The sequence below is a fragment of the Tachypleus tridentatus genome, chromosome 13, assembly GCF_004210375.1.
Source record: "Tachypleus tridentatus isolate NWPU-2018 chromosome 13, ASM421037v1, whole genome shotgun sequence".
Lineage (NCBI taxonomy): Eukaryota > Metazoa > Arthropoda > Merostomata > Xiphosura > Limulidae > Tachypleus > Tachypleus tridentatus.
Genome location: NC_134837.1, coordinates 11,807,682 through 11,879,770, shown reverse-complemented (window position 1 = coordinate 11,879,770; position 72,089 = coordinate 11,807,682). Strand labels below are relative to the sequence as shown.

Here is a 72,089-nt window from a genome sequence, read left to right as displayed (position 1 = left end):
CCTCACATTACATAGTTATACCCTCCATGCTCCATACCTTGTTTTAATTCCTATTATCCTTACATTACATAGTTATACCCTCCATGCTCCATACCTTGTTTTAATTCCTATTATCCTTACATTACATAGTTATACCTCCATGCTCCATACCTTGTTTTAATTCCTATTATCCTCACATTACATAGTTATACCCTCCATGCTCCATACCTTGTTTTAATTCCTATTATCCTTACATTACATAGTTATACCCTCCATGCTCCATACCTTGTTTTAATTCCTATTATCCTTACATTACATAGTTATACCCTCCATGCTCCATACCTTGTTTTAATTCCTATTATCCTTACATTACATAGTTATACCCTCCATGCTCCATACCTTGTTTTAATTCCTATTATCCTTACATTACATAGTTATACCCTCCATGCTCCATACCTTGTTTTAATTCCTATTATCCTTACATTACATAGTTATACCCTCCATGCTCCATACCTTGTTTTAATTCCTATTATCCTTACATTACATAGTTATACCCTCCATGCTCCATACCTTGTTTTAATTCCTATTATCCTTACATTACATAGTTATACCCTCCATGCTCCATACCTTGTTTTAATTCCTATTATCCTTACATTACATAGTTATACCCTCCATGCTCCATACCTTGTTTTAATTCCTATTATCCTTACATTACATAGTTATACCCTCCATGCTCCATACCTTGTTTTAATTCCTATTATCCTTACATTACATAGTTATACCCTCCATGCTCCATACCTTGTTTTAATTCCTATTATCCTTACATTACATAGTTATACCCTCCATGCTCCATACCTTGTTTTAATTCCTATTATCCTCACATTACATAGTTATACCTCCATGCTCCATACCTTGTTTTAATTCCTATTATCCTTACATTACATAGTTATACCTCCATGCTCCATACCTTGTTTTAATTCCTATTATCCTTACATTACATAGTTATACCCTCCATGCTCCATACCTTGTTTTAATTCCTATTATCCTCACATTACATAGTTATACCCTCCATGCTCCATACCTTGTTTTAATTCCTATTATCCTCACATTACATAGTTATACCTCCATGCTCCATACCTTGTTTTAATTCCTATTATCCTTACATTACATAGTTATACCCTCCATGCTCCATACCTTGTTTTAATTCCTATTATCCTCACATTACATAGTTATACCCTCCATGCTCCATACCTTGTTTTAATTCCTATTATCCTCACATTACATAGTTATACCCTCCATGCTCCATACCTTGTTTTAATTCCTATTATCCTTACATTACATAGTTATACCCTCCATGCTCCATACCTTGTTTTAATTCCTATTATCCTCACATTACATAGTTATACCCTCCATGCTCCATACCTTGTTTTAATTCCTATTATCCTCACATTACATAGTTATACCCTCCATGTTATACCTCCATGCTCCATACCTTGTTTTAATTCCTATTATCCTCACATTACATAGTTATACCCTCCATGCTCCATACCTTGTTTTAATTCCTATTATCCTCACATTACATAGTTATACCTCCATGCTCCATACCTTGTTTTAATTCCTATTATCCTCACATTACATAGTTATACCCTCCATGCTCCATACCTTGTTTTAATTCCTATTATCCTCACATTACATAGTTATACCTCTCATGCTCCATACCTTGTTTTAATTCCTATTATCCTCACATTACATAGTTATACCCTCCATGCTCCATACCTTGTTTTAATTCCTATTATCCTCACATTACATAGTTATACCCTCCATGCTCCATACCTTGTTTTAATTCCTATTATCCTCACATTACATAGTTATACCCTCCATGCTCCATACCTTGTTTTAATTCCTATTATCCTCACATTACATAGTTATACCCTCCATGCTCCATACCTTGTTTTAATTCCTATTATCCTCACATTACATAGTTATACCCTCCATGCTCCATACCTTGTTTTAATTCCTATTATCCTCACATTACATAGTTATACCTCCATGCTCCATACCTTGTTTTAATTCCTATTATCCTCACATTACATAGTTATACCCTCCATGCTCCATACCTTGTTTTAATTCCTATTATCCTCACATTACATAGTTATACCCTCCATGCTCCATACCTTGTTTTAATTCCTATTATCCTTACATTACATAGTTATACCTCCATGCTCCATACCTTGTTTTAATTCCTATTATCCTCACATTACATAGTTATACCTCCATGCTCCATACCTTGTTTTAATTCCTATTATCCTCACATTACATAGTTATACCCTCCATGCTCCATACCTTGTTTTAATTCCTATTATCCTTACATTACATAGTTATACCCTCCATGCTCCATACCTTGTTTTAATTCCTATTATCCTCACATTACATAGTTATACCCTCCATGCTCCATACCTTGTTTTAATTCCTATTATCCTCACATTACATAGTTATACCCTCCATGCTCCATACCTTGTTTTAATTCCTATTATCCTCACATTACATAGTTATACCCTCCATGCTCCATACCTTGTTTTAATTCCTATTATCCTCACATTACATAGTTATACCCTCCATGCTCCATACCTTGTTTTAATTCCTATTATCCTTACATTACATAGTTATACCCTCCATGCTCCATACCTTGTTTTAATTCCTATTATCCTTACATTACATAGTTATACCCTCCATGCTCCATACCTTGTTTTAATTCCTATTATCCTTACATTACATAGTTATACCCTCCATGCTCCATACCTTGTTTTAATTCCTATTATCCTTACATTACATAGTTATACCCTCCATGCTCCATACCTTGTTTTAATTCCTATTATCCTTACATTACATAGTTATACCCTCCATGCTCCATACCTTGTTTTAATTCCTATTATCCTTACATTACATAGTTATACCTCCATGCTCCATACCTTGTTTTAATTCCTATTATCCTTACATTACATAGTTATACCCTCCATGCTCCATACCTTGTTTTAATTCCTATTATCCTTACATTACATAGTTATACCCTCCATGCTCCATACCTTGTTTTAATTCCTATTATCCTTACATTACATAGTTATACCCTCCATGCTCCATACCTTGTTTTAATTCCTATTATCCTTACATTACATAGTTATACCCTCCATGCTCCATACCTTGTTTTAATTCCTATTATCCTCACATTACATAGTTATACCCTCCATGCTCCATACCTTGTTTTAATTCCTATTATCCTCACATTACATAGTTATACCCTCCATGCTCCATACCTTGTTTTAATTCCTATTATCCTTACACATTACATAGTTATACCTCCATGCTCCATACCTTGTTTTAATTCCTATTATCCTCACATTACATAGTTATACCCTCCATGCTCCATACCTTGTTTTAATTCCTATTATCCTCACATTACATAGTTATACCCTCCATGCTCCATACCTTGTTTTAATTCCTATTATCCTCACATTACATAGTTATACCCTCCATGCTCCATACCTTGTTTTAATTCCTATTATCCTCACATTACATAGTTATACCCTCCATGCTCCATACCTTGTTTTAATTCCTATTATCCTCACATTACATAGTTATACCCTCCATGCTCCATACCTTGTTTTAATTCCTATTATCCTCACATTACATAGTTATACCCTCCATGCTCCATACCTTGTTTTAATTCCTATTATCCTCACATTACATAGTTATACCTCCATGCTCCATACCTTGTTTTAATTCCTATTATCCTTACATTACATAGTTATACCCTCCATGCTCCATACCTTGTTTTAATTCCTATTATCCTCACATTACATAGTTATACCTCCATGCTCCATACCTTGTTTTAATTCCTATTATCCTCATTACATAGTTATACCTCCATGCTCCACATTCCTATTATCCTCACATTACATAGTTATACCCTCCATGCTCCATACCTTGTTTTAATTCCTATTATCCTCACATTACATAGTTATACCCTCCATGCTCCATACCTTGTTTTAATTCCTATTATCCTCACATTACATAGTTATACCCTCCATGCTCCATACCTTGTTTTAATTCCTATTATCCTCACATTACATAGTTATACCCTCCATGCTCCATACCTTGTTTTAATTCCTATTATCCTCACATTACATAGTTATACCCTCCATGCTCCATACCTTGTTTTAATTCCTATTATCCTTACATTACATAGTTATACCCTCCATGCTCCATACCTTGTTTTAATTCCTATTATCCTCACATTACATTTACATGCTCCATACCTTGTTATACCCTCCATGCTCCATACCTTGTTTTAATTCCTATTATCCTACATTACATAGTTATACCCTCCATGCTCCATACCTTGTTTTAATTCCTATTATCCTCACATTACATAGTTATACCCTCCATGCTCCATACCTTGTTTTAATTCCTATTATCCTTACATTACATAGTTATACCCTCCATGCTCCATACCTTGTTTTAATTCCTATTATCCTTACATTACATAGTTATACCCTCCATGCTCCATACCTTGTTTTAATTCCTATTATCCTCATTACATAGTTATACCTCCATGCTCCATACCTTGTTTTAATTCCTATTATCCTCACATTACATAGTTATACCCTCCATGCTCCATACCTTGTTTTAATTCCTATTATCCTCACATTACATAGTTATACCCTCCATGCTCCATACCTTGTTTTAATTCCTATTATCCTCACATTACATAGTTATACCCTCCATGCTCCATACCTTGTTTTAATTCCTATTATCCTTACATTACATAGTTATACCCTCCATGCTCCATACCTTGTTTTAATTCCTATTATCCTTACATTACATAGTTATACCCTCCATGCTCCATACCTTGTTTTAATTCCTATTATCCTTACATTACATAGTTATACCCTCCATGCTCCATACCTTGTTTTAATTCCTATTATCCTTACATTACATAGTTATACCCTCCATACCTTGTTTTAATTCCTATTATCCTTACATTACATAGTTATACCTCCATGCTCCATACCTTGTTTTAATTCCTATTATCCTCACATTACATAGTTATACCTCCATGCTCCATACCTTGTTTTAATTCCTATTATCCTTACATTACATAGTTATACCCTCCATGCTCCATACCTTGTTTTAATTCCTATTATCCTTACATTACATCCATGCTCCATACCTTGTTTTAATTCCTATTATCCTCACATTACATAGTTATACCCTCCATGCTCCATACCTTGTTTTAATTCCTATTATCCTCACATTACATAGTTATACCCTCCATGCTCCATACCTTGTTTTAATTCCTATTATCCTCACATTACATAGTTATACCTCCATGTTATACCCTCCATGCTCCATACCTTGTTTTAATTCCTATTATCCTCACATTACATAGTTATACCCTCCATGCTCCATACCTTGTTTTAATTCCTATTATCCTCACATTACATAGTTATACCCTCCATGCTCCATACCTTGTTTTAATTCCTATTATCCTCACATTACATAGTTATACCCTCCATGCTCCATACCTTGTTTTAATTCCTATTATCCTCACATTACATAGTTATACCCTCCATGCTCCATACCTTGTTTTAATTCCTATTATCCTTACATTACATAGTTATACCCTCCATGCTCCATACCTTGTTTTAATTCCTATTATCCTCACATTACATAGTTATACCCTCCATGCTCCATACCTTGTTTTAATTCCTATTATCCTCACATTACATAGTTATACCCTCCATGCTCCATACCTTGTTTTAATTCCTATTATCCTCACATTACATAGTTATACCTCCATGCTCCATACCTTGTTTTAATTCCTATTATCCTCACATTACATAGTTATACCTCCATGCTCCATACCTTGTTTTAATTCCTATTATCCTCACATTACATAGTTATACCCTCCATGCTCCATACCTTGTTTTAATTCCTATTATCCTTACATTACATAGTTATACCCTCCATGCTCCATACCTTGTTTTAATTCCTATTATCCTCACATTACATAGTTATACCCTCCATGCTCCATACCTTGTTTTAATTCCTATTATCCTTACATTACATAGTTATACCCTCCATGCTCCATACCTTGTTTTAATTCCTATTATCCTCACATTACATAGTTATACCTCCATGCTCCATACCTTGTTTTAATTCCTATTATCCTCACATTACATAGTTATACCCTCCATGCTCCATACCTTGTTTTAATTCCTATTATCCTCACATTACATAGTTATACCCTCCATGCTCCATACCTTGTTTTAATTCCTATTATCCTCACATTACATAGTTATACCTCCATGCTCCATACCTTGTTTTAATTCCTATTATCCTCACATTACATAGTTATACCCTCCATGCTCCATACCTTGTTTTAATTCCTATTATCCTTACATTACATAGTTATACCCTCCATGCTCCATACCTTGTTTTAATTCCTATTATCCTTACATTACATAGTTATACCCTCCATGCTCCATACCTTGTTTTAATTCCTATTATCCTCACATTACATAGTTATACCCTCCATGCTCCATACCTTGTTTTAATTCCTATTATCCTTACATTACATAGTTATACCCTCCATGCTCCATACCTTGTTATTCCTATTATCCTCATTACATAGTTATACTCCATGCTCCATACCTTGTTTTAATTCCTATTATCCTTACATTACATAGTTATATACCTTGTTTTAATTCCTATTATCCTCCATTACATAGTTATACTCCATGCTCCATACCTTGTTTTAATTCCTATTATCCTCACATTACATAGTTATACCTCCATGCTCCATACCTTGTTTTAATTCCCTTACATTATAGTTATACCTCCATGCTCCATACCTTGTTTTACCTATTATCCTTACATTACATAGTTATACCCTCCATGCTCCATACCTTGTTTTAATTCCTATTATCCTCACATTACATAGTTATACCCTCCATGCTCCATACCTTGTTTTAATTCCTATTATCCTCACATTACATAGTTATACCTCCATGCTCCATACCTTGTTTTAATTCCTATTATCCTCACATTACATAGTTATACCCTCCATGCTCCATACCTTGTTTTAATTCCTATTATCCTCACATTACATAGTTATACCCTCCATGCTCCATACCTTGTTTTAATTCCTATTATCCTCACATTACATAGTTATACCCTCCATGCTCCATACCTTGTTTTAATTCCTATTATCCTCACATTACATAGTTATACCCTCCATGCTCCATACCTTGTTTTAATTCCTATTATCCTCACATTACATAGTTATACCCTCCATGCTCCATACCTTGTTTTAATTCCTATTATCCTCACATTACATAGTTATACCCTCCATGCTCCATACCTTGTTTTAATTCCTATTATCCTCACATTACATAGTTATACCCTCCATGCTCCATACCTTGTTTTAATTCCTATTATCCTTACATTACATAGTTATACCTCCATGCTCCATACCTTGTTTTAATTCCTATTATCCTTACATTACATAGTTATACCCTCCATGCTCCATACCTTGTTTTAATTCCTATTATCCTTACATTACATAGTTATACCCTCCATGCTCCATACCTTGTTTTAATTCCTATTATCCTTACATTACATAGTTATACCCTCCATGCTCCATACCTTGTTTTAATTCCTATTATCCTTACATTACATAGTTATACCCTCCATGCTCCATACCTTGTTTTAATTCCTATTATCCTTACATTACATAGTTATACCCTCCATGCTCCATACCTTGTTTTAATTCCTATTATCCTTACATTACATAGTTATACCCTCCATGCTCCATACCTTGTTTCAATTCCTATTATCCTCACATTACATAGTTATACCCTCCATGCTCCATACCTTGTTTTAATTCCTATTATCCTCACATTACATAGTTATACCCTCCATGCTCCATACCTTGTTTTAATTCCTATTATCCTCACATTACATAGTTATACCCTCCATGCTCCATACCTTGTTTTAATTCCTATTATCCTCACATTACATAGTTATACCCTCCATGCTCCATACCTTGTTTTAATTCCTATTATCCTCACATTACATAGTTATACCCTCCATGCTCCATACCTTGTTTTAATTCCTATTATCCTCACATTACATAGTTATACCTCCATGCTCCATACCTTGTTTTAATTCCTATTATCCTCACATTACATAGTTATACCTCCATGCTCCATACCTTGTTTTAATTCCTATTATCCTCACATTACATAGTTATACCTCCATGCTCCATACCTTGTTTTAATTCCTATTATCCTTACATTACATAGTTATACCCTCCATGCTCCATACCTTGTTTTAATTCCTATTATCCTCACATTACATAGTTATACCCTCCATGCTCCATACCTTGTTTTAATTCCTATTATCCTTACATTACATAGTTATACCCTCCATGCTCCATACCTTGTTTTAATTCCTATTATCCTTACATTACATAGTTATACCCTCCATGCTCCATACCTTGTTTTAATTCCTATTATCCTCACATTACATAGTTATACCCTCCATGCTCCATACCTTGTTTTAATTCCTATTATCCTCACATTACATAGTTATACCCTCCATGCTCCATACCTTGTTTTAATTCCTATTATCCTCACATTACATAGTTATACCCTCCATGCTCCATACCTTGTTTTAATTCCTATTATCCTCACATTACATAGTTATACCCTCCATGCTCCATACCTTGTTTTAATTCCTATTATCCTCACATTACATAGTTATACCCTCCATGCTCCATACCTTGTTTTAATTCCTATTATCCTCACATTACATAGTTATACCCTCCATGCTCCATACCTTGTTTTAATTCCTATTATCCTCACATTACATAGTTATACCCTCCATGCTCCATACCTTGTTTTAATTCCTATTATCCTCACATTACATAGTTATACCCTCCATGCTCCATACCTTGTTTTAATTCCTATTATCCTCACATTACATAGTTATACCCTCCATGCTCCATACCTTGTTTTAATTCCTATTATCCTCACATTACATAGTTATACCCTCCATGCTCCATACCTTGTTTTAATTCCTATTATCCTCACATTACATAGTTATACCCTCCATGCTCCATACCTTGTTTTAATTCCTATTATCCTCACATTACATAGTTATACCCTCCATGCTCCATACCTTGTTTTAATTCCTATTATCCTCACATTACATAGTTATACCTCCATGCTCCATACCTTGTTTTAATTCCTATTATCCTCACATTACATAGTTATACCCTCCATGCTCCATACCTTGTTTTAATTCCTATTATCCTTACATTACATAGTTATACCCTCCATGCTCCATACCTTGTTTTAATTCCTATTATCCTTACATTACATAGTTATACCCTCCATGCTCCATACCTTGTTTTAATTCCTATTATCCTCACATTACATAGTTATACCTCTCCATATACCTTGTTTTAATTCCTATTATCCTTACATTACATAGTTATACCCTCCATGCTCCATACCTTGTTTTAATTCCTATTATCCTTACATTACATAGTTATACCCTCCATGCTCCATACCTTGTTTTAATTCCTATTATCCTTACATTACATAGTTATACCTCCATGCTCCATACCTTGTTTTAATTCCTATTATCCTTACATTACATAGTTATACCCTCCATGCTCCATACCTTGTTTTAATTCCTATTATCCTCACATTACATAGTTATACCCTCCATGCTCCATACCTTGTTTTAATTCCTATTATCCTCACATTACATAGTTATACCCTCCATGCTCCATACCTTTCCTATTTTACATTTATACCTCCATGCTCCATACCTTGTTTTACATTATCCTCATACATAGTTATACCTCCATGCTCCATACCTTGTTTTAATTCCTATTATCCTCACATTACATAGTTATACCCTCCATGCTCCATACCTTGTTTTAATTCCTATTATCCTCACATTACATAGTTATACCCTCCATGCTCCATACCTTGTTTTAATTCCTATTATCCTCACATTACATAGTTATACCCTCCATGCTCCATACCTTGTTTTAATTCCTATTATCCTTACATTACATAGTTATACCCTCCATGCTCCATACCTTGTTTTAATTCCTATTATCCTTACATTACATAGTTATACCCTCCATGCTCCATACCTTGTTTTAATTCCTATTATCCTTACATTACATAGTTATACCCTCCATGCTCCATACCTTGTTTTAATTCCTATTATCCTTACATTACATAGTTATACCCTCCATGCTCCATACCTTGTTTTAATTCCTATTATCCTTACATTACATAGTTATACCCTCCATGCTCCATACCTTGTTTTAATTCCTATTATCCTTACATTACATAGTTATACCCTCCATGCTCCATACCTTGTTTTAATTCCTATTATCCTTACATTACATAGTTATACCCTCCATGCTCCATACCTTGTTTTAATTCCTATTATCCTTACATTACATAGTTATACCCTCCATGCTCCATACCTTGTTTTAATTCCTATTATCCTTACATTACATAGTTATACCCTCCATGCTCCATACCTTGTTTTAATTCCTATTATCCTTACATTACATAGTTATACCCTCCATGCTCCATACCTTGTTTTAATTCCTATTACCCTCACATTACATAGTTATACCTCCATGCTCCATACCTTGTTTTAATTCCTATTATCCTCACATTACATAGTTATACCCTCCATGCTCCATACCTTGTTTTAATTCCTATTATCCTCACATTACATAGTTATACCCTCCATGCTCCATACCTTGTTTTAATTCCTATTATCCTCACATTACATAGTTATACCTCCATGCTCCATACCTTGTTTTAATTCCTATTATCCTCACATTACATAGTTATACCCTCCATGCTCCATACCTTGTTTTAATTCCTATTATCCTCACATTACATAGTTATACCCTCCATGCTCCATACCTTGTTTTAATTCCTATTATCCTCACATTACATAGTTATACCCTCCATGCTCCATACCTTGTTTTAATTCCTATTATCCTCACATTACATAGTTATACCTCCATGCTCCATACCTTGTTTTAATTCCTATTATCCTCACATTACATAGTTATACCTCCATGCTCCATACCTTGTTTTAATTCCTATTATCCTCACATTACATAGTTATACCCTCCATGCTCCATACCTTGTTTTAATTCCTATTATCCTCACATTACATAGTTATACCCTCCATGCTCCATACCTTGTTTTAATTCCTATTATCCTCACATTACATAGTTATACCCTCCATGCTCCATACCTTGTTTTAATTCCTATTATCCTCACATTACATAGTTATACCCTCCATGCTCCATACCTTGTTTTAATTCCTATTATCCTCACATTACATAGTTATACCTCCATGCTCCATACCTTGTTTTAATTCCTATTATCCTCACATTACATAGTTATACCCTCCATGCTCCATACCTTGTTTTAATTCCTATTATCCTCACATTACATAGTTATACCTCCATGCTCCATACCTTGTTTTAATTCCTATTATCCTCACATTACATAGTTATACCCTCCATGCTCCATACCTTGTTTTAATTCCTATTATCCTCACATTACATAGTTATACCCTCCATGCTCCATACCTTGTTTTAATTCCTATTATCCTCACATTACATAGTTATACCCTCCATGCTCCATACCTTGTTTTAATTCCTATTATCCTCACATTACATAGTTATACCCTCCATGCTCCATACCTTGTTTTAATTCCTATTATCCTCACATTACATAGTTATACCCTCCATGCTCCATACCTTGTTTTAATTCCTATTATCCTCACATTACATAGTTATACCCTCCATGCTCCATACCTTGTTTTAATTCCTATTATCCTCACATTACATAGTTATACCTCCATGCTCCATACCTTGTTTTAATTCCTATTATCCTACATTACATAGTTATACCCTCCATGCTCCATACCTTGTTTTAATTCCTATTATCCTCACATTACATAGTTATACCCTCCATGCTCCATACCTTGTTTTAATTCCTATTATCCTTACATTACATAGTTATACCCTCCATGCTCCATACCTTGTTTTAATTCCTATTATCCTCACATTACATAGTTATACCTCCATGCTCCATACCTTGTTTTAATTCCTATTATCCTTACATTACATAGTTATACCCTCCATGCTCCATACCTTGTTTTAATTCCTATTATCCTCACATTACATAGTTATACCCTCCATGCTCCATACCTTGTTTTAATTCCTATTATCCTCACATTACATAGTTATACCCTCCATGCTCCATACCTTGTTTTAATTCCTATTATCCTTACATTACATAGTTATACCCTCCATGCTCCATACCTTGTTTTAATTCCTATTATCCTTACATTACATAGTTATACCTCCATGCTCCATACCTTGTTTTAATTCCTATTATCCTCACATTACATAGTTATACCCTCCATGCTCCATACCTTGTTTTAATTCCTATTATCCTCACATTACATAGTTATACCCTCCATGCTCCATACCTTGTTTTAATTCCTATTATCCTTACATTACATAGTTATACCCTCCATGCTCCATACCTTGTTTTAATTCCTATTATCCTCACATTACATAGTTATACCTCCATGCTCCATACCTTGTTTTAATTCCTATTATCCTCACATTACATAGTTATACCCTCCATGCTCCATACCTTGTTTTAATTCCTATTATCCTCACATTACATAGTTATACCTCCATGCTCCATACCTTGTTTTAATTCCTATTATCCTCACATTACATAGTTATACCCTCCATGCTCCATACCTTGTTTTAATTCCTATTATCCTCACATTACATAGTTATACCCTCCATGCTCCATACCTTGTTTTATACCCTCCATGCTCCATACCTTGTTTTAATTCCTATTATCCTCACATTACATAGTTATACCCTCCATGCTCCATACCTTGTTTTAATTCCTATTATCCTCACATTACATAGTTATACCTCCATGCTCCATACCTTGTTTTAATTCCTATTATCCTTACATTACATAGTTATACCCTCCATGCTCCATACCTTGTTTTAATTCCTATTATCCTCACATTACATAGTTATACCCTCCATGCTCCATACCTTGTTTTAATTCCTATTATCCTTACATTACATAGTTATACCCTCCATGCTCCATACCTTGTTTTAATTCCTATTATCCTCACATTACATAGTTATACCCTCCATGCTCCATACCTTGTTTTAATTCCTATTATCCTTACATTACATAGTTATACCCTCCATGCTCCATACCTTGTTTTAATTCCTATTATCCTCACATTACATAGTTATACCCTCCATGCTCCATACCTTGTTTTAATTCCTATTATCCTCACATTACATAGTTATACCCTCCATGCTCCATACCTTGTTTTAATTCCTATTATCCTCACATTACATAGTTATACCCTCCATGCTCCATACCTTGTTTTAATTCCTATTATCCTCACATTACATAGTTATACCCTCCATGCTCCATACCTTGTTTTAATTCCTATTATCCTCACATTACATAGTTATACCCTCCATGCTCCATACCTTGTTTTAATTCCTATTATCCTTACATTACATAGTTATACCCTCCATGCTCCATACCTTGTTTTAATTCCTATTATCCTCACATTACATAGTTATACCCTCCATGCTCCATACCTTGTTTTAATTCCTATTATCCTCACATTACATAGTTATACCTCCATGCTCCATACCTTGTTTTAATTCCTATTATCCTTACATTACATAGTTATACCCTCCATGCTCCATACCTTGTTTTAATTCCTATTATCCTCACATTACATAGTTATACCCTCCATGCTCCATACCTTGTTTTAATTCCTATTATCCTCACATTACATAGTTATACCCTCCATGCTCCATACCTTGTTTTAATTCCTATTATCCTTACATTACATAGTTATACCCTCCATGCTCCATACCTTGTTTTAATTCCTATTATCCTTACATTACATAGTTATACCCTCCATGCTCCATACCTTGTTTTAATTCCTATTATCCTCACATTACATAGTTATACCCTCCATGCTCCATACCTTGTTTTAATTCCTATTATCCTCACATTACATAGTTATACCCTCCATGCTCCATACCTTGTTTTAATTCCTATTATCCTCACATTACATAGTTATACCCTCCATGCTCCATACCTTGTTTTAATTCCTATTATCCTCACATTACATAGTTATACCCTCCATGCTCCATACCTTGTTTTAATTCCTATTATCCTTACATTACATAGTTATACCCTCCATGCTCCATACCTTGTTTTAATTCCTATTATCCTCACATTACATAGTTATACCCTCCATGCTCCATACCTTGTTTTAATTCCTATTATCCTCACATTACATAGTTATACCTCCATGCTCCATACCTTGTTTTAATTCCTATTATCCTCACATTACATAGTTATACCCTCCATGCTCCATACCTTGTTTTAATTCCTATTATCCTCACATTACATAGTTATACCCTCCATGCTCCATACCTTGTTTTAATTCCTATTATCCTCACATTACATAGTTATACCCTCCATGCTCCATACCTTGTTTTAATTCCTATTATCCTCACATTACATAGTTATACCTCCATGCTCCATACCTTGTTTTAATTCCTATTATCCTCACATTACATAGTTATACCCTCCATGCTCCATACCTTGTTTTAATTCCTATTATCCTCACATTACATAGTTATACCTCCATGCTCCATACCTTGTTTTAATTCCTATTATCCTCACATTACATAGTTATACCTCCATGCTCCATACCTTGTTTTAATTCCTATTATCCTCACATTACATAGTTATACCTCCATGCTCCATACCTTGTTTTAATTCCTATTATCCTCACATTACATAGTTATACCTCCATGCTCCATACCTTGTTTTAATTCCTATTATCCTCACATTACATAGTTATACCCTCCATGCTCCATACCTTGTTTTAATTCCTATTATCCTCACATTACATAGTTATACCCTCCATGCTCCATACCTTGTTTTAATTCCTATTATCCTCACATTACATAGTTATACCCTCCATGCTCCATACCTTGTTTTAATTCCTATTATCCTTACATTACATAGTTATACCCTCCATGCTCCATACCTTGTTTTAATTCCTATTATCCTCACATTACATAGTTATACCTCTCCATGCTCCATACCTTGTTTTAATTCCTATTATCCTCACATTACATAGTTATACCTCCATGCTCCATACCTTGTTTTAATTCCTATTATCCTCACATTACATAGTTATACCTCCATGCTCCATACCTTGTTTTAATTCCTATTATCCTCACATTACATAGTTATACCCTCCATGCTCCATACCTTGTTTTAATTCCTATTATCCTCACATTACATAGTTATACCTCCATGCTCCATACCTTGTTTTAATTCCTATTATCCTCACATTACATAGTTATACCCTCCATGCTCCATACCTTGTTTTAATTCCTATTATCCTCACATTACATAGTTATACCTCCATGCTCCATACCTTGTTTTAATTCTATTATCCTTACATTACATAGTTATACCCTCCATGCTCCATACCTTGTTTTAATTCCTATTATCCTTACATTACATAGTTATACCCTCCATGCTCCATACCTTGTTTTAATTCCTATTATCCTCACATTACATAGTTATACCCTCCATGCTCCATACCTTGTTTTAATTCCTATTATCCTTACATTACATAGTTATACCCTCCATGCTCCATACCTTGTTTTAATTCCTATTATCCTTACATTACATAGTTATACCCTCCATGCTCCATACCTTGTTTTAATTCCTATTATCCTTACATTACATAGTTATACCCTCCATGCTCCATACCTTGTTTTAATTCCTATTATCCTTACATTACATAGTTATACCCTCCATGCTCCATACCTTGTTTTAATTCCTATTATCCTTACATTACATAGTTATACCCTCCATGCTCCATACCTTGTTTTAATTCCTATTATCCTTACATTACATAGTTATACCCTCCATGCTCCATACCTTGTTTTAATTCCTATTATCCTTACATTACATAGTTATACCCTCCATGCTCCATACCTTGTTTTAATTCCTATTATCCTTACATTACATAGTTATACCCTCCATGCTCCATACCTTGTTTTAATTCCTATTATCCTTACATTACATAGTTATACCCTCCATGCTCCATACCTTGTTTTAATTCCTATTATCCTCACATTACATAGTTATACCCTCCATGCTCCATACCTTGTTTTAATTCCTATTATCCTCACATTACATAGTTATACCCTCCATGCTCCATACCTTGTTTTAATTCCTATTATCCTCACATTACATAGTTATACCCTCCATGCTCCATACCTTGTTTTAATTCCTATTATCCTCACATTACATAGTTATACCCTCCATGCTCCATACCTTGTTTTAATTCCTATTATCCTCACATTACATAGTTATACCTCCATGCTCCATACCTTGTTTTAATTCCTATTATCCTCACATTACATAGTTATACCCTCCATGCTCCATACCTTGTTTTAATTCCTATTATCCTCACATTACATAGTTATACCCTCCATGCTCCATACCTTGTTTTAATTCCTATTATCCTCACATTACATAGTTATACCCCATCTCCATGCTCCATACCTTGTTATACCCTAATGCTCCATACCTTGTTTTAATTCCTATTATCCTCACATTACATAGTTATACCCTCCATGCTCCATACCTTGTTTTAATTCCTATTATCCTCACATTACATAGTTATACCTCCATGCTCCATACCTTGTTTTAATTCCTATTATCCTCACATTACATAGTTATACCCTCCATGCTCCATACCTTGTTTTAATTCCTATTATCCTTACATTACATAGTTATACCCTCCATGCTCCATACCTTGTTTTAATTCCTATTATCCTCACATTACATAGTTATACCTCCATGCTCCATACCTTGTTTTAATTCCTATTATCCTCACATTACATAGTTATACCCTCCATGCTCCATACCTTGTTTTAATTCCTATTATCCTCACATTACATAGTTATACCCTCCATGCTCCATACCTTGTTTTAATTCCTATTATCCTCACATTACATAGTTATACCCTCCATGCTCCATACCTTGTTTACCTCCAATTTGTTTTAATTCCTATTATCCTCACATTACATAGTTATACCCTCCATGCTCCATACCTTGTTTTAATTCCTATTATCCTCACATTACATAGTTATACCCTCCATGCTCCATACCTTGTTTTAATTCTATTATCCTCACATTACATAGTTATACCCTCCATGCTCCATACCTTGTTTTAATTCCTATTATCCTCACATTACATAGTTATACCCTCCATCTCCATGCTCCATACCTCCATGCTCCATACCTTGTTTTAATTCCTATTATCCTCACATTACATAGTTATACCCTCCATGCTCCATACCTTGTTTTAATTCCTATTATCCTCACATTACATAGTTATACCCTCCATGCTCCATACCTTGTTTTAATTCCTATTATCCTTACATTACATAGTTATACCCTCCATGCTCCATACCTTGTTTTAATTCCTATTATCCTTACATTACATAGTTATACCCTCCATGCTCCATACCTTGTTTTAATTCCTATTATCCTCACATTACATAGTTATACCTCCATGCTCCATACCTTGTTTTAATTCCTATTATCCTCACATTACATAGTTATACCCTCCATGCTCCATACCTTGTTTTAATTCCTATTATCCTCACATTACATAGTTATACCCTCCATGCTCCATACCTTGTTTTAATTCCTATTATCCTCACATTACATAGTTATACCCTCCATGCTCCATACCTTGTTTTAATTCCTATTATCCTCACATTACATAGTTATACCCTCCATGCTCCATACCTTGTTTTAATTCCTATTATCCTTACATTACATAGTTATACCCTCCATGCTCCATACCTTGTTTTTCCTATTATCCTCCATTACATAGTTATACCTCCATGCTCCATACCTTGTTTTAATTCCTATTATCCTCATTACATAGTTATACCTCCATGCTCCATACCTTGTTTTAATTCCTATTATCCTCACATTACATAGTTATACCCTCCATGCTCCATACCTTGTTTTAATTCCTATTATCCTCACATTACATAGTTATACTCCATGCTCCATACCTTGTTTTAATTCCTATTATCCTCACATTACATAGTTATACCCTCCATGCTCCATACCTTGTTTTAATTCCTATTATCCTCACATTACATAGTTATACCCTCCATGCTCCATACCTTGTTTTAATTCCTATTATCCTCACATTACATAGTTATACCCTCCATGCTCCATACCTTGTTTTAATTCCTATTATCCTCACATTACATAGTTATACCCTCCATGCTCCATACCTTGTTTTAATTCCTATTATCCTCACATTACATAGTTATACCTCCATGCTCCATACCTTGTTTTAATTCCTATTATCCTCACATTACATAGTTATACCCTCCATGCTCCATACCTTGTTTTAATTCCTATTATCCTCACATTACATAGTTATACCTCCATGCTCCATACCTTGTTTTAATTCCTATTATCCTCACATTACATAGTTATACCCTCCATGCTCCATACCTTGTTTTAATTCCTATTATCCTCACATTACATAGTTATACCCTCCATGCTCCATACCTTGTTTTAATTCCTATTATCCTCACATTACATAGTTATACCCTCCATGCTCCATACCTTGTTTTAATTCCTATTATCCTCACATTACATAGTTATACCTCCATGCTCCATACCTTGTTTTAATTCCTATTATCCTCACATTACATAGTTATACCCTCCATGCTCCATACCTTGTTTTAATTCCTATTATCCTCACATTACATAGTTATACCCTCCATGCTCCATACCTTGTTTTAATTCCTATTATCCTCACATTACATAGTTATACCCTCCATGCTCCATACCTTGTTTTAATTCCTATTATCCTCACATTACATAGTTATACCCTCCATGCTCCATACCTTGTTTTAATTCCTATTATCCTTACATTACATAGTTATACCCTCCATGCTCCATACCTTGTTTTAATTCCTATTATCCTTACATTACATAGTTATACCCTCCATGCTCCATACCTTGTTTTAATTCCTATTATCCTTACATTACATAGTTATACCCTCCATGCTCCATACCTTGTTTTAATTCCTATTATCCTTACATTACATAGTTATACCTCCATGCTCCATACCTTGTTTTAATTCCTATTATCCTTACATTACATAGTTATACCCTCCATGCTCCATACCTTGTTTTATTCCTATTATCCTCTTATACCCTCCATGCTCCATACCTTGTTTTAATTCCTATTATCCTTACATTACATAGTTATACCCTCCATGCTCCATACCTTGTTTTAATTCCTATTATCCTTACATTACATAGTTATACCCTCCATGCTCCATACCTTGTTTTAATTCCTATTATCCTCACATTACATAGTTATACCTCCATGCTCCATACCTTGTTTTAATTCCTATTATCCTCACATTACATAGTTATACCCTCCATGCTCCATACCTTGTTTTAATTCCTATTATCCTCACATTACATAGTTATACCCTCCATGCTCCATACCTTGTTTTAATTCCTATTATCCTCACATTACATAGTTATACCCTCCATGCTCCATACCTTGTTTTAATTCCTATTATCCTCACATTACATAGTTATACCTCCATGCTCCATACCTTGTTTTAATTCCTATTATCCTCACATTACATAGTTATACCCTCCATGCTCCATACCTTGTTTTAATTCCTATTATCCTCACATTACATAGTTATACCCTCCATGCTCCATACCTTGTTTTAATTCCTATTATCCTCACATTACATAGTTATACCTCCATGCTCCATACCTTGTTTTAATTCCTATTATCCTCACATTACATAGTTATACCCTCCATGCTCCATACCTTGTTTTAATTCCTATTATCCTCACATTACATAGTTATACCCTCCATGCTCCATACCTTGTTTTAATTCCTATTATCCTTACATTACATAGTTATACCCTCCATGCTCCATACCTTGTTTTAATTCCTATTATCCTTACATTACATAGTTATACCCTCCATGCTCCATACCTTGTTTTAATTCCTATTATCCTCACATTACATAGTTATACCCTCCATGCTCCATACCTTGTTTTAATTCCTATTATCCTCACATTACATAGTTATACCCTCCATGCTCCATACCTTGTTTTAATTCCTATTATCCTCACATTACATAGTTATACCCTCCATGCTCCATACCTTGTTTTAATTCCTATTATCCTCACATTACATAGTTATACCCTCCATGCTCCATACCTTGTTTTAATTCCTATTATCCTCACATTACATAGTTATACCCTCCATGCTCCATACCTTGTTTTAATTCCTATTATCCTTACATTACATAGTTATACCCTCCATGCTCCATACCTTGTTTTAATTCCTATTATCCTCACATTACATAGTTATACCTCCATGCTCCATACCTTGTTTTAATTCCTATTATCCTCACATTACATAGTTATACCCTCCATGCTCCATACCTTGTTTTAATTCCTATTATCCTCACATTACATAGTTATACCCTCCATGCTCCATACCTTGTTTTAATTCCTATTATCCTCACATTACATAGTTATACCTCCATGCTCCATACCTTGTTTTAATTCCTATTATCCTTACATTACATAGTTATACCTCCATGCTCCATACCTTGTTTTAATTCCTATTATCCTCACATTACATAGTTATACCCTCCATGCTCCATACCTTGTTTTAATTCCTATTATCCTCACATTACATAGTTATACCCTCCATGCTCCATACCTTGTTTTAATTCCTATTATCCTTACATTACATAGTTATACCCTCCATGCTCCATACCTTGTTTTAATTCCTATTATCCTCACATTACATAGTTATACCCTCCATGCTCCATACCTTGTTTTAATTCCTATTATCCTTACATTACATAGTTATACCCTCCATGCTCCATACCTTGTTTTAATTCCTATTATCCTTACATTACATAGTTATACCTCCATGCTCCATACCTTGTTTTAATTCCTATTATCCTCACATTACATAGTTATACCCTCCATGCTCCATACCTTGTTTTAATTCCTATTATCCTCACATTACATAGTTATACCCTCCATGCTCCATACCTTGTTTTAATTCCTATTATCCTCACATTACATAGTTATACCCTCCATGCTCCATACCTTGTTTTAATTCCTATTATCCTCACATTACATAGTTATACCCTCCATGCTCCATACCTTGTTTTAATTCCTATTATCCTCACATTACATAGTTATACCCTCCATGCTCCATACCTTGTTTTAATTCCTATTATCCTCACATTACATAGTTATACCCTCCATGCTCCATACCTTGTTTTAATTCCTATTACCCTCACATTACATAGTTATACCGTCCATGCTCCATACCTTGTTTTAATTCCTATTATCCTCACTTTACATAGTTATACCCTCCATGCTCCATACCTTGTTTTAATTCCTATTATCCTTACATTACATAGTTATACCCTCCATGCTCCATACCTTGTTTTAATTCCTATTATCCTCACATTACATAGTTATACCCTCCATGCTCCATACCTTGTTTTAATTCCTATTATCCTCACATTACATAGTTATACCCTCCATGCTCCATACCTTGTTTTAATTCCTATTATCCTTACATTACATAGTTATACCCTCCATGCTCCATACCTTGTTTTAATTCCTATTATCCTCACATTACATAGTTATACCCTCCATGCTCCATACCTTGTTTTAATTCCTATTATCCTCACATTACATAGTTATACCCTCCATGCTCCATACCTTGTTTTAATTCCTATTATCCTCACATTACATAGTTATACCTCCATGCTCCATACCTTGTTTTAATTCCTATTATCCTCACATTACATAGTTATACCCTCCATGCTCCATACCTTGTTTTAATTCCTATTATCCTCACATTACATAGTTATACCTCCATGCTCCATACCTTGTTTTAATTCCTATTATCCTTACATTACATAGTTATACCCTCCATGCTCCATACCTTGTTTTAATTCCTATTATCCTCACATTACATAGTTATACCCTCCATGCTCCATACCTTGTTTTAATTCCTATTATCCTCACATTACATAGTTATACCCTCCATGCTCCATACCTTGTTTTAATTCCTATTATCCTCACATTACATAGTTATACCCTCCATGCTCCATACCTTGTTTTAATTCCTATTATCCTCACATTACATAGTTATACCCTCCATGCTCCATACCTTGTTTTAATTCCTATTATCCTCACATTACATAGTTATACCCTCCATGCTCCATACCTTGTTTTAATTCTATTATCCTCACATTACATAGTTATACCTCCATGCTTACATAGTTATACCCTCCATGCTCCATACCTTGTTTTAATTCCTATTATCCTCACATTACATAGTTATACCCTCCATGCTCCATACCTTGTTTTAATTCCTATTATCCTCACATTACATAGTTATACCCTCCATGCTCCATACCTTGTTTTAATTCCTATTATCCTCCATTACATAGTTATACCTCCATGCTCCATACCTTGTTTTAATTCCTATTATCCTCACATTACATAGTTATACCCTCCATGCTCCATACCTTGTTTTAATTCCTATTATCCTCACATTACATAGTTATACCCTCCATGCTCCATACCTTGTTTTAATTCCTATTATCCTCACATTACATAGTTATACCCTCCATGCTCCATACCTTGTTTTAATTCCTATTATCCTCACATTACATAGTTATACCCTCCATGCTCCATACCTTGTTTTAATTCCTATTATCCTCACATTACATAGTTATACTCTCCATGCTCCATACCTTGTTTTAATTCCTATTATCCTCACATTACATAGTTATACCCTCCATGCTCCATACCTTGTTTTAATTCCTATTATCCTCACATTACATAGTTATACCCTCCATGCTCCATACCTTGTTTTAATTCCTATTATCCTCACATTACATAGTTATACCCTCCATGCTCCATACCTTGTTTTAATTCCTATTATCCTCACATTACATAGTTATACCCTCCATGCTCCATACCTTGTTTTAATTCCTATTATCCTTACATTACATAGTTATACCCTCCATGCTCCATACCTTGTTTTAATTCCTATTATCCTCACATTACATAGTTATACCTCCATGCTCCATACCTTGTTTTAATTCCTATTATCCTTACATTACATAGTTATACCCTCCATGCTCCATACCTTGTTTTAATTCCTATTATCCTCACATTACATAGTTATACCTCCATGCTCCATACCTTGTTTTAATTCCTATTATCCTCACATTACATAGTTATACCTCCATGCTCCATACCTTGTTTTAATTCCTATTATCCTCACATTACATAGTTATACCCTCCATGCTCCATACCTTGTTTTAATTCCTATTATCCTTACATTACATAGTTATACATGCTCCATACCTTGTTTTATACCCATGCTCCATTACATACATTACATAGTTATACCCTCCATGCTCCATACCTTGTTTTAATTCCTATTATCCTCACATTACATAGTTATACCCTCCATGCTCCATACCTTGTTTTAATTCCTATTATCCTTACATTACATAGTTATACCCTCCATGCTCCATACCTTGTTTTGTTTTAATTCCTATTATCCTCACATTACATAGTTATACCCTCCATGCTCCATACCTTGTTTTAATTCCTATTATCCTCACATTACATAGTTATACTCACATTACATAGTCCATGCTCCATACCTTGTTTTAATTCCTATTATCCTCACATTACATAGTTATACCTCCATGCTCCATACCTTGTTTTAATTCCTATTATCCTCACATTACATAGTTATACCTCCATGCTCCATACCTTGTTTTAATTCCTATTATCCTCACATTACATAGTTATACCCTCCATGCTCCATACCTTGTTTTAATTCCTATTATCCTCACATTACATAGTTATACCCTCCATGCTCCATACCTTGTTTTAATTCCTATTATCCTCACATTACATAGTTATACCCTCCATGCTCCATACCTTGTTTTAATTCCTATTATCCTTACATTACATAGTTATACCCTCCATGCTCCATACCTTGTTTTAATTCCTATTATCCTTACATTACATAGTTATACCCTCCATGCTCCATACCTTGTTTTAATTCCTATTATCCTTACATTACATAGTTATACCCTCCATGCTCCATACCTTGTTTTAATTCCTATTATCCTTACATTACATAGTTATACCTCCATGCTCCATACCTTGTTTTAATTCCTATTATCCTTACATTACATAGTTATACCCTCCATGCTCCATACCTTGTTTTAATTCCTATTATCCTTACATTACATAGTTATACCCTCCATGCTCCATACCTTGTTTTAATTCCTATTATCCTTACATTACACCCTACATAGTTATACCTTACATCCATAGCTCCATACCTTGTTTTAATTCCTATTATCCTTACATTACATAGTTATACCCTCCATGCTCCATACCTTGTTTTAATTCCTATTATCCTTACATTACATAGTTATACCCTCCATGCTCCATACCTTGTTTTAATTCCTATTATCCTTACATTACATAGTTATACCCTCCATGCTCCATACCTTGTTTTAATTCCTATTATCCTTACATTACATAGTTATACCCTCCATGCTCCATACCTTGTTTTAATTCCTATTATCCTTACATTACATAGTTATACCCTCCATGCTCCATACCTTGTTTTAATTCCTATTATCCTTACATTACATAGTTATACCCTCCATGCTCCATACCTTATCCTCACATTACATAGTTATACCTCCATGCTCCATACCTTGTTTCAATTCCTATTATCCTCACATTACATAGTTATACCCTCCATGCTCCATACCTTGTTTTAATTCCTATTATCCTCACATTACATAGTTATACCCTCCATGCTCCATACCTTGTTTCAATTCCTATTATCCTCACATTACATAGTTATACCCTCCATGCTCCATACCTTGTTTTAATTCCTATTATCCTCACTTTACATAGTTATACTCTCCATGCTCCACACCTTGTTTTAATTCCTATTATCCTTACATTACATAGTTATACCCTCCATGCTCCATACCTTGTTTTAATTCCTATTATCCTCACATTACATAGTTATACCCTCCATGCTCCATACCTTGTTTCAATTCCTATTATCCTCACATTACATAGTTATACCCTCCATGCTCCATACCTTGTTTTAATTCCTATTATCCTCACATTATATAGTTGTACCCTCCATGCTCCATACCTTGTTTTAATTCCTATTATCCTTACATTACATAGTTATACCCTCCATGCTCCATACCTTGTTTTAATTCCTATTATCCTCACATTACATAGTTATACCTCCATGCTCCATACCTTGTTTTAATTCCTATTATCCTCACATTACATAGTTATACCCTCCATGCTCCATACCTAGTTTTAATTCCTATTATCCTCACATTATATAGTTCTACCCTCCATGCTCCATACCTTGTTTCAATTCCTATACCCTCACTTTACGTAGTTATACCGTACATGCTTCATACCTTGTTTTAATTCCTATTATCCTCACTTTACATAGTTATACCGTACATGCTCCATACCTTGTTTTAATTCCTATTATCCTCACTTTACATAGTTATACTTTCCATGCTCCATACCTTGTTTTAATTCCTATTATCCTTACATTACATAGTTATACCCTCCATGCTCCATACCTTGTTTTAATTCCTATTATCCTCACATTACATAGTTATACCGTACATGCTCCATACCTTGTTTTAATTCCTATTATCCTCACATTATATAGTTATACCCTCCATGCTCCATACCTTGTTTCAATTCCTATTATCCTCACATTACATAGTTATACCCTCCATGCTCCATATGTTGTTGTAATTTCTATTATCCTCACATTATATAGTTATACCCTCCATGCTCCATACCTTGTTTTAATTCCTATTATCCTCACATTATATAGTTATACCCTCCATGCTCCATACCTTGTTTTAATTCCTATTATCCTCACATTATATAGTTATACCCTCCATGCTCCATACCTTGTTTCAATTCCTATTATCCTCACTTTACATAGTTATACTCTCCATGCTCCATACCTTGTTTTAATTCCTATTATCCTCACTATATATAGTTATACCCTCCATGCTCCATACCTTGTTTTAATTCCTATTATCCTCACTTTACATTGTTATACCCTTCATGCTCCATACCTTGTTTTAATTCCTATTATCCTCACATTACATAGTTATACCCTCCATGCTCCATACCTTGTTTTAATTCCTATTATCCTCACATTACATAGTTATACCCTCCATGCTCCATATGTTGTTGGAATTCCTATTATCCTTACATTATATAGTTATACCCTCCATGCTCCATACCTTGTTTTAATTCCTATTATCCTCACATTACATAGTTATACCCTCCATGCTCCATACCTTGTTTTAATTCCTATTATCCTCACATTACATAGTTATACCCTCCATGCTCCATACCTTGTTTTAATTCCTATTATCCTTACATTATATAGTTATACCCTCCATGCTCCATACCTTGTTTTAATTCCTATTATCCTCACTTTACATAGTTATACCGTACATGCTCCATACCTTGTTTTAATTCCTATTATCTTCACATTACATAGTTATACCCTCCATGCTCCATATCTTATCTTTATTCCTATTATCTTCACATTACATAGTTATACCCTCCATGCTCCATATCTTATCTTTATTCCTATTATCCTCACATTATATAGTTATACCCTCCATGCTCGATACCTTGTTTCAATTCCTATTATCTTCACATTACATAGTTATACCCTCCATGCTCCATATCTTATCTTTATTCCTATTATCCTCACATTAGTTTATTTGTGATGTCATAACTTCAGAGTGTGTTTAAAATATGAGAGAAGAACTCCTATAGTTAAAACTTACCAAAACACATGTGTTGGATAGTAAGTAATGTTGTGACATTAACTTTGAGATTCATGAAAATCCTTTGGTCATCTTCTGGACAACCCTGAACGTTACTCGGTTACCTCTTCGAGAACCCTGAATGTCACTTAGCTTTTAATAAATAGTTTAACAGTTTCTTTATTGGTAGATTTTAAAAGGTATATTTGACAACAATGAATGTCAAAGACAAGATGTGACTACAGTCAATTGTATCTTAGTTGTATTTTTGTCCACATTTCTTCACTACTGACACTAGTCAAGAAGTCCATCTGTTGCAACTCACCTTTCTGTATGTTTTCAACGTCGTTTTCTCCGTTTTGATTTTTTCACCTTGTTAAAGGTAGATAAATGCGTGTGTAGGAAGGACGCTTGAGTTGTAATTTAATGGAAAGTCATTTTCCCCATGTACGTCATGAGATCGAAGATTATTAGAAAAGATTAGACCTTAAAGTCTTAGCTGATCCCGAGTTACCCAAGCAAACAAGTTACTGTTTTCACGTGAGTGTGTATTTAAGTTTTGTGTACTATTAGACGAGTTAATCGTAGTTATTTTTAAACTCGGAATACTGTATGTGAAGTGGAGCACATCTCGCCAGTTTTAATACGTATGGATACCGAGGAAGGACTTTTAAAGATGAAGTGATTTGTTAATTACGTTCCGAGTGTGTTTTTTTTTTATGGTTTAAGAATGTTAATCAGTAAATACTCGAAAAGTTTGCTTTTCTCATGGTTCATAGAATAAATGTAAAATTATTGTAAACCCGTTGTAGCATATATAAAACTAATGATAGTTATATATAGAGTTCGTATTCCTACGTAAGCAAAAAAAATCAGACAAACAATGATAAAACTACAACGCATCTTTGCCAGTTTATTTTAAACTTTGAGTAAGATGCGTGCGTGTAGGCGTATAAGTTACTAACGTGGCGGCATCAGCTGTGTATCAGTGAAAAGACAGCCCCAGAAGTAATGTTGTAATATAATCACATTGACTTTAAAAAAGTTGCATAATCATAAAATGTATAAACTTGTAGGAATAAAAGAAAATTATAACCATCCAGAGTATGGACACGCCCATAACTTCTTCAGGTATCTTCTACATATGAAAATTATAACCATCAAGAGTATGGACACGCCCATAACTTCTTCAGGTATCTTCTACATAAAGAAAATTATAACCATCCAGAATATGGACACACCCATAACTTCTTCAGGTATCTTCTACATAAAAAAAATTATAACCATTCAGAGTATGGACACGCCCATAACTTCTTCAGGTATCTTCTACATATAAAATTATAACCATCCAGAGTATGGACACGCCCATAACTTCTTCAGGTATCTTCTACATAAAGAAAATTATAACCATCCAGAGTATGGACACGCCCATAACTTCTTCAGGTATCTTCTACATAAAGAAAATTATAACCATCCAGAGAATGGACACGCCCATAACTTCTTCAGGTATCTTCTACATAAAGAAAATTATAACCATCCAGAGTATGGACACGCCCATAACTTCTTCAGGTATCTTCTACATAAAGAAATTTATAACCATCCAGAGTATGGACACGTCCATAACTTCTTCAGGTATATTCTACATAAAAAAAATTATAACCATCCAGAGTATGGACACACCCATAACTTCTTCAGATATCTTCTACATAAAGAAAATTATAACCATCCAGTGTATGGACACACCCATAACTTCTTCAGGTATCTTCTACATAAAGAAAATTATAACCATCCAGAGTATGGACACACCCATAACTTCTTCAGGTATCTTCTACATAAAGAAAATTATAACCATCCAGAGTATGGACACGCCCATAACTTCTTCAGGTATCTTCTACATATGAAAATTATAACCATCCAGAGTATGGACCCGCCCATAAGTTCTTCAGGTATCTTCTACATAAAGAAAATTATAACCATCCAGAGTATGGACACACCCATAACTTCTTCAGATATCTTCTACATAAAGAAAATTATAACCATCCAGAGTATGGACACGCCCATAACTTCTTCAGGTATCTTCTACATAAAGAAATTTATAACCATCCAGAGTATGGACACGCCCATAACTTCTTCAGGTATCTTCTACATAAAAAAAATTATAACCATCCAGAGTATGGACACACCCATAACTTCTTCAGATATCTTCTACATAAAGAAAATTATAACCATCCAGAGTATGGACACACCCATAACTTCTTCAGGTATCTTCTACATAAAGAAAATTATAACCATCCAGAGTATGGACACGCCCATAACTTCTTCAGGTATCTTCTACATATGAAAATTATAACCATCCAGAGTATGGACACGCCCATAACTTCTTCAGGTATCTTCTACATAAAGAAAATTATAACCATCCAGAGTATGGACACGCCCATAACTTCTTCAGGTATCTTCTACATAAAGAAAATTATAACCATCCAGAGTATGGACACACCCATAACTTCTTCAGATATCTTCTACATAAAGAAAATTATAACCATCCAGAGTATGGACACGCCCATAACTTCTTCAGGTATCTTCTACATAAAGAAATTTATAACCATCCAGAGTATGGACACGCCCATAACTTCTTCAGGTATCTTCTACATAAAGAAAATTATAACCATCCAGAGTATAGACACACCCATACCTTCTTCTTCAGATATCTTCTACATAAAGAAAATTATAACCATCCAGAGTATGGACACACCCATAACTTCTTCAGGTATCTTCTACATAAAGAAAATTATAACCATCCAGAGTATGGACACACCCATAACTTCTTCAGGTATCTTCTACATAAAGAAAATTATAACCATCCAGAGTATGGACACACCCATAACTTCTTCAGATATATTCTACATAAAGAAAATTATAACCATCCAGAGTATGGACACGCCCATAACTTCTTCAGGTATCTTCTACATAAAGAAATTTATAACCATCCAGAGTATGGACACGCCCATAACTTCTTCAGGTATCTTCTACATAAAGAAAATTATAACCATCCAGAGTATAGACACACCCATACCTTCTTCAGATATCTTCTACATAAAGAAAATTATAACCATCCAGAGTATGGACACACCCATAACTTCTTCAGGTATCTTCTACATAAAGAAAATTATAACCATCCAGAGTATGGACACACCCATAACTTCTTCTTCAGGTATCTTCTACATAAAGAAAATTATAACCATCCAGAGTATGGACACACCCATAACTTCTTCAGATATATTCTACATAAAGAAAATTATAACCATCCAGAGTATGGACACGCCCATAACTTCTTCAGGTATCTTCTACATAAAGAAATTTATAACCATCCAGAGTATGGACACACCCATACCTTCTTCAGATATCTTCTACATAAAGAAAATTATAACCATCCAGAGTATGGACACACCCATAACTTCTTCAGATATCTTCTACATAAAGAAAATTATAACCATCCAGAGTATGGACACACCCATACCTTCTTCAGATATCTTCTACATAAAGAAAATTATAACCATCCAGAGTATGGACACACCCATAACTTCTTCAGGTATCTTCTACATAAAGAAAATTATAACCATCCAGAGTATGGACACACCCATAACTTCTTCAGGTATCTTCTACATAAAGAAAATTATAACCATCCAGAGTATGGACACACCCATAACTTCTTCAGGTATCTTCTACATAAAGAAAATTATAACCATCCAGAGTATGGACACGCCCATAACTTCTTCAGGTATCTTCTACATAAAGAAAATTATAACCATCCAAGAGTATGGACACGCCCATAACTTCTTCAGATATCTTCTACATAAAGAAAATTATAACCATCCAGAGTATGGACCCGCCCATAACTTCTTCAGGTATCTTCTACATATGAAAATTATAACCATCCAGAGTATGGACACGCCCATAACTTCTTCAGGTATCTTCTACATAAAGAAAATTATAACCATCCAGAGTATGGACACGCCCATAACTTCTTCAGGTATCTTCTACATATGAAAAGTCTTTACTCACACCCGCAACTCCCCAGGCTGTTATAAGTCACTAATTGCTGTTGGTTGTGGGTGAGGCGACAGTCCTGTAACAGGGACTTTATCTTGGGAGAGTTCATACGTCAACTGTAGTAAGAAGTAGACTATGGGTAAGAAACGATTCACGAATATTACGATTTGTATTTCGTAATAACAAGTTTCGGTACACGTTTGGCGCTCTGTTCTGTAATACCAATGACGTGTACTAATCTCAAAAATTAAAATTATAAATTACAAATAAGACAACACTCGTAAGTAACATAACTTATTTTTCTGTCCATCAGTTTGTATGTAAACTGCAGTCTGTGTTTGATATGTACATAAGATAATTGTCGGTAAACCAATGTTAAATTGAAAATTATGTGATATATATATATATAGTATAGTTTTTATTTAATCTGGGTCAACTTCATCTGGGTCAACTTCAAGTTCATATCAAAGTTTTACTAATACAAACGTTGGTTTAATGTGTTTTTTTCTTTTATACGTTTTTTTCAACGTTCAAGGTTATCACATATTCAACATTAAACTTCTTTTGTTAATTCGAAAAACTGTGGATAGTTTCACTCGTTTAAACACATAATTTCTCCGAATTACAAAAGATAAATATCTTTTCGGTATCACACAATTCAAAAGAACCGCAGTTCGTGTCTCGAATAACCCAAACAATTTACGCAACAGAGAAGTAAATATTTTTGTTAGCAGTTTCGAATACTCTAGAAACAGGAATGTTTGTGTGTAATTTTTTTTTTAAACTGTTGATCTCTTCTGGTAATAGAAGATGGAAACCACTCGAGACGTCCATCATTGGCTTAGCCTTAAGTCTGGAGATTTGACGCTAAAAGTGGGGTTCTGTTACCCTTGTGGATACTACAAACAAACAAGCTCTTTGTCGTTCTATGTGGCTATTTCATGCTATACCTTATAAATACCGTATTTGTGAAAATTCAGAAAACTGCTAAACTGGGATAGAAAGAAAAATATATAACGTATATGAAACGCGGTATCATCAGGTGCTTATCACAGATAAACACAATTCTCTTGCGCGATGTCACTGGTGATGTCAGGAACATAACCTCAAGCATAAGCCAAATATTTATGCTTTAGATATTAAAGGTCTGTATTCCTTCAGGAAAAGGGTTTTTTATTTTATGTTTATTAATGTTAGTTCCTCGACAACTAATTTTGACAATTTTATTTTTATCACAAACTTTTATATCTTTAAAATGTTGTAAGACCGGCGCATGTCCGTGCTCTGCTAAGTTAACAGTCAAATTTCCAAACGTCCCCTATACTGATGCTGTTACAGTCCATACATTCTACACTGTAAACGACTTCTAATTTTAATTATTATATTCTTCGTCTTCTCCTGAAAAAATAGAAATGTTCATACAATTATTTCTTTCCAAAGTATTTTAATGGTATTAGTTAGGCCTAGTACATAAGGTATTACAAAGTATTTTAATGGTATTAGTTAGGCCTGGTACATAAGGTATTACAAAGTATCTTAATGGTATTAGTTAGGCCTAGTACATAAGGTATTACAAAGTATTTTAATGGTATTAGTTAGGCCTAGTACATAAGGTATTACAAAGTATTTTAATGGTATTAGTTAGGCCTGGTACATAAGGTATTACAAAGTATTTTAATGGTATTAGTTAGGCCTGGTACATAAGGTATTACAAAGTATTTTAATGGTATTAGTTAGGCCTGGTACATAAGGTATTACAAAGTATTTTAATGGTATTAGTTAGGCCTGATACATAAGGTATTATATAAGAAACCAAATGATCAAACTGTTTGTTTTTTCTGTTCTCACGTATTCTCCACTCACAATAATATGATAGTTATTCCTCATAACCGGAACATTTTTCATATAACGAACTGCTTTATCGATCCAGCCTCTCTACGGAACTATAATTAGTTTCAGCAATACTTAATAACGTTCAAGGACAAATCATTACGAGATTTAGTTTCATTTTTAAATACATTCCTTTTAAAAGTGTTATTAACTCTACTAATCAAGACACTCACACTTATTCTAAACACCTTCCTTTCAAAAGCGTTATTAACGTCAGGTTAACGATGACTGAAGAAGGTTGAAACGTTGTTCGCTCCTGTACATAGTGCTTTCTACCCATACCAGCCGTTTTATTAACATGTGTAATTTACATGATGTTCACACTTATTTTAAAAACTTTCCTTTTAAAAGTGTTATTAACCCTACCGACCATGAGACACACACTCATTCTATATCCATTCGTTTTAAAAGTGTTATTAACCCTACCGACCATGAGACACACACTCATTCTAAATACATTCGTTTTAAAAGTGTTATTAACCCTACCGACCATGAGACACACACTCATTCTAAATACATTCGTTTTAAAAGTGTTATTAACCCTACCGACCATGAGACACACACTCATTCTAAATACATTCGTTTTAAAAGTGTTATTAACCCTACCGACCATGAGACACACACTCATTCTAAATACATTCGTTTTAAAAGTGTTATTAACCCTACCGACCATGAGACGCACACTCATTCTAAACACATTCGTTTTAAAAGTATTATTAACCACACTGACCATGACATTCACAATTATTCAAAATTCTTTCCTTTTAGAAGTGTCATTAACCTCTCTGATTATGACACATATTATTATGGTTGAAATAATATTAGAGTTTAAGAAGTTTACAATTAGTAAAACAGGTCAATTTCTGTTTTGAGAACCAAAGTTAAAGTACGTATTTTACCACCCGACAGATATAAGAAGTTTTTTATTGAATACAACTTTTAACAGACGTTTTAAATGTCAAAATTTGAAGTTAAAGAAAAATTATAACGATGAGAACATCATCCTGTTAATATCTTTATCATCCTGTCTATATCTTTATCATCCTGTTAATATCTTTATCATCCTGTCTATATCTTGATCATCCTGTTAATATCTTTATCATCCTGTTAATATCTTGATCATCCTACTAATATCTTCATCATCCTGTCTATATCTTGATCATCCTACTAATATCTTCGTCATCCTGTCTATATCTTGATCATCCTACTAATATCTTCATCATCCTACTAATATCTTCGTCATCCTGTCTATATCTTGATCATCCTACTAATATCTTCGTCATCCTGTCTATATCTTGATCATCCTACTAATATCTTCATCATCCTGTCTATATCTTGATCATCCTACTAATATTTTCATTATCCTGTCTATATCCTGATCATCCTACTAATATCTTCTCATCATCCTGTTCATATCTTGATCATCCTACTAATATCTTCTTTCATCCTGTCTATATCTTTGATCATCCTACTAATATTTTCATCATCCTGTCTATATCTTGATCATCCTACTAATATCTTTGATCATCCTACTAATATCTTAATCATCCTACTAATATTCTTAATCATCCTGTCTATATCTTGATCATCCTACTAATAACTTACTCATCTCTGTCTATATCTTGATCATCCTACTAATATCTTCATCATCCTGTTTATATTTTGATCATCCTACTAATATTTCTTTCATCATCTCTGTCTATATTTTGATTATCTTACTAATATCTTTCATCATCCTACTAATATCTTCATCATCCTGTTCTATATCTTTGATTATCTTACTAATATCTTCATCATCCTGTTTATATCTTTGATCATCCTACTAATATCTTTCATCATCCTGTTCTATATCTTGATCATCTCTACTAATATCTTTTCATCATCCTGTCTATATCTTGATTATCTTACTAATATCTTTCATCATTCTGTCTATATTTTGATCATCTCTACTAATATCTTTTCATCATCCTGTCTATATCTTGATCATCTCTACTATTATCTTCATCATTCTGTCTATATCTTGATTATCTTACTAATATCTTCATCATCCTGTCTATATCTTGATCATTCTACTAATATCTTCATCATCCTGTCTATATCTTGATCATCCTACTAATATCTTCATCATCTTGTCTATATCTTTGATCATCTTACTAAATTTTCATCATCCTGTCTATATCTTGATCATCCTACTAATATCTTCATCATCCTGTTCGTATCTTGATCATCTTACTAATATCTTCATATCATCCTGTCTATATCTTGATTATCTTACTAATATCTTTCATCATCCTGTCTATATCTTGATCATCCTACTAATATCTTTCATTATCCTGTTCATATCTTGATCGTCCTACTAATATCTTCTATTATCCTGTCTATATCTTGATCGTCCTACTAATATCTTCATCATCCTGTTCTATATCTTTGATTATCTTACTAATATCTTCATCATCCTGTCTATATCTTTGATCATCCTACTAATATCTTCATCATCCTGTCTATATTCTTGATCATCTTACTGATATCTTCATCATCCTGTCTATATCTTGATCATCCTACTAATATCTTCATCATCCTGTCTATATCTTGATCATCCTACTAATATCTTCATCATCCTGTCTATATCTTGATCATCTTACTGATATCTTCATCATCCTGTCTATATCTTGATCATCCTACTAATATCTTCATCATCCTGTCTATATCTTGATCATCCTACTAATATCTTCATCATCCTGTTAAGTTCACTTATTCCTATACTAGCTAATATCTTTATCATGCTGTTAAGCCTATTAACTCCTGTTGTAGCTAATGTCTTTACTATCCTGTTAATTCCATTAACTCTTGCTCTAGCTAATATCTTTATCATCCTGTCAAGCCCATTAAATCGTTTTTTAGCCAATATCTATATCATCATGTTAATTTCATTACCTCCTGTTCTAGCCGCTTTCTATATCATTCTGTTAAATCCATTCACTTTTGTTCTAGTTAATGTCTTTACTAATTTGTTATTTTTAGTAACTCTTGCTGTAACTAATATCTTTATCATACTGTTAAATCCTTTAACCCCTGTTGTAGCTAGTATGTTTATCTTCCTTTTACTTGGCCCTGCATGGCTAAGTGTGTTAAAACGTGCGACTCGTAATCTGAGGGTGGCGGGTTCGCATCCCCGTCGCGTCAAACATGCTCGCCCTTTCAGCCATGGGGGCGTTATAATGTGACGGTCAATCTCAAAATTCAAAAATAAATCCTTTTACTTTCATTAACTCCTGTTCTTGCTAATATCTTTATCATCCTGTTATGTCGATTAACTACTGTTTTAAGTAATATATTTATCATCCTGTCACTTCCATTATCTCCTGTTAATTTGGGTGGACAATATTTGAGAAGTTATAGGTGGACAGGAAGGAAAAGATAATTATTTCAGATGGTTTGGTTTACTGTGTAAATTACTGGTTTATGAAATAAGATGAAAACATCATCTAAAGAAATAAAAAGTAAATATAAACATCCTATTGAGGTTAGTGTTTTATGTTACCAGGATAAAGGCTCAAACTTAAATTATAGAGTCATACCATCGATTAGTGTATATTGGAGACTGGTTGGAATATTAGAGCATAGACATGTTCCGTCGTATATCTATCAATATTTTAATAATACAGAAGTTTATTTGTCTGTGATCTAATATTAATAAACGTAAAATAAATAAAGTCATTTTCGTAAAGGGGAGAAAGAAGTCTTAGTAAATAAAACACAAGTACTTAGCCTGAGCTCATGCTAAGCTGAAGGTTTAGTCCCTTATGTCACCAATGTGTATAATTAATATCCGTGTTTAGTTGCGCTAATTATCTGATGTTGTACGTTAACAATGGCTAAAAGTTCTTTTTATTTGTTACCTTTTTAGGTCAAATTTAGATATTTTCTGAATTTTTAAAATATGGAGTGTGGGGTACCTATAACATCTATATAACATTTGTTTTATTAACACTGTAAGCCCAAAGATGTGTTCTTGCCCTGTATGCTGGTTTCAGTTTCGTCAAAATAATTTGGTGGGTGGTTTACATTATTGGGTTTTCTATCTAGCTAATAAGGAACTCTCAGCGTTAGGCTAAGAAAATACTGATGTACGAGTGCAAACAGGACCACCAGTGCTTGTACTTCGATTTAAGTATCTGTTCAAATGCATTATTACTTGTATATTTATAAAGTTATTTGTATTTATTGAACAAGTTCTATAGATGATATAAATGAAACATGAAAATTATAAGTTGACTAAAAGTGATTTTATTCACGGTCTAAAATCTCCTTTCAGTATTTTTTTATCGGCACACAGTTTCTGAAACTCAAGATCAAAGAGTAAGCGTAAGTACTCTTACAAAAGGCAGATAGTAAGTACTGTTACAAAAGGCAGATAGTAAGTACTGTTACAAAAGGCAGATAGTAAGTACTCTTACAATAGGCAGATAGTAAGTACTGTTACAAAAGGCAGATAGTAAGTACTGTTACAAAAGGCAGATAGTAAGTACTGTTACAAAAGGCAGATAGTAAGTACTGATATAAAACGCAGATAGTAAGTACTGTTATAAAGGCAGATAGTAAGCACTGTTATAAAGGCAGATAGTAAGCACTGTTACAAAAGCCGCAGATAGTAAGCAACTGTTATAAAAGGCAGATAGTAAGCACTGTTACAAAAGGCAGATAGTAAGTAATCTTACCACAAAGGCAGATAGCAAGCACCGTTATAAAGCGCAGATAGTAAGCACTGTTACAAAGGCCGCAGATAGTAAGCAACTGTTATAAAGATGATTAGTAAGCACTGTTGCAAAAGCCGGATAGTAAGCACCGTTATAAAGCCGGATAGCAAGCAACTGTTATGTGCGCCGCGAAGATAAGTATAACCGTTATGGGGTACGCTATGATAGTAAGCACCCTCCGCGCCAAGCATATAGTAAGCACCGTACTGTTACAAGGCGCCGCAATGATAGTAAGCACTGTTCAAAGGCCGATAGCAAGCAACTGCCACAAAGTGCAAGATAGTAAGCACTGTTACATAAAAAGGCAGATAGTAAGCACTGTCAATAACAGCAGATTAGCGGGCAACTGTCACAAAAGCCGCTAGATAGTAAGCAACTGTTATGTAAAAGCCAAGATAGTGGCATACTGTTATAAAATGGGCAGATAGCAAGCACCCTTACAACAGGCAGATAGTAAGCACCGTCACACAGTGCCAGCAAGATAGTAAGCACTGTTATAGCGCGCTAAGATAGCAAGCACTGTTATAAAGGCAGATAGTAAGCACTGTCACAAACAGGCAGATAGTAAGTAAACTGTTACAAAAGGCAGATAGCAAGCACCATTATGCGCCGCAGATAGTAAGCACCTGTTATAAAAGCAGATAGTAAGCACCTTACAATAGGCAGATAGTAAGCACTGTTACAAAAGCAGATAGTAAGCACTGTTATAAAAGGCAAGATAGTAAGCACTGTTACAAAAAGCTGCAGATAGTAAGCACTGTTACAAAAAGCAAGATAGTAAGCACCGTTATAAAGAGGCAGATAGTAAGCACCGTTACAAAGTGCCAGATAGTAAGCACTGTTATAAAAGGCAGATAGTAAGTACTGTTATAAAAGGCAGATAGTAAGTACTGTTATAAAAGGCAGATAGTAAGTACTCTTACAAAAGGCAGATAGTAAGTACTGTTATAAAAGGCAGATAGTAAGTACTGTTATAAAAGGCAGATAGTAAGTACTGTTACAAAAGGCGATAGTAAGTATTGTTATAAAAGGCAGATAGTAAGTACTGTTATAAAAGGCAGATAGTAAGTACTCTTACAATAGGCAGATAGTAAGTACTGTTACAAAAGGCAGATAGTAAGTACTGTTATAAAAGGCAGATAGTAAGTACTGTTATAAAAGGCAGATATCTGTAGTTTACAGCAAATGTCACTTATATATTAAAATTGTGACAATTGCACGAATGTAAACACAATATTTGTCATGCTATACCTCAGTTTCGTGTCCTTTGATAATCAGAAGAGGGACTGAGGACATTTCGTGCTATACCTCAGTTTCGTGTCCTTAATCATCAGAAGTGGGACTGAGGACATTTCGTCTCAACCGTTGCTCAATTTGTCTTTCCTCTTATAAAATATTATTGTGAAACAAAGTTCAAAACAAAGATTCAGTAACGTTTAATATTTTGAGGTTTCGTTTTGTGTAATAACATTTATCATTGACGTAATACATATAAATATGAATGATGTTAACTCTGGCTTATACCTGAAGCCTTACCAATTACTGATACATATATTGTACATTAAAGTTCTCAAATATGATAAATTTATAAAATAAATTGACAATGATTTGTTTTGGAATTTCGCACAAAGCTACTCGAGGGCTATCTGAGCTAGCCGTCCCTAATTTAGCAGTGTAAGACTAGAGGGAAGGCAGCTAGTCATCACCACCCACCGCCAACTCTTGGGCTACTCTTTAAACAACGAATAGTTGGATTAACCGTCACATTATAACGCCCCCACAACTGGGAGGGCGAGCATGTTTGGCGCGACGCGGATCCGAACCCGCGACCCTCAGATTACGAGTCGAACGCCTTAACGCGCTTGGCCATGCCGGGCCGGGTGATTCGGACACATATTTTACTTATATATTAATTTAGGTGAAGATATATCACAGAGCTAATGTTTTACGTTAAGATTCAACATATTTATAAACGAATCAGGTAAATTCCAATGTAGAACTTAAGTTTCTTAGATCATGTACCTTGTATGCTTGACAATGAACTAAAACAACTTACTACGCTTTCATGAAAAGGTCATTTATAACGCTGACTAACACGATAGCACTGGGGTAATCAGAGCTATCTTACATGATAGCACTAGGATAATATGAGCTGACTTACGTGATAGCACTGGGATAATCAGAGCTGACTTACATGATAGCACTAGGATAATATGAGCTGACTTACATGATAGCACTGGGATAATATGAGTTGACTTACGTGATAGCACTAGGATAATATGAGCTGACTTACATGATAGCACTAGGATAATATGAGCTGACTTACATGATAGCACTGGGATAATATGAGATGACTTACGTGATAGCACTAGGATAATATGAGCTGACTTACATGATAGCACTGGGATAATATGAGTTGACTTACGTGATAGCACTAGGATAATATGAGCTGACTTACATGATAGCACTAGGATAATATGAGCTGACTTACATGATAGCACTGGGATAATATGAGATGACTTACGTGATAGCACTGGGGTGATATGAGCTGACTTACGTGATAGCACTAGGATAATATGAGCTGACTTACGTGATAGCACTGGGGTAATAAGAGTTGTCACACATGAAACTCCTGTGTTTAACAGTTTCTGAGAGCTGGTGTATATCTGATATTGTCTACTTAATTCGTGTATATATGACACTGTACATCTACGTATCATGATTTAATTCGGAGTTCATGTATCTGATATTGTGAACCTTTATAACGTGAAATACGTTAACATCTCATGTATTCATTATACTGCGCACCTGTTTTGTGGTGGAGTCGAGCTGCTCCGTGGAGTTTTCCCGGCTTTAAATTGGAGCACTGTATTCGTTTCTCGTCCAATAGGCGTTGGCGCTGATTTTGTCGGTGTATGAAATTGTCGCGACTTGAGTTTCGCATGTGCTTCGTTTGAGAAAGGTCGTTTTGCGAGATATAACATATGTTCAAATTATTTCTCAGAGTGAATACGGTTTAGACGAATAATTGAAACTTGTTTGTAAGGTTTGTGAAGTGTTCATTTCCTCAGTCCCGGACAAACCATATTCAATAGCTTATTTCACAGTTGTTACCTCTGGAATCCAAGTATTGTTACTACAGTGTAAACAAAGAGAGACACATATTAAGGTGTCATGGGTGAGGTACCAGGGATTTGGAGATGTGAAGCTATTAACCCGAACTTGACAAACTGCGAGTTTGTCGAGGACAACAAAACAAACGAGACTACGATACTACCCTATTACTTGACCTTTAACGAAGAGAGTGTGAGGGAAATATCTCTGTACAGCATACTGTTTGTCGTAGCTGCGACTGGCAACCTTCCTGTCTTCATCAGCTTGCTCAGAAACCGTCAGAGAAAATCCCCCGTCAAACTAATGATGTTAAACTTGGCCGTTGCGGACCTTATTGTCACCTTTGTTATGATACCCCTCGAAATTTCCTGGCGTGTCACGGTCGAGTGGATTGCAGGAACTCTGGTCTGCAAGGTTATGCTTTTCCTTCGAGCCTTTGGTCCGTATCTTTCGTCCATGGTTCTGGTGTGCATCAGTCTCGATAGATACTTCGCCATCGTCCATCCTCTAAAACTTAACGACGCCAATCGGAGAAGTAAGATAATGTTGTCCTGTGCTTGGCTTACCAGCATAATTTGTGCTGCACCTCAGGTAAGTCTTAACTATCCAGATAAGGATTATGCAGAGATAAACCGCTGTCTCTTCTGAATAAACTGTTGTTATAGTAAGAATCGAATCACTTAGATACATATTGTATTTGCAGACTTCTGATTATTGAATTGAATAAAATCAAACATTCTTTATTATTAGTGCAATAGTACACTGATGTATTTTGTTACGCTTCCAATATTACACTATGTTATTATATATTTACTTATAACCCAGAAGAGATTTATTGGTAGTGTTTTGTTAAAACATCGTAACAACCGTTGTCATTAGAGTGTGTATAATGAACGTCGTGTAGAAGCTAGGAGACTAAATATGGAATCAATCAATAGATATCACAGATGAGGTTCGAAAAGGTTCGTCACTATCCAATAATTCATCGTATTGTTATAAGAAATAAAAGACTAAAATAGGTATAAAAATGGCGGAAATGATAATTAGCTTTACTTCAAACATATAAAGTAGGTTTTAGATCAGCCATTTTCAACTTAATGTTTCCGATGTCCCGAAATGTAATAAAGCTCACTGGAGTCGTTTAGCGTGAAACGAAGACGTTCGCTTACGTATCTAGTACTTGATTATTTGAGTGTGATAACATTATTATTTATTAGGGTCTTCTAAAGATTATGTTAAAATAGAAGCACATATGTTAAACACACAAAGAATGTTGTGCTTAAATACGTAATTTATGCCTTCGTAAAACATAAATGTGTGCATTACTTTACACAAACCTTCACGTGTGTTGTCTTAGAAACCAGGAAACCCCTATTTGTTGAAGAAACATAAACGGTCAAAGGTGATAGAAAAATAACACTTGCTGTATTAGAATACGTGGATAAATTACGTTACAAAGTACAATAACACTTGTTGTATTAGAATACGTGGATAAATTACGTTACAAAGTAAAATAACACTTGTTGTGTTAGAATACGTGGATAAATTACGTTACAAAGAAAAATTTAAAAAGTTAATTATAATGATGATAGAAGAGAAGTATATATTTTGTATTATTTAAATATCTAGTATTCTTTGATACATTGTTTATCTAAGTTCGAAAAATTGTGTTAGACGTGTAAAATCATAAACAGTGTTGAACACATGATTTATATATATGATATATTTATATATATATATTATAACCGTAAATTTGCAAGCTATAAACAAAACACATAAACATGAAATAAAATACGCTGCATATTTTTAGTAAGGACCCTAGGATACAAGCTACAACGTGGGATTATAAAATCTATCCTAGGTTTTGAAAGTGGCCGTAATTGTAGGACCCGTATTGCGGTGGGGATACATTGTCTATTAGTCTTAACCTCCAATTCGCTAGTCTCGCATAAGAAAATTAGGAGAGCGAGATGTGGGTGCTCGAACCCACAATGTCTCACATCTATATTAATCACCCTTCACTGCCTGCAGACGGTTGTGGGAAGGCGACTGCTCTCCCAAGTTAAAATAAGAATAAGATGAACATAAAAATATTAAAAATAAATAAATAAAATAAGGTACTGACATCTGGTGATAGGTAAGATAAAACTTACCTCTTGAAATTGGCATTCCTGCCCCAATATGGTAAAGGCATTAACACGATATCATTAAAGTGATACTTTACTGTGTCTGTCATGCTTTTATATGCGACTTAAGATGTACATCCGCATAAAGTAATGCCAAGCTCTAATATGACCTTATTTTTAACTAAAAATAATTTTCAGTACAATTTCTCTGATTCTACTTTCTTTGTATTTATTTAATACGTTTTTATATTTATTACAGAATAATTTTCTGTAACACTTCTTTATTAAATTCATTAACTATTAATTTTTGTGGCAGTATATCAACGTTATCAAAAATATTGTAATTTATTACAAATTTTACAATATCTAAATAACTGGTTCGCTTCTTACAAAGAAAAATTTAAAAGTTAATTATAATGATGATAGAAGAGAAGTATATATTTTGTATTATTTAAATATCTAGTATTCTTTGATACATTGTTTATCTAAGTTCGAAAAATTGTGTTAGACGTGTAAAATCATAAACAGTGTTGAACACATGATTTATATATATGATATATTTATATATATATATATTATAACCGTAAATTTGCAAGCTATAAACAAAACACATAAACATGAAATAAAATACGCTGCATATTTTTAGTAAGGCCCCTAGGATACAAGCTACAACGTGGGATTATAAAATCCCAAATAACACTAGGTTTTGAAAGTGGCCGAAATTGTAGGACCCGTATTGCGGTGGGGATACATTGTCTATCAGTCTTAACCTCCAATTCGCTAGTCTCGCATAAGAAAATTAGAGAGCGAGATGTGGGTGCTCGAACCCACAATGTCTCACATCTATATTAATCACCCTTCACTGCCTGCAGACGGTTGTGGGAAGGCGACTGCTCTCCCAAGTTAAAATAAGAATAAGATGAACATAGAAATATTAAAATAAATAAATAAAATAAGGTACTGACATCTGGTGATAGGTAAGATAAAACTTACCTCTTGAAATTGGCATTCCTGCCCCCAATATGGTAAAGGCATTAACACGATATCATTAAAGTGATACTTTACTGTGTCTGTCATGCTTTTATATGCGACTTAAGATGTACATCCGCATAAAGTAGTGCCAAGCTCTAATATGACCTTATTTTTAACTAAAAATAATTGTCAGTACAATTTCTCTGATTTTACTTTCTTTGTATTTATTTAATACGTTTTTATATTTATTACAGAATAATTTTCTGTAACACTTCTTTATTAAATTCATTAACTATTAATTTTTGTGGCAGTATATCAACGTTATTAAAAATATTGTAATTTATTACAAATTTTACAATATCTAAATAACTGGTTCGCTTCTTCTTTGTGGGTATTTGGGTATCTTGGATTTTAGATACCCAGGAGGGTCAGATGCAAAAGACCTCTTCCTGCATCACCAACTTTCGTGTCGGCTATTACTATGTTGAAGTTGTCGTGCTTTAGGGTCAGAGTAGCCCACAATACTCCGGCCCTTTTCTGGCAATGTCCATATATTGTCTTAACTTGCCCTCTTTTATTTATGTTTTTTCCTTTTTTTCTTTTATATTTCTTCATTATTATTATTATTTTAAATCTATTTATATATATATGTATATTTAATGAAAAAAGAAAGAAAACAAGCTATGAATATTATACTAGTTCTAAACGTCTAGTGCATGGTGGCCAACTTGATTTATAATTCTTAAATATATATTCATTGAACAGAGATACTCAGGACTATGTTCATCGTGTACGTCTAAATAACTGTGAAGTTTGTTTTCTGATGTTCGCGGAAAGCTACATGAGAACTATCTGTGCTAGCCTTCCCTAATTTAGCAGTGTAAGACTAAAGAGAAGGCAGCTAATTACCACCACCCACCGCCAACTCTTGAGCTACTCTTTTTACCAACGAATAGTGGGATTGATAGTCACATTATAACGCCCCCACGGCTGAAAAGGCGAGCATATTTGTTACGACGGGGATTCGAACCCGCGACCCTCCGATTTAGTTATAAAACATGCAATGACAAACAAAGATAACTCGGAACATTCACTAAGATATAGTTATAGAACATGCACTGACAAACAATGATAAGTTGGAACACTCACTAAGATTTGGTAATAAAACATGCACTGACAAACAAAGATAACTTGGAACACTCACTAAGATTTGGTAATAGAACATGCACTGACAAACAAAGATAACTTGGAACACTCACTTAGATTTAGTAATAGAAAATGTACTGACAAACAAAGATAACTCGAAACATTCACTAAGATTTATATGATCTGGTAACGTAGATGTGTTTCTACAACCTAACTAAATCACATGCTAACTATATGATCTGGTAACGTAGATGTGTTTTTACAACCTAACTAAATCACATGCTAACTATATGATCTGGTAACGTAGATGTGTTTTTACAACCTAACTAAATCACATGCTAACTATATGATCTGGTAACGTAGATGTGTTTTTACAACCTAACTAAATCACATGCTAACTATATGATCTGGTAACGTAGATGTGTTTTTACAACCTAACTAAATCACATGCTAACTATATGATCTGGTAACCTAGATGTGTTTTGTACAACCTAACTAAATCACATGCTAACTATATGATCTGGTAACCTAGATGTGTTTCTACAACCTAACTAAATCACATGCTAACTATATGATCTGGTAACGTAGATGTGTTTTTTACAACCTAACTAAATCACATGCTAACTATATGATCTGGTAACGTAGATGTGTTTTTACAACCTAACTAAATCACATGTGTTTTTACAACCTTGAATTGTTTCCTGCTTTGCTTTACTTGCCTCATTGTAACAAAACTCTCGACGAGTACACATATTGTTTTGTTTAGCTTTGCCATTTCATAGAAACCCATTAATATGCTCTGAGCTGCTTTTAGTATAACATGTTAGCAACGTTTCACGGTTCATTTCCGTACACTTTTATATACGGAACACCAATAACGACTGTTTATGTAAAACGCACTGGAATGGAACATATGGATTTGTTTGTTTGTTTTATTACCAGACTGACCACTGCACTTAGCATTACTGTGCGTAACGTACTTTATCTGGAACTGACAGAACTTAATATTACTGTTAGTAACGTACTTTATCGTGGACTACCACTGAAAACACAGCATACTGTGTAACGTACATTTATCTACAACACTTCAGCTGGAACAGTAATTCTTGTATTTTCATAAACTGGGAACGCATATTTAACGCTATCTGCTTGCTGACCACTGCAACACTTGTTTTATTGTTTGTTTATCAAATAATGAAATGTATATTCTTAACTGTGAATAATTCCTTTTACTGTGCGTATTGTTTATCTACCAGACTGAACAGAACACATTACTGAAACGGTTTATCTCGTCATCAGTAAAACGTTTAGCATTAGAGTCTTAGACAAGTGTAGAACGTACATTTATTGACCCACTGAAAGTAAACAAGTACGTTTCATTACTGTGCGTATAATCAACAGTTCACAGAACACTTAGCATTACTGTCGTAACGTACGTTTATCTACCAACCACTGGTAAGACTTATCATTACTGTGCGTAACGTACATTTATTACCAGACTGACCACTGAGAACACTTAGCATTACTGTACGTAACGTACATTTATCTACCAGACTGACCACTGAGAACACTTAGCATTACTGTGCGTAACGTACGTTTATCTATCAACAAACTAAACACGGAGAACACTTAGCATTACTGTGCGTAACGTACATTTATCAACAAGACTGACCACTGAGAACACTTAGCATTACTGTACGTAACGTACATTTATCTACCAGACTGACCACTGAGAACACTTAGCATTACTGTACGTAACGTACATTTATCTACCAGACTGACCACTGAGAACACTTAGCATTACTGTACGTAACGTACATTTATTACCAGACTGACCACTGAGAACACTTAGCATTACTGTAAGTAACGTACATTTATCTACCAGACTGACCACTGAGAACACTTAGCATTACTGTGCGTAACGTACATTTATCTACCAGACTGACCACTGAGAACACTTAGCATTACTGTGCGTAACGTACATTTATCAACAAACTAAACACGGAGAACACTTAGCATTACTGTACGTAACGTACATTTATCTACCAGACTGACCACTGAGAACACTTAGCATTACTGTGCGTAACGTACATTTATTACCAGACTGACCACTGAGAACACTTAGCATTACTGTGCGTAACGTACATTTATTACCAGACTGACCACTGAGAACACTTAGCATTACTGTACATTTATTACCAGACTAACGAGAACACTTAGCATACTGTATACTATCTACCAGACTGACCACTGAGAACACTTAGCATTACTGTGCGTAACGTACATTTATTACCAGACTGACCACTGAGAACACTTAGCATTACTGTAAGTAACGTACATTTATCTACCAGACTGACCACTGAGAACACTTAGCATTACTGTGCGTAACGTACATTTATTACCAGACTGACCACTGAGAACACTTAGCATTACTGTAAGTAACGTACATTTATCTACCAGACTGACCACTGAGAACACTTAGCATTACTGTGCGTAACGTACATTTATTACCAGACTGACCACTGAGAACACTTAGCATTACTGTAAGTAACGCACATTTATCTACCAGACTGACCACTGAGAACACTTAGCATTACTGTAGGTAACGTACATTTATCTACCAGACTGACCAAGTCAGCGTTTGATGATTTCTCTTCTAACATTAATTAATTTAACATTAATATAGATATGTTTCGGACTGTACTCCTAGTATTTGTTTGTATAATAGAATTGTACATACAAAAGATCAGTGACAATTTGAGTTAGGAGCTGTTCTTTATCTCCTGTAAACACCAACTGCTGATTGATGAAGTCTTAAATACCCATGAAATATTCCATTGTGATGTTCAAAACGTTCACATCTGAACATGTGACCTACTCTTTATGAGGGTAGAATATCCTGGGATGTGTTGGACCTCCTTCAAATATGTTATTATTTTTACAACCAGCATCATAGAGAAAAATAAAACACTTCGAGGCTTGTATTAAAATTGTCTTAAGTGGTGGAAAAAATGACAGGTTTCACGAACGGACAACTGAATATGGTATTTAACTATGTGAAGGGGCTTTTCTAAAGAGACCACTTATAAACAAACTTATAAACAAGTTAATCCTTCTGTTGGATAACACGTAGTGAGACTGGAGGACCTGGATAAAGACTGAAACAGTTTCGAACATTCCAAAGTCGAAGGAGTTTCTAATTGGTAATATTATAGTCATGACAGCAGACCTAACCAATAACGTGCCCCTTACATGTTTATTTTGACAGTTTGTTTGCAATAATGGAAACACCAACTTGTAACATTTTTTTTAGGGAAGGTGTTTAACGCCATAGTCGAATACACTTAACTGGTAAAATTCAATATCCACCTTGTAACGTAAAGTATTTAAGTGAGGGGTGTTGGGTGTTTAACACCATAGTTGAATACACCTAACTCGTTCCATTCAATCCCCACCTTACAACATAAAGTATTTAAGTGGGAAGTGTTAGGTGGATAACTAAGTGGTAGAATACACTTAACTGGTAACATTCAATCTCCACCTTACAACATAAAGTGTTTTATGTGAGGGTTGTTGAGTGTTTAACATCGTAGTCGAATACACTTAACTGGTAACATTCAATCTCCACTTTGTAATATAAAGTGTTTTAGGTGTTCGGTGTTTAACACCGTAGTCAAATACACTTAACTGGTAACATTCAATTTCCACTTTGTAACATAAAGTGTTTTAGGTGTTCGGTGTTTAAGCCTGACATGATTTTTCAGCCATGATACTCGTGTTACATAATATTTAGCCTTAAGATTTCTATCAAATGACGTAACAGTGATTGAATAAGATTTATCTTTAATATGTATTTAAAATGTTATGTACAGTTAAAAACCACTTGTGATTTTTGTAGATCTAACGATGTAAAGCTAAAATTCGAGTTTCGATACTTGCGATGGATAAGGCACATTCTCTTCTCAGTGACTCAGCGGTAAATTTGAAGGCTTATTGCGTTGATACTCTGTTTTCGATACCCGTGGTTCAACACAGGTAAGGCTATTGTATAGCTTTGCTTCTAACACCTAACAAACCAACTTCTTTCACTACTGATCCCAGAGCTTGATTAATGCTTGTAATGCCTCAAGATATTTTTTTCAAAATTTCTGTTTTTTCTATTAACAAAGGGTGCAATTATTCTCAATCTTTCCAGTGGTTAAGAGGGATCTCGACTCGCAATCTGAAAGTCCCGGATTCGAAACCCCGTCACACCAAAATGTTCACCCCTTCAGTGGTGACGGAGGGATTCACAAAGTGGCAGTCAATCCCATTGTTCGTTGGTAATGAGTTTGCAGTCGCTGGGTACAGGCATGACCAGGTGATTAAGGCACCCGACTCGTAATCTGCAGGTCGCGGGTTCGAATCCCTGTCCTATCAAACACGCTCGCTATTTCAGCCATGGGAGCGTTATAATGTAAGGTCAATCCCGCTATCGTTGGTAAAAGAGTAGCCCAAGAGTTGGCGGTGGATGATGATGACTAGCTGCCTTCCCTCTAGTCTTACACTGCTAAATTAGGGATGGCCCTTATGTCGCTTTGCGTGAAATTCAAAACCAAACCAATTCAAATCTTCCATAAAACAAAAACCACGTAATTAACAGCAGAGGCGTACACGTGCTGGTCAACAAGTGAGCTCGAGAGAGTTGGTAAAGTGTGTTTATGTTTTGCTCATCTCCAAGGTTCGCGAACGTGCACAAATGTTAACTGAAACAGTAGTTAGTTCAGAAAAGCCCTAATGCTTCCATCTGGTGACGTCAATGAGAAGTCTCGCAGGACTTGGTTATGGCCTAGAATTCAGTATGTAGAAGTTGAGATACGAGATTTGTGAAAGCACCACTAAGTAAATTATACCATGTCGAAACCAATCATTCACGGAACAGTTGGTCTTCCAGAAAAACAGTTTTTATTTCTATACATGTAAAAACGTTTGGGTTGAGTAAATATTTTACATAGAAGAGCGAACAACGTTTCGACCTTCTTCGGTCATCGTCAGGTTCACAAAGAAAGGAAGAGGTAACTGACCGGAAGCTGACCATATGTTTGAAACGGGTTGTGTAACAGTGTCGGAATGTAGAGGGCGGGCTTAGATGTTTGAATATATAATTTTATATTATTTATTTTATTATTATTATTTATTATATTATTTTAATTTATTATTATATTATATTAATATAGGTATAAAAATGTTCCTTTGTATTGGTTTATTTTTGGTTTAAGTTGTTGTATAAATAAGGTTTGTTTAATTTTGCTTTGTTTATGTTTGTTTCTTTATTTAGTATTTGAGTGTCTTCTATGGTTATTTTGTGTTTATTTGACTTGTAGTGTTTGAAAACGTGTGAAGGTGACTTTTATGTTCTTTGAATCTGGTTTCCATTTTCTACTTGTTTCTCAATACAGAAGTCGTGGCGGTTATCACATTGTATTTTATAAATAATGTTGGTGTTGTGTTTGTCAGTGTAGGTTTTACATAGTATACACCTCAGTTTTGTGCCTGGTTTTGAATAAATTTGGTATTAACTGGAATGTCATATTTTGTTACTAGTTTTTGCCAAATGCTGGTTATTTTTCTGCTGATGTTAGAAATATATGGTATGTAGTAGTATATGGTTTCGTGATTTTTTGATTCGTGAGATGTATTTACTTTTGTTGGTTGATTTTGCTTTCTGTCTAGGTGTGTGCGTATAATGTTTTCTACGGTTTGTGGAGGAAACTTATTGATGTTGATGAAATATTGTTTTATTTTGTCTAATTCATCGTTAATTTTATTTGGTAAGCATAGTTTTATAGCTGTGTTTATTTGGTTTCTTAGTACGTTGAGTTTTTGTTTTGTTTCATGTGTCCCAAGGAATGTATAGTCCAGTATGGGTGATTTTTCGGTGGATTTATGTTTTGAATTGTGTATCGGTTCTTGTAATTTTGAGGTTAAGAAATGATATTTGATTGCTTTCTTCCTGTTCACATGTGAAGTTAATGTTGGGATGTATAGAGTTAATGTGATTGAAAAATTAAGTGTGTGTTCTGTAGATTTGAATCCCGCAACCGTGTCATCTACATATCTGTATCAGTATAGTGGTGGATGTAATGCTGTGTTAATTGCTTGTGTTTCAACTTGTGTCATAAAAATATTGGCCAAAACTGGTGATACATTCCGACACTCAGTTACACAACCTCTTTCAAACATGTGGTCAGCTTCCGGTCAGTTACCTCTTTCTTTGTTTGTGAACCTTAAGATGACCGAAGAAGGTCGAAACGTTGTTCGCTCCTCTACGTAAAAACAATTTTCTCAACCCAAACGAGCCGTTCTTACATATATTTTATTTAAAAGTGGGTTTTCTCGATATCAGCGATTAGTTTTTATTTCTAGCCTACCCAATCTCTCCCGAAAAGATTGTGAGGTTGTTTGCTCTTTGTGAACTTCGAACAAAACTACTCAAGGGCCATTGTTAATTTTAAAACGATAGACTGGAAGGAACTCAATTGGTCAACAACACCCGCTTGGGCAATTTGTTTAGGCCTAATAGAGAATTTTATCTGCCACTCTTATAACGCATCCATGTCCCCAATGTGTGGAACTGGATTTTGTTGGTAATGAGACACGAGCAGCGGATTCTTTGTTCTATGGTCCAGTACACTAAGAAAAGAATATTGTATGAAATGTATTTATTACACAATTATATTGTCAATTAGACTTAAAATTCAGACGTCTTGCACAATTCATTGCCCTGATATTAAGGGATAATTCGTAAATAAAGAATAAAGAACTAGTTTCAATACAACACACCTAAAGAATTATATCACATGAAAGACTGTTCACATTCCTTTAAATTATACAAATAAAAATACAACGCATTGTAGTGCACTATGTATACACACAAATACACACCAATACACAATATACATATTTATTCTTGTGATGGTTTTTATTGTAGAATGAACTCTTTTGGATCAGTTCACTTAATCATAACGAATGTGTTTTATTTCTTTCGATAAGAGCTCTGTACTTTCATCAAAGAATGATAGGCCTAATTTCACAAATAAAACTAAATAAAAAGCTAAATTTACATGCATTTCTTCACTGAAACACAAGCTCAGTACTTCAGTGAAAGATAAACAAACCCAGTAACGAATCATCTACAGTCTTGGCCAAAATGTTTGAATATTTTGTTACAAATAAAATCATTATTATTAATATGGAATAGAAATACACCCAATGCTACCAAACTGAGAAATGCATGTTATATTAAACATATGTAATTTGTATAATGAGACAGGTTCTATGGACATCATGAACGATTTATTAGAACAGCAAACAGTTTCAACAGACACCTGTAAAAATATGTGTAATTCAGAATTTCATCTATCACAACAAAACCAAAACATGCATAATGACAAAACTAAAAGTTGACAAAATAAATATAAATAACGTCTATAACCGTATATCACTTCATATTAAACATTTAGCATTCGGTTTGTCCCCTCTTTCTCTAATAACCTCCGCAAGACAATGTGGCATGCTGTCGATAAGGTTATTGATGTCGTTCACTGTGATACCATGCCAACATGTCACTAGAAGGAGCTGCAACTCAGCTATAGTCGCTTGTGTAGGGTCATGGTTAGCAATTTTTCAGCTCATTTCTTTCCATAAGTTCTCAATGGGATTACAATCTAGAGACTTTGCTAGCCATGATAGTCTTGTGTTGGTCTTCTGGTCGAGATATTTCTGTGTAATACGTGCACTGTGGGCAGTGGCATTGGTATCTTGGCACACAAGTTATTGCCTGAAGCTGTCCTAGCATATGGCAGAAATATCACATATATGTGATGCCTGTAGTTATCCACCATGATTAACAGCTACCGAAACAACTACTGCACTTCTTCCTGTAGAAAAGATAGTCTTCGTTCATCTGTTCTTCGGGCAAACGACGAACACGAATTCTTACCATCAACTTTAACAAGCTTAAAATATGATTCATATAGAGAAATTACATATTGTCAGTGCCCTAACTGTAAGTTGACATTGTGTCTTGACTAAGCAACAGGTTATGGTGGTGAATTATGGCTAATAAAGTTTGAATACAGCCCTTCTTGCAAAATAACCTTGTTTACTGTTCTTCTGATACCTTGACATGAATGTATTTATGTCATTTCTGTTGTAAGGTGTTGCAAGACTTGTTTTTTTTTATCTTGACATGTTAATTGGGTCGAAGCACGGTCATCTTGGTCACTAGTTTTTCAGCGACTATCTGACTTTCCTGGAACAACGTCTTATGTAGTCCAATGACGTCTCAGAAATCTGAATATAGTAGCTAGGAATACCTCACTGTTCTAGCAATGTCCATTTGTTTCACATTATTTCTGAACAGTCGAACAGTTTGATGCTCTATAACTTCTAGCACGTGACGAGGTATGACTACACTAGTTCTGAACAGTCGAACAGTTTGACGCCCTATAACTTCTAGCACGTGACGAGGTATGACTACACTAGTTCTGAACAGTTGAACAGTTTGACGCCCTATAACGTCGAGCACGTGACGAGGTATGACTACACAAGTTCTGAACAGTCGAACAGTTTGACGACCTATAACTTCTAGCACGTGACGAGGTATGACTACACTAGTTCTGAACTGTCGAACAGTTTGACGACCTATAACTTCTAGCACGTGACGAGGTATGACTACACTAGTTCTGAACAGTCGAACAGTTTGACGCCCTATAACTTCTAGCACGTGACGAGGTATGACTACACTAGTTCTGAACAGTTGAACAGTTTGACGCCCTATAACGTCTAGCACGTGACGAGGTATGACTACACTAGTTCTGAACAGTCGAACAGTTTGACGACCTATAACTTCTAGCACGTGACGAGATATGACTACACTAGTTCTGAACTGTCGAACAGTTTGACGCCCTATAACTTCTAGCACGTGACGAGGTATAACTACACTAGTTTTGAACAGTTGAACAGTTTGACGCCCTATAACTTCTAGCACGTGACGAGGTATGACTACACTAGTTCTGAACAGTCGAACAGTTTGACGCCCTATAACTTCTAGCACGTGACGAGGTATGACTACACTAGTTCTGAACAGTCGAACAGTTTGACGCCCTATAACGTCTAGCACGTGACGAGGTATGACTACACAAGTTCTGAACAGTCGAACACTTTGACGACCTATAACTTCTAGCACGTGACGAGGTATGACTACACAAGTTCTGAACAGTCGAACAGTTTGAAGCCCTATAACGTCTAGCACGTGACGAGGTATGACTACACAAGTTCTGAACAGTCGAACACTTTGACGACCTATAACTTCTAGCACGTGACGAGGTATGACTACACTAGTTCTGAACAGTTGAACAGTTTGACGCCCTATAACTTCTAGGACGTGACGAGGTATGACTACACTAGTTCTAAACAGTTGAACAGTTTGACGCTCTATAACTTCTAGCACGTGACGAGGTATGACTACACTAGTTCTGAACAGTTGAACAGTTTGACGCCCTATAACTTCTAGCACGTGACGAGGTATGACTACACTAGTTCTGAACAGTTGAACAGTTTGACGCCCTATAACTTCTAGCACGTGACGAGGTATGACTACACTATGTATAGGGAAATCGTCTGAACAAAGCGTCGAGCTGTTTCGAAATAAAGATTGTACCAAAATCAAAACATTTTATACAAAACTGGTGCACGTAAATGTTTTGACGAATAGATGCTAAAAACAACACATAGAGATCAGAATAACAACTCGTACATGTTTGTCTAATCATACATTACCATCTCAGTTACTACTCAATAATTACTCCACGTTTGTAGACAGTAACATGAATATAGAAGAATACACAAAGATTTTGGCCAAAGCTGTATTGTAACAAATCCATTGATGATTCAACTGTATCGTCTTGTCTCGCCTCACTCTCTGCTTTCAAGAAATGTCTGATCATTAAGTTATATATTCATCACATGATGTAATAAACTTGCTGAAAACAATAAGTATGTCTAAATAAACACAGCGTACAATGATATACATGTGTACAGAACTAAAAGTAGAATTTATATTCCAACATGATTTAACACATTTTATATCTTTAATTGTTTAGTGTGTATGTGTTTTACTTGTAGCTATTTGTTGTGTTCACCGAGGGAAATCGAACCCCTGATTTTAGCATTGTAAATCTGAAGACTTAACTACTGTCCAACAACTTAGTCAGAGCAGATAGTTGAAGCAAATATGAAGTATCATAATGGGGTATCGATAACTATGCGGATTTACAATACTAAGATACTTGGTTCAATTCCCGACAGTAGATTTCTTAGGTAGACCAATATAATTTGTTCTAAAACAAACTAAAAAATCTAAAGTACAGCGCAATATAATATTTTTACAAGAAAGCTTAATCTGAGAGATATTTCACCTCTGTTTATGCAGACGTAAGAATTGGTTTGTTTTGAATTTCGCGCAAAGCTACTCGACGGCTATCTGCGCTAGCCGTCCCTAATTTAGCAGTCTAAGACTAGAGGGAAGGCAGCTAGTCATCACTACCCACCGCCAACTCTTGGGCTACACTTTTACCAACGAATAGTGGGATTGACCGTCACATTTTTACGCCAGAAACGTAGCACAAACAAAATGTAATGTATTTTAAGTTGAGCGAGGCTTAGTTGACGCTGCAATGTTATAACGTTTGAAAACTTCGTTTAGCTAGAGGCCTCCAGTGAAGGTTTATATAACATTAAAGCCCAGGTTTCGATATCCGTTGTGAGAACGTCATAGTTAGCCCATTTTGGAGCTTTGTGCTAAACAAGAAACGAGCTTAAATAAAGTGGGTTGAAAACATTGATCTATACTCTAACCTTTGCTAATCTTCATCATGAGCTAGTTGTGACCCATTTGTTAGTCTGACTGGATTGCGAATCTGAGGATTCGTGGTTCGCGGCGTATTGCTGCAAAAATGCTATCTGCGCTGTAGAAGCGATGGTGGGTTATATAAATAATGGCGAAATCCTAATATTTAGCGGATGAGAATAAATGATGGTAGGCTGTAGGTGTGCTATAACTAATTGCCTTCCGTTCAGTTTACCAGTTCAGTATTACAGACACTTTGGTTTGTTTTGAATTTCGCGCAAAAGTACACGAAGGCCATCTGCGCTAGCCGTCCCTAATTTTGCAGTGTAAGACCAGAGCGAAGGCAGCTAGTCATCACCACCTACCCCTAACTCTTGGGCTACTTTTTTACCAACGAATAGTGGGATTAATCGTCACTTTATAACGCCGACGCGGCTGAAAGGGCGAACATGTTTGGTGCGACTGGGATTCAACCCTCAGATTACGAGTCGAGCGCCTTAACCACCTGGCCATGCCTAGCCTGTTATGGACGGGTACTGCTTTACCTAAGTAGATATTTCATATTCTTAGACGAAAATCTTGAAAGTAAACAAAGCATTTCCTTGTCGTATCTGCCATAAAATTGTATCTTAATATTTCAGTCAAAGTATGTCAGCATTTTCGTAACTAATTAAATTTTTGGTTTAAAATGTCTTGTGATGTTTCATAAAACTTCCTTTCCTAATTTACAAATACAAGAATATTTTTACTAAATATTTTATTTATAAACATTTTCCTGTTTCTTTTCACAAATATATCTCAGTGTTTTTGTTTTTGATTTAATTCTTTTGTTGGCTAGGCGGCGCTTTATTCGCAACCTTCAGGTCGCGGGTTCAGTTCAAATTGACTAGCTGCCCTTCATCTAAGCAATAACTGCTAAATAAGGTTAGCCTTCGAGTAGATTTGGAAGAAATTCAAACCAATTTCTTGTTGGTTTTTTTCTGTTAATAAAGTATTGTTTGTCTTGAGTTAAAGGTGAACGAAACCCAAGTATACAAGTTAAATACATAAAATTAGAATTTCTGATTTCACATGGCTTGAAAATGAGAGTGTGTGTAGCTATTTTTTTAATGAGTAATTTGTTTTCTAGAGGGAACTGCTAGTCTTAATAATAGCATTTAATAAGCCCCCAAAAATTTAAAATTGACTTCAAATTTTTCTCTTATGTTTGGAGTTAGATTATAAATATGTGATGACAGTGTATTTTTTTTAAAATATTTTTCACGATAAAGAGACTATGAATCAATGCGGTTACTTTGTTCCAGTAAGGTGGTTTAATTTTATGTTAGTCCTTTTGTTGGGAGGTTTACAAGCAATTTGTAACATAGGCCTACTAAAGTTTACGTATACTGGGAGTTAAATTATTTTCACCAGACATGAAGAAAGTTGCAGTCGTGTGACGTAGTGTGACGACACTTCAGTGTTTGTGAATATTGTCTTTATATTCTACTTTCATCCTGAGTTATCAGTTTTCTTCTAGTATCCAATTGTTTTGAAGAGCGTGTCCCATAAGTTACGTGTGTATCGAGTATCGAGTGTATTTGTAAATCAGTGTATGTTTCAGACAGTAAATCGAAATCTGTCAAGTTAGTAATTTGAAACTTGGCCTGACATCGCCAGGTGGTTACGGTAATCCGAGGGTCGCGGGTTCGAATCACCGGCAAAACAAACATGCTCGTCCTTTCAACTGGGGGCGTTATAAAGTTACGATCAATTCCAATATTCGCTGGTAAAAGAGTAGCCCAATAGTTGGCGGTGGGTGGTGATAACTAGCTGCCTTCCCTCTAGTCTAACACTGCTAAATTAGGGACGCCTAGCGCAGATAGCCCTCATGTAGCTTTGCGTAAAATTGAAAACTAACCAAAACTAAATGTTTATTGGTATCAGATCTGTGGACGGGTTTCTTATTTAAATATTTCGTTTCACATACAAGGCTTCATAAAGTAACACCTTGTTCTACATCGTGTTTTAATTGTTTATGGATATCAATTACTTTGGTTAATATTTCCTTGCTTAATATCAGCCGGGAATTCAAAATGATTGCTTTTCTTATTATCAAGATTTTGTTACTTTTAAATTAATTTATTAATTAATCAATTAAGCATCGATATTAAATTATTCAAATGAAAATGAAATCCCACGATGTTTTTGTCACCTTATAAGTTTCGAATGTGTCGTCGTTGCTGTGGGTTAGAATACCAAAGTAACGAACTCGCTCATATTGTACCAAAAAATTAACGTAGGCCTAACTCGAACCTGACAATTGTGAAAGAATTAATGCATTTTAAATGTGGGTCATAAATCAGAAAAAATTATCTCGAAATTGGAAAGTTCAGAACCTCAACTACGGCAGTTGGTAGTTTATTTTAACAGTCATTTAGTTATCTTATCTGGTAATAATTATTGTGTTGTGTTTCAGATAGTTTACAACAAATATTTCTTTATAAGTGATTTGGTTTCAGTTTGGTGTGTTTGAATTTCGTGCAAAGTTACATGAGGGCTATCTGCGCTAGCCGTCCCTAATTTAGCAGTGTTAGAATAGAGGGAAGGCAACTAGTCGTCACCACCCACCGCAAACTCTTGGGCAACTCTTTTACCAATAGATGGCCCGGCATGGCCAAGCGTGTTAAGGCGTTGGACTCGTAATCTGAGGGTCGCGGGTTCGCATCCCGGTCGGGCCAAACATGCTTGTCCTTTCAGCCGTGGGGGCGTTATAATGTGACGGTCAATCCCACTATTCGTTGGTAAAAGAATAGCCCAAGAGTTGGCGGTGGGTGGTGATGACTAACTGCCTTCCCTCTAGTCTTACACTGCTAAATTAGGGACAGGTAGCACAGATAACCCTCAAGTAGCTTTGTGCGAAATTTAAAAAAACAAACATTACCAACAGATAGTGGGATTGACCGATACATTATAACACCCCAAGACTGAAAGGACGAGCATACTTGGTGTGACGAGGATTCGAACCCGCGATCTTCGGATTACGAGTCGAGTGTCTCAACCACCTGGCCATTTCGGGTCTTTTTAAGTGAAAACCCAGACCCAGTTATGTACTATTAAGTTGGTTAAGGTTTTATTTTCCGAATGATTTATAACGCTTTACTGCCAGATTAAACGATAAAGTGACGTTCATTGAGCAGAATTATGAAGAAAATAGGTACACGTGTCACATTGGTTCATGATTGAGGCAACATAGAGAGTCGATGTGCGAAAAGTTTGTACGTCACAGAAAATGTCACCAAACTAAAGACTTATTAAAACATAAGACATTCGTTTGATCCTTATTTCCTATAGCAATAACAACAGCAAAGAAATGAAAACAAAGAGAAAGATAATTTTTTAATGTTCAGATAACTACACCATCTTAAAAAGTGTTGTTAATTGATGTCTCGAATCCGTGGTAACGCAACTCGTTAATTTCAAAAAACATCTGCTTAGAAAACCACAAGTTATTATCACCATCATAGTGATACAGTTTTCCTTTAAAGACACAACAGTGCAAAGTGATTTGTTCGTTTGTAGTTAAACACGAAGCTACACAATGGGCTATCTGTGCTGTGCCAAACAGAGGTGTCGAAACCTGATTTCTATCATTACAAGACTGCAGACTTAACTCTGTTCCATTGGAGTGGAGGAAATACAGTCATTCTTAACTATTGAACTGAAAATCTTATGTGAAAATTAACAAACGCCCTTCAAAGCACATTAATTATTATTAAATATTTCAAGGATATGCCACGAAAAAATGAGAAAAGCTTGTAGAAAACATCTATAAATTATCAGTTTAAGTTTTGTAAGAAAAGAATCAGCTGGACGAGGTTTGTTTATTCATCAAGCATCAAACTACGCAATTGGCTATTTTTGCGTTGAGAACAGCAGGAATCGAAGTCCGATTTTTTTAGCGTTATTAGGTGTGAAATGTATTGCTTATCTAGCAGATAGTGTATAACTAGGCTATGCAGACCGTATAGTTATTCATTTTGCTTTAAATTATTACTTCATAACTGTTAAGACACCATTTGTGTAAGCCTCTACTTATCCTTACTGTAATCTTTCCTTGGTCCTTATTATGGAGGGTTGAGTTAGTTATAATAAGACGGATTTGAATATACAAATCAGCAAATATAAAGTCGTTGAACATTTATATGTATCTGAACCAGATTCTAATGATGTTTGGCATTCTTTATTTTTGTGACATCATCTTAGATTGATTGCTTTTGCGATAGGTATATGACACCCCTTTCTAACGTAAAATGTTCATGTACTCTAATCATTAAGATATGTTCGGATGGTGGTTTTAGAATTTCCAAAATGGATATATCCATTTTAATTAATGCTACTGGAAAACAAAGGAATATGTATCAACTTGGAGACCCAGAACCCTCACAAAAGAGACCTACAAGAAGTCGGATACCAGCTCAAAGTGCGACGTCTTGTAACAGGTGAGAATCAATGAATATGGTATTCAGTAGATAAAAACGCTGTTCACTTATCTTAGACAGCAGTACAGGACATAATCAATAAGGATCTTCGTCTGGTAAAGAAACAAATGTCATGTGCACACAATTTGTTTCTATGACATTTTCATTCAATCATTACATACCTGAAGCGGCTGGAAAATGAAATGGACATTCACACTGTCTTATATAAAATATAAATATAGCTAACTACACTGCTTATAGAATTCTGTTAAAATAGGCACTGGGAATTCGTTGTCTTAGCATAATTATTTACATTACATATAGGCCATGTAAGGAAGCAAGGGTTAGTAATTTTGTTTTTGAATTTCGCACAAAGCTACACGAGGGCTATCTGCACTAGCCATCCTTAATTTTGCAGTGTAAGACTAGAAGGAAGGCAGCTAGTCATCATCACCCACCGCCAACTCTTGGACTACTCTTTTACCAACGAATAGTTGAATTGACCGTAACATTATAACGCCCCACGGCTGAAAGGGCGAGCACGTTCGGTGCGACGGGGATTCGAACACGCGACCCTCGGATTACGAGTCGAACTTCTTAACACACCTGGTCATGCCGGGAAGGATTAGTGATGTGCTTTGAAAATAATAGCTTTATGGCAGAGCCTTTTGCAATTGAAACTTTGACACATGACTACTGTCAAGATACAAAGTCGTTAGATAGTGTACGTCTGGACATTACCGCATGTGTTGTAACGATGTGGTAATACTCCAAAATCGTTTTAGCATAACATACTAAGCCTTTGTTTTCATACAACATATCTTTCTTGACTGCAGGTTTTCTGTCTTTTAATCAGGTTTGTTTTATTATTTCTTCGTAGGTGATCAATGGTGTGCTTTATCCTGCAGCTTTATTTATAAATTAGCTCATAGTCGAGTTATCCAGTAGTTCTCTTGGATTTTTCACATAAACTAATGATAATGCGCCAAGAACGAATTTTGTGATAAAACATCTGGTCACAAAATTCTGTAACTTCTAGAGGCGTCCTCTAGATGTCGTTTGTGTAAACTAGGACACGAATTTATTACATCAATAAACTACTTCACCAATAACAAAAGGAATAAGGCATCGCTTTAATAATTTAGTGTTGATATTTGTAACATAATTAAACAACTGTTAACAAAAATTTGGCTTTACATTTATAGTTAACACAACATGGAAAAAAATGTGTTGCAAGTTTTTAGTAGTTATTTCATTTGTGCTTGTTTTACGTAGCACAATATTCTTTACAAATTTTAATAAGTGACGTTTGGAAAAATATTACCTGTAGAATATTAGAGAATTAGCATATAAAATGGTTTGTTGCTTAAACTTTGATCTTCTGAACGTGAAGCGCCCCCACGTGGAAGAATGAGATGTACCATAGCAGCCCAAATATTCTTTCTCGTTCGTGTGTTCATTTGATGAACTCATTACATTGTAGTGATTGAATATTGTTTTCATTCAAGATTGCTTTTGAGGTCAAAATTAACCTTACCCTGTTCCACTGGTCAGTTGCAGAAATGTTGGAATATTTGTTGTTGTTTTTTTCTCAAGTTTTGTTGGTGTTAAATTTTGCACCATTTACAAAAAAAAAAAACAACGACAAACAAACTCGATTATATACTTTATTGAACTAACTGAAGAGCTTTGTTAACTGTGAGGGTTGAGGGTTCGAATCCTCGTCACACCAAACATGCTCGCCCTTTCAACCATGGGACATTATAATGTTACTGTCAATCCAACTATTCTTTGCTAAAAGAGTAGCTCAAGAGTTGGTGGTGGGTAGCTGCTTTTCCTTTAATCTTGCCAAATTAGGGACGGCTAGCACAGATAGGCCTCGCGTAGCTTTGTGTGAAATTTAAACCAAACCTTTGTTAAATATTTCTTATATTTCATTGAGAGACAGACAGTAAAAGCTAGTTACAATTACGTCACGTAATTATAAGATAATTCACTGTCATGCATATTAAAAGGTTTTGTTGTTGTATTTATTTTTTCATAATAAACTCGAGAAAGCCAGAGGGCCTATAACACTTAAATTCTGGTTTCTTTACAAACAAATAAACCAATGATGGCGGCCCTGGAGGTTCAGATTATAACGCTAAAAATCGCGATTTGATACCTACTTGGCTGACTGGCTTTTAGGTGGTTTTAAAATAATTTTAGTTTATTTTGTAACTAATGAATGTACCCGACTTCGCTCGGATTATTAGGTTGTTGTATTCTACTTGACTATTTCAGTGTGTGCATTCTGAAGCAATTTTAGCATAAAAGTATAACTTTTATATTTGTTTCCCAAGGAATATGACATAAATGCTATTGTTACCAAAAAACACTGGCTTTTCTGTATATTAGAAGTTGTTATATGTATAACGAATTATTTTCTATGTGGTTCTTTTTGTTAACTTGTTTTATAAGTAGTGGATAAGTTAAATTATTAATATCCAGGTGCACATCCTCAGAAATCTAAGTTAAGTTATTAACAAAGGTGCTCATCGTCAGAGATCTAGGTTGTTATTAATATTCAGGTGGACATTCTCAGGGATCTAACTTAAGTTATTAATATCCGGGTGCGTGTGTTTTTCTTGTAGCAAAGCCATATCGGGCTATCTGCTGAGCCCACCGAGGGGAATCGAACCCCTGATTTTAGCGTTGTAAATCCGGAGACATACCGCTGTACTAGCAGGGGGCGTAATATCCAGGTGCTCATCCTCAGAAATCTAAGTTAAGTTATCAACAAACAGGTGCACATCGTCAAGGGCCTAAGTTAAGTTATTAATATCCAGGTGCACATTCTCAGGGATCTAACTTAAGTTATTAATAACCAGGTGCACATCGTTAGGGATCTAACTTAAGTTATTAATATCCAGGTGCACATTCTCAGGGATCTAACTTAAGTTATTAATAACCAGGTGCACATCGTCAGAAATCTAGGTTGTTATTAATATCCAGGTGCACATTTTCAGGGACCACTTAATATAGTTGCAAAATTTCAGGCGTAAAATTTTTCCTCTTTGAGCTGTCGTGGTCACTTCTGCTCGAACACACACGTGTGCACGCGCATGCCTGCATGCACACACATGCATACATGTTTATCTGTAATTTCTGTTCGTAATGTAAGAAACCACTTCTTTTGTACGTTTTCCGCTTATTTACATCGTCAAAAGATGTACTCGCGAATACACACGCACGTGGATAGGTAATAATACACAGGGGTAAACCTTCAGGGTCAATTTAGTACGTATACAAAACATCAGATTTCTAGTTTTTTCTTCATAGATATAGGGGGGGGAGGGTCACACACAGACCAACAGACACACGCGTGTAATATTATAAATAACATTTCCTATCATTGAAAAACAAAAATATAAAAGTCGTGTTATCTCTTTATGTAGCTTTCCGTCCATTTTGATGCAGGTCGACCAAAAAGGTATTACGTACATCGGGCCTGGCATGGCCTAGCGCGTTAAGGCGTGCGCTTCGTAATTTGAGGGTCGCGGGCTCGCGCCCGAGTCGCGCCAAACACATTCGCCCTCCCAGCCGTGGGGGCGTTACAATGTGACGGTCAATCCCACTATTCGTTGGTAAAAGAGTAGTCCAAGAGTTGGCGGTGGGTGGTGATGACTAGCTGCCTTCCCTCTAGTCTTACACTGCTAAATTAGGGACGGCTAGCACAGATAGCCCTCGAGTAGCTTTGTGCGAAATTCCAAAACAAACAAACAAATTACGTACATCGAGTTCTCACAATGACGTCATGCACTGTGAGGAATAATGAACAGAAAGCATCACACTTTCCCTCGCCTATGTAAGTTTTTATACTAAAAATCGTTCACTGCTAAAAACGTAGCATGCCATAAATAACAGATGTTTCATTGTCGTCTTTTCTATATTTACCGACTTTGATTTATCAAACTTTTTAAAACATAATTTGAATTGAAATGCGTGAAATCATCAGGACAAAGGTCAAATTTTAAAACTTTGTCCAGCTAACGTATTGCCATAATGGTTTCTGTTGTTGCACGAGTTCATTTATATTACAGAGCTGTATGAAATGTTAAGGTTAGACCATGACCTGACCACTTCTCATGACAAGTATAGTTACAACCTATGAAATGTTAAGGTTAGACCATGACCTGACCACTTCTCATGACAAGTATAGTTACAACCTACTCATTAAAACTAGCTTTTTACACAAGTAATGCTAACAGTTATTTAGTCGTTACGTTTGACGTACCTATGATACTATTATATTCTTTGTACTTCGTTCAAACAGACTAAAATTGCACAGCGCTTTACTAAGTTATTAATTTATAAACTACTGTAACGGATTCACTAATTAATCAACAATCAACAAGTATAACATATTCAATAATCAATCAACAATGAACAACTGTGACAGATTAGCCAGTCAATCAACAATGACCTCTGCAACAGGATCTGTAATTAATCAACAATGAAATACTGTAACATATTTAATAATCAAGCAACAATGAAATACTGTAACATATTTAATAATCAATCAACAATGAAATACTGTAACATATTTAATAATCAATCAACAATGAAATACTGTAACATATTTAATAATCAATCTACAATCAACTGCGGTAAGAGATTCACTAGTCACTCAATAACGTACTACCACAACAGATTCACTGGTCAGTCAACAATGAACTTCTGTAGCATATTTAATAATCACTCAACAATGAACTTCTGTAAGAGTATCACTAGTCACTCAACAATGAACCACTGTAACAGATTCACCAGTCAATCAACAATGATTTATTGTAACAGATTTAACAGTCAATCAAAAATTAACTACTGTAACATATTTAATAATCAATCAACAATGGACTGCTGTAACATATTTAATAATCAATCAACTACTGTGACAGATTTACTAGTCACTGAATAATGAACTACTATAACAGATTCATTGGTAAATCAACAATGAACTACTATAAAAGATTCACCAATCAATCAACAATAAACTACTATAAAAGATTCACCAATCAATCAACAATGAACTACCATAAAAGATTCATCAATCAATCAACAATGAACTACTACAACAGATTCACTGGTAAATCAACAATGAACTACTATAAAAGATTCACCAATCAATCAACAATGAACTACTATAACAGATTCACTGGTAAATCAACAATGAACTACTGTAACAAATTCAACAGTCAATCAACAATCTGTAACAGATTTACTAGCCACTCAAAAATGAACTATTGGAACAGTTTCACTGATCAGTCAAATGTGAACTTCTGTAACAGTTTCACTAGTAACTCAACAATGAACTACTGTAACAGTTTCACTAGTAACTCAACAATGAACTACTGTAACAGTTTCACTAGTAACTCAACAATGAACTACTGTAACAGTTTCACTAGTAACTCAACAATGAACTACTGTAACAGTTTCACTAGTCACTCAACAATGAACTACTGTAACAGTTTCACTAGTCACTCAACAATGAACTACTGTAACAGATTCAGTTGTCACTCAATAATGAACTACTGTAACAGTTTCACTAGTCACTCAACAATGAACTACTGTAACAGATTCAGTTGTCAATCAACAATCAACTACTGTAACAGATTCACTAAACAATCTCGCTTGTGCTGTAAATAACCTTAATGGACTCAGTTTGACTAAATTTAAAGACTTTCTGTGACTAGATGTAAAGTTCGTTTTAATTAGATATTGTACAGACCACAAACTATGACATCAAAAGATGGTGGAATGTAAGGGATCGTGAGTGTTGTAGTAAAGTCATTGAGACAAAATTAAAGTCTCGTGATATACAAGACCAAATAATTATAATTGAAAGGCTGTTTTAATTTACGACATATAAATGTGTAGTTTGATATGAGCAGAGAAGTTATAAAAATTCATATCTGCGCCATTTACAGATGAGACTTATGGGAGCTGCTTAGAAAAGAAAGTCGGATAAGTTTACGAACTACCCTTAATAAATGTTACAACTGACAAAATATATATCATGAAATATCTATAATTAAAACATTCTTTAAGTGTAATCTGAAATATTGGCTGAATTTAAGTGTTAAATTGTACCTAAACTGGTAACCTTCAAAGGTAATGTATCAGTTAAAACTGATAAAAAGCTAAGCCGGGCCATCAACAGTTTAACTGCTACTCTAGCTGGAATTTTCGTAGTAACCAACACAGTAGAGCCGAGTGTAAGGCGTCCTAGGTAGCCCATTTAACGCGTAGCCTGTGACTATTCACGGATATACCTTATGAAGCTTTGAGTGAATATTCAAAAACGAAGATTATTGTGAGAAATAAAAGGCGAAGTAAGGTGTTACTTGGATCGTAAACCAATGTTTTAAAACTTTTCATTTCTAGGCCTTGAATGATTTTGAGGTTAGGACGTTCGACTCGCAATTTGTGTGATTCCTTCACGGCTCCTAACCAGTCGCTTACATGCCCAATCTTTCAGCTGTGAGAGCATTGTAATGTGCAGGCCAGTCCTACTATTTATTAGTAAGAAGAAGCGTAAGGGGTGTAGATGGGTGGTGTTGATTAAGGACTACTAGCACAGATGGCCTACCTTTGTGTGAAATTAAACAAAATAAACAATCTAGTTGGGAAAAACACAGTTGACAGCTTTCTGTTAACTATTGTCTCTTCCACTGTATTCCTGTCTTTTGTGTACGTGAAACATCGCTGTTAACAAAGTGTAAACATCTTTCCTGTTGTCATGGTGAATTGTTATCGATACTAATTTAATCATCTTCACGTCTTTCTGTTTGTTACGTAACTTTTTCTCACTGAAGTAGGGAAGGTCGAATGACAAGATTTATTTGTTCCAGGTTTTCTTTAAAAAAGTGTTTTACGTCAACTAACGCAGTGTGTAGTTCAGATAACATTGTGTGTACTATAGGTAATACAGTCTGGTTAACACAATATGTAATCCTTATAACATAGTGCACAGTTTAGGTAACATAGTCCGAATAATCCAGTATATAATTCATGTAACATGGTCCAGATAACACGGTGTATAGTTCAGATAACATTGTGTGTAGTATAGGTAATACAGTCTGGTTAACACAATATGTAATCCTTATAACATAGTGCACAGTTTAGGTAACATAGTCCGAATAACCCAGTATATAATTCATGTAACATGGTCCAGATAACACTGTGTATAGTTCAGATAACATTGTGTGTAGTATGGGTAATACAGTCTGGTTAACACAATATGTAATCCTTATAACATAGTGCACAGTTCAGGTAACATAGTCCGAATAAACCAGTATATAGTTCATGTAACATGGTCCAGATAACAGTGTATAGTTCAGATAACATTGTGTGTAGTATAGGTAATACAGTCTGGTTAACACAATATGTAATCCTTATAACATAGTGCACAGTTTAGGTAACATAGTCCGAATAACCCAGTATATAATTCATGTAACATGGTCCAGATAACAGTGTATAGTTCAGATAACATTGTGTGTAGTATAGGTAATACAGTCTGGTTAACACAATATGTAATCCTTATAACATAGTGCACAGTTTAGGTAACATAGTCCGAATAACCCAGTATATAATTTAGGTATCATGGTCCAGATAACACTGTGTATAGTTCAGATAACATTGTGTGTAGTATAGGTAATACAGTCTGGTTAACACAATATGTAATCCTTATAACATAGTGCACAGTTTAGGTAACATAGTCCGAATAACCCAGTATATAATTCATGTAACATGGTCCAGATAACACTGTGTATAGTTCAGATAACATTGTGTGTAGTATAGGTAATACAGTCTGGTTAACACAATATGTAATCCTTATAACATAGTGCACAGTTTAGGTAACATAGTCCGAATAACCCAGTATATAATTCATGTAACATGGTCCAGATAACACTGTGTATAGTTCAGATAACATTGTGTGTAGTATAGGTAATACAGTCTGGTTAACACAATATGTAATCCTTATAACATAGTGCACAGTTTAGGTAACATAGTCCGAATAACCCAGTATATAATTCATGTAACACGGTTCAGATAACACTGTGTATAGTTCAGATAACATTGTGTGTAGTATAGGTAATAGAAGCTGGTTAACACAATATGTAATCCTTATAACATAGTGCACAGTTTAGGTAACATAGTCCGAATAACCCAGTATATAGTTCATGTAACATGGTCCAGATAACTTAGTATATAATTCAGGTATCATGGTCCAGATAACAATGTGTATAGTTCAGATAACATTGTGTGTAGTATAGGTAATACAGTCTGGTTAACACAATATGTAATCCTTATAACATAGTGCACAGTTTAGGTAACATAGTCCAAATAACCCAGTATATAGTTCAGGTAGCATGATCCAGATAACTTAGTATATAATTCAGGTTACATGGTCCAGATAACTTAGTATATAATTCAGGTAACATGATCCAGATAACTTAGTATATAATTCATGTAACATGGTCCAGATAACTTAGTATATAATTCAGGTAACATGGTCCAGATAACTTAGTATATAATTCAGGTAACATTATCCAGATAACTTAGTATATAATTCATGTAACATGGTCCAGATAACTTAGTATATAATTCAGGTAACATGATCCAGATAACACTGTGTATAGTTCAGGCAGCATGATCTAGATAACTCAGTATATAATTCATGTAACATGGTCCAGATAACTTAGTATATAATTCAGGTAACATGATCCAGATAACTCAGTATATAATTCAGGTAACATGATCCAGATAACACTGTGTATAGTTCAGGTAGCATGTTCCAGATAACTCAGGATATAATCCAGATAAGATGATCCAGATAACACTGTGTATAGTTCAGGTAGCATGATCCAAATAACTCAGTGTATAATTCAGATAAGATGATCCAGATAACACTGTATATATAGTCCAGGTAGCATGATCCAGATAACTCAGTATATAATTCAGGTAGCATGATCCAGATAATTTAGTATATAATTCAGGTAGCATGATCCAGATAATTTAGTATATAATTCAGGTAACATGATCCAGATAACTTAGTATATAATTCATGTAACATGGTCCAGATAACTTAGTATATAATTCAGGTAACATGATCCAGATAACTCAGTATATAATTCAGGTAACATGGTCCAGATGACACTGTGTATAGTTCAGGTAGCATGATCCAGATAATTCAGGATATAATCCAGATAAGATGATCCAGATAACACTGTGTATAGTTCAGGTAGCATGATCCAGATAACTCAGTATATAATTCAGGTAACATGGTCCAGATGACACTGTGTATAGTTCAGGTAACATGATCCAGATAACTTAGTATATAATTCAGGTAACATGGTCTAGATAACTTAGTATATAATTCAGGTAACATGGTCTAGATAACTCAGTATATAACTCATGCAACTTGGTTCAGACAACACTGTGTATAGATGTAATAACATATTTCTGATAACCCTAATGTTTAATTTGGCCTACAGACATGTGTTTCAATCTGTCACAACTTATAGGTTTGTGGTTTGAATTCCGGTTTCAGTACTTTGTTTTTAGCTGGATCCTTACTTCATTTTAAAATTCATAATATTAATACTCATGTTTGATTTGTTTTTATGTTCTACCTGTATAAAGTATACACGTTACCTTAACTATCTATTAATAAATCAAGTTTAAGTTCAATATACATTTTCATCAACGTGCGTGATTGTGTTATATTAGTTTCGGACAATTCCTCTCTTCATCAGTAACCCTGAATACAAGTTTACATAAGAGAGATGAGCTGGATCTGTATCACAGTGAAGAATATCAAACACATTGGTGTGAACATGATTTCCATTCAATATGGAGAAAACCTATATACTGGATAGGTGTAAAAGCTATTTAACTGTATGGTTGATATATTCATTATTTATTTTAAAATTGTATATATTTACAGGAATATCAAAACGTGGATACCAACGTGGAGAAATATTATAACGATAGTTCGAGCCACCTAGGGGCTAGCCCCACTGACGTGATCAAAAAGTTGCTGTTATAGACATTTTTAGTTGCTATATTGAAAATGTCAACAACCTTCTTAGAGTATTATTATTATTCATATTGGCGCAGTATGTAGTAACCAATACCCTGAATGGTCGGTTCTTTGCTTACGTATTCTGTAAGGTGGCTTTCGGCGGATGAATTATTTGGAAATCTTGTCGATCCCTATTATAGAGTACTACTACCGTAGTTGATAATAATTTGTTGTAAGACCACAATTTCCTTCAATACTATAGTTATAAAAAATTGGGTATTTGGAAATAAATATTTGTACACTGATTGTAATTAGATTCTCTTTATCATATCTTTCTGTCCTTTATTTTCCTATTACCCTCTGTCGGAACTTTTTCTTTTTTAACGGTTGTTTGATTACAACATAAAATATGAACAAAATTCATGGTTACAGGGATCAGTTCAAATATTTAATGCACCTGTTATGTGCTGCCATCTAGTGCACATAACATAATTTTATATCGAGGCATATTATCTCTTCACAACTACTGATAGTAACTAAACTATTTATGGAATATATTTTTTATAAACTATTTATACATCAAATTACATAAGAGTACCTGAATTTATTGGTTACAGAGATCTTAATGACATATGATCCTCAGTGACATAGCGGCTTATCTGCAGACTTGCAACGCTAGAAACCGAATTTAGATACCCGTGGTGGGAAGAGAGCCCATTGTGTATCTCTGTAGGCAATTACAAACAAACCAAATGTTTTTAACTTTGTCTTATTATCTTTTCTCGCCATCTAGTGGGCCTATCATTAACAATTTCTGTAATTCATGATGACGAGAAACCATTTGAAGTAAAAATGTATGGGCATTACAACTTTAATTAATTAATTAATTAAAATAAAGAACAAAGTTTCGACCTTCTTAGGTCATTTTCAGGTTAACAAAGAGACTTTGCAACTGACTGTTGCCGAGCGCATGTCTTAGGGACGAGAGTATAAACGGGTACGGGGGTTGTAGGGGGCGTTGCAGTATCTGTTAGGTTATTAATTAGTATAGGTATAAAGGTGTTTCTTTATATTGGTTTAATTTTGTCTTAAGTTCTTGTATAAGTAGAGCTTCTTTGATTTTGCGCCAAAAACACTGACAAGATAAGCTCTGTAGGTTTTACAACTAATATCTGATCCAGGTAATTAGATGGCGAATAAATTATTCCAGTAAGTTTTATCCGTGGACATTTCTGGACTAATGAAATGGATAATGTTGCTCCAATGAACTTGTACTTTATTTTTGTCGTTTCTTCCTTGTTAAATGACCTGTGATTACGAAAGTTGATGTTGAGATCCTAACGCAAAAACAATTGTACCAGAACTTTCTATAAGAAAAACATGTTTCAGTTACTTAATGTGAG

General features: G+C 34.8%; 1 pseudogene; it reads left to right on the top strand.

Annotated features, from left to right (window-relative positions):
* Window positions 1–41,085: 41,085 nt before the first annotated feature.
* LOC143240581 (adipokinetic hormone/corazonin-related peptide receptor variant I pseudogene) lies at window positions 41,086–49,340 on the top strand (annotated as a pseudogene).
* The last annotated feature ends 22,749 nt before the right edge of the window (window positions 49,341–72,089 follow it).